The 72,089-nt window shown below is 44.2% G+C and overlaps 1 protein-coding gene and 2 long non-coding RNA genes across 5 annotated transcripts in view; 1 reads left to right on the top strand and 2 right to left on the bottom strand.

Moving 5' to 3' along the window:
- The window catches only part of Nedd4l (NEDD4 like E3 ubiquitin protein ligase), a 313,579-nt gene extending 297,342 nt beyond the window's left edge, over positions 1-16,237 (bottom strand). For all 3 annotated transcript variants that reach the window (XM_055622704.1, XM_055622705.1, XM_055622707.1), the window contains exon 1: positions 16,165-16,237. In XM_055622704.1, the coding sequence (XP_055478679.1) occupies positions 16,165-16,212 (48 nt within the window). In that variant the 5' untranslated portion in view covers positions 16,213-16,237. The remainder of the gene's footprint in view (positions 1-16,164) is intronic.
- A 9-nt stretch (positions 16,238-16,246) lies between these two features.
- Positions 16,247-19,444, top strand: LOC129687996 (uncharacterized). The gene is made up of 3 exons (XR_008721852.1): positions 16,247-16,323; positions 18,389-18,534; positions 19,221-19,444. It is a non-coding gene; the product is annotated as an uncharacterized LOC129687996 (long non-coding RNA).
- A 7,273-nt stretch (positions 19,445-26,717) lies between these two features.
- Positions 26,718-48,685, bottom strand: LOC129688203 (uncharacterized). The gene is made up of 3 exons (XR_008721871.1): positions 48,665-48,685; positions 40,204-40,365; positions 26,718-27,056 (listed from the first exon to the last, which is right to left on the bottom strand). It is a non-coding gene; the product is annotated as an uncharacterized LOC129688203 (long non-coding RNA).
- Positions 48,686-72,089: the final 23,404 nt, after the last annotated feature.

The raw sequence follows: 72,089 nt of genomic DNA, 5'->3' as shown, positions 1-72,089 counted from the left end.
GGGCTGTGGCAGTCACAAATGCCTTCTTGGCATTGCCTAGAAGGAACAAAGCAATTGGGCCCTGTGGTGGTTTGGACAGGAATGGCCCATAATAGGCTCATGTGGTTGAGTGCTTGGCTCAGGAAATGGCACTATTAGGTGTGGCCTTGTTGGAGGAAGTGCGTCACTGTGGGGGGCGGGGCTTTGAGGTCGTATATGCTCAAGCTATGCCCAGTGCAGTGCAGTCTCCCTCTGCTGCCTTCAAACAAAGATGTGGAACTCTCAGCTCCTTCTCTAGCACGATGTCTGCCTAGACACTGCCAGGCTTCCTGCCATGATGATAACGGACTAAACCTCTGAAAGTGTAAGCCAGCCCCAATTTTGTAAGAGTTGCCATGGTCATGATGTCTCTATACAGCAAGAACTAAGAAAGGCTCCTAGGTCAGAACCACAGCAGAAGGTCCTTAGTAAACACACATGTTTCCCTACCCCCCTCCCAGTCTTCTGAAATTAAGAAACCTGAGAATTATTCTAGACTCCTCTTTCTTACCTAACAGTCAGTAACCAAATCTAATAGGGTGTACATCTCCAAGTCTCCTCTGTCCTCACTCCTCCTTAATTTCCACTATCATCACTTCCATTCAGCCAAGACACCTCTGAGACCTCCTATGGCTGCCCGACTTAAATCTACTCTCCCTGGAGCTCCATGGTTAAGCTTTATTGATTGTATTGATTTGTTTATGTATCCATCCACACTGGAGGTGGGCACATGCTTGTACCACTGAGCTCCATCCCCAAAGATTAGGCCTCAGCAGGCTCCTCACTGTACATGGGGCAGTCAAGTCCCAGTCACTTACGGCTGAGACCACAGGGCTGACCTCACAGCCTGGCCTCCAGACCACTCCTCAGTCCTGGAGAACTCCCCGACACAACACAGCCTGAAGCTTCCACTCCCGGAACCAAGATCCTGTTGGCTCAAGTCCTGCCCCTGACACCTCCTACTTTGGCTATTTTTAACCCCTTTGTGTCTTGGTTTCCCCAACTGCAAAATGAAATATCAGTACCTACCTCAAAGCCCTATTGTAAATATTTTGGCTCATTAAAAAATTTCCTGTTTTAATGGGCAAAATCACATTTACTGTGTCTGACATAAAATATGCATAAGTTAGGCTAAATCAAGCTAACCAATACATGTTTACCTCACATATTTTTGTGGTAAGAACACTTAGAATGTACCCTACTACTTTCAAGAATAAAATACATATTTTATGCGCACAGGTGCATGTGCACCTGTGCATGGGTGAACCTGCACACAAACACAAAACAAATAAATGTAGCATGCTGTTATTAACTATATTTGCCATGTTAGACAACCGGTGAGTTCATGTCTCTAATACAGGACACGTAATACATAATGACATCATGGACAGTTCTGCAGAGAGCAGCAGGAGGTGACTATGCTGGCTAAGTCTTACATCAGCCTGACAACCAACTAGGGTTATCTGAAAAGAGGGAACCTTAATGAAGAAGACGCCCCATAAGATCCAGCTGTAGGGCATTTTCTTAATTAGTGACTGATGAAGGCTGGCCCAGCCCTTGGTAGATGGTACTATTCCTGGGCTGGTGGCCCTGGGTTCTATAAGAAAGCAAGCTGAGGAAGCCAGAGAAGCAAGCCAGTAAACAGCACCCCTCCATGGCCTCTGCTTCAGCTCCTGCCTCTAGGTCCCTGCCTTGCTTGATTTCTTGTCCCGGCTTCCTTTGATGATGGACAGCAGTACAGAAGTGTAAGCCAACTTTCGTTTTGGTCATGGTGTTTCATGAAAACAATAGAAACCCTAAGACAGTGAGCTGGTCCCAAATTTGCAAACCTCTTTGTCCATCCAGGAAGTGAACCTAGGCTATGGTCAGGAAGCAAAGGCAACCAAGACCAGTTAGCCTTCCAAACTGCAACTGCAGCTGCTAGGGCATTTATTTTTACTTAAAAATTAAGTACAGTGATCACTGTTCATAGGTGGACACCTGACTTTTGATTCATCTTCACAGCTTAGTTTCAAAGTGCCTATGGAGTCATTTCTTCCCTTCTATCTATCTATCTATCTATCTATCTATCTATCTATCTATCTATCTATCTATCTATCTATCTATTTTCCTGTGTAGCCGTGGCTGTCCTGAACTTGCTTTGTAGACCAGACTGGCCTCAAACTCACAGAGATCTGCCTGTGTCTGCCCCCTGAGTGTTGGGATTGAAGGCGTGCGCCACCACATCCCGCTTCATTTTTCTCCTGGACTTTGCAGGCACTTCTGTGCTCCTCAGAAATCTTCAACCAATCCTATCTAACTTTTTTGTTGTTGTTGTTGTTGTTTTAATACGCTTATTTTGGCTTTTGCTTTACTGAAGGTCTTGCTACTGAACCTGCACTAGAAATCAAGATCCTCCTATCTCAGTCTTCAGAATTGCAGGCATTCACACCACGCCTGGCTTCCCTTTCCGCTCTACCTGGATTGCTGTTGCTTATCATGAAGATCACAACCACGTGGGCTCGGAAGATGACTCAGCGAAGGCACCCGCAGCCAAGCCTGCCAAGCCAACAGCCTGAGCTCGATCCCTAAGGACCCACATGCTGAGGAAAAGCAGAACGCTGACTCCGGCAAGCTAGCCTCTAACCCAACATGTGGGCGCTCAGGAGCACAAATGCGCACACACCCCATTTAAGAACAAGAAGCTCACAGGCTTTTGCATCGAAAAGATGAGCTGCTGCAAACAAAGCTAGAATGCCTGAAAACAAAGAGTTCTTGACCCATGAGCACAAGTGTTTCATTCAGTTCTGCAACCTGCCGAGTTGCGCGGACGGATGGGGGTCGGTGACTGCACAACCCTGTGAATGTACTTAGCATCATGCCTGCTTAACTGTGGTCAACACGGTCAATTCTGTGCTCTGTTTTGTAGCCACTTAAACATTCCTTCAAAAGCCACTATAGCTGAGTGCAGCAAAGGGTAGAAGATACCACTCAGGCACAGTGTCAGGAAGAAGCCACTCATGAAATGCAGCAGGAAAGCAGGTGGCTTGTACTCCTCCTGTAGCAGAAATCCAAATCCCATCTCTTCATCTAAAGTTATCTGAAAGTTGTCTCAAGGCAGAAAGCAGTGCGGAGGAGCAGGGCAGATGAACCTGATGCTGAGACCCAGAACTCCTCAGTGGCACAGTCTTCACCTGAATTAAGAGCTCTGGCTGCTGGTCAGAGTCCCCAAGAAAAGGGCTGTTAAGAAAGTCACCCGAATCCTACATTCTCATAGAGCCAGTTTAGCCAGAGAGCTAACATCACTTGGTGCTTTTCAACTGGGATGATCACTCTCAAGACCCCAGATTCATGCCACACTGGACTCAAGGACAGGAACTCTGCCAGTGTCCATCCTGCCCAAGGACAGCTATAGAGACGAAGACCAAGAGTGACGGCACTGGACCTACTTCAGCAGAACCAGAACCAGAAGCTGCAACACAGGTGACTAAGGCCAGCTCTGTGGCCCCTCCGACCTGGTCTGCCACCCACCATGTGTTTTTTCAGCCTTACTTTCACTAGGGTGTATACAGCTGTCCTATTCTTTCTTTACTGATATAGGCTGTATATCATAAGGGATAAGCCTGTCAAGAGTTACCAAGAAATTTAAAAAATAAACAACTACTGTCAGGTACGATAGACGTAATGTGTTTTTGCCACTGACAAAATAAGCCGAATTAAAAGAATAAAGTCAGGTTTATTGGGGCCAGCTCTCAGCGAGTCCGCCTGTCCCAAGGAATGAGGCTAGGGAGATTGCCATGCAGACAGGAAGGCAAAGGAACAAAGCAGAAGGAGAAAGAGAGAGCATGTATGCAGAGAGAGAGAAATGCAAAGAGTGAGAGAGACAGAGAGCGAGAGAGAGATGAGCTGGTAACTAAAATGTCTCCACTATACAGGGTAGAACCTCTGGAAAGGGGAAGCCTAAAAGGGGAAGCTGAAAAGTTCAGGATAGAGGGCAGGATATGCCAGCCATACCCTGTAACAGGTAGGGACTGAGGGATGCTGGGAGAACCTGGAGCCCAGGAGCATTTTGATATATTAAATAGGCACCTCAGCCGCTTGTCCTGGGCCCCAAAATCAACAAGCAGTACAGTACTGGTCATAGCATTATCACCCACAGATCCTTGCAATACTAAGGGATCTGGGGTATGTTCCTTGACAAAGGAAAGCATGTACTTTTCATGAAGCCAAAATATTCATTTTCATTCTCATTCTTGTCCTCTCTCTCCCTTCGGCCCACTCGGTGTGTGTGTGAGAGAGAGAGAGAGAGACAGACAGACAGACAGACAGACAGAGAGACAGAGAGAGATTCATCTTCCCAGGCCACACCAAGGGTGTTTTGAATGGGGAATGAATAAAGGGGTGGACCACAGGGCAACATGGTTGACTTGGACAAAGCTCCAGGAGTACGGCAATAAAAGCCATTCCAGGCCCTCCCTGACATATTTCGCTGAGGGATGAGCAGATCTAAGCCTCTGTAGGCCAGAGGAGCACACACAGAGAGATACTTCCTGCACAATTGTGGAAATGAAAGGTCCTTAATCTTAAAAGAAAGCCACAGGAAGCCATTCTCTCTTCTCTCCAAGCAGTATACAAAGAGCCTGCTTCTGGCTGCCAGTGGCTACTACCCTCAGATAAATAAGGCCTCTGAAAAGAGCAGGATTATAGATGGCAGAGCAGGGAAAGGAGTTCCCAAGTCTCTTAATGACATCACTGGGCTGGCAGACCTGAGCAGGGAGCATGTTCTCTAAATGACACATGAGTGGTGAATATGCCAAGTGCTGTTACAGTCCCGGTGGCGATGGCTACAACAATCTGCCATCGTGCTTAAGTGTCACGACATACAGACAGAGACTGGCCAACTCAAACCCCAAAAGTGTATGACACTGCCAACTGTGGCCTGTGAGAGGGGCACGCGTGGAATCCATGACCAGACTAAACACACATCAACTGGAAGGCAGACGCATCCTCTCTCAGAAATACTATTCAGCTGAGGTAGGGCTCCGATTTGCCTTAGATTGGAAATAGCACAGCATTTGTCAGCCCCACCCTTTTGTTTGGGAAGAGGTGCACTCTAGGTCACACCCAACACTTAAAGGGCATTAGCTGAAAGGCAAAATAAAGAGCTTCTGGCTGCTTGTTTAGATATTTACATGAGAGCAGAATTCGGCTATGCATATATCCTTAGAACAGTGGGAGACTTTTTGCATGATGCATGTAAGACCCAGTTATTTTGGAGGTTGAGGCAGGGGGATTGCTTTGGCCCTTTGAGTTCCAAGGCCAGCCTGGACAGCAAGAGCCAAAATGAAATTCAAATAAAGCTAGCAAATACACTGAAATAGATTTATGTTAAGAGTTGTAACTCCAAAACTAAGAAAACAGAAATACAGATTCAAGTCAGATCCCAGCCCACAATCTTCACAAAACACTGCAAACACTTTCAGAGAGTATAAAACACTACTAGAATTAAACTGTTTTCATGCAACTGTCATTCCCAGAAGGATGGAAACACAATATCAAGTGTCACAGTAGAGAAAATAAAACATCTGTAAAAACATCCAATTGGCCAGCCAACCGTTTACCCTCCCACCCCCCACTCTGGTGGGGAGAGTGGCAATGGGATGACCTTGGTGAAAAGCACAAGGCAGGGCCTTGATAAACACGTGTCCAACTGAGCAAATATCATATCATATCCATATTCGTACCAAAGTACTCACATTTTTCACCCGAACCTTGAAGGCAGGCATGGGGGCAGAAGGAGGTGCTTTCTACTTTCCTTCTCCATATTTATCAGTTTTAATTATATGTACGGGGTTTGTAGAGCATAATAAAGATTGTATACAGTGTGTAAAGACCATTTCTAACTCCTTAAACATTACATCTGAGATTAGCCTGCAATCATCATAGACATTTATGGACACAGTTATTCAAATACAGTATGTGATTACAGCTACACATACATTACAGGTGCCGAGATGGGTCATTTCCATCTCCCTATCATCGCTTTTGTGTTCAGAGTCTTCAAGTTCCTCTCTTCAGTTATTCATAAAACACATAATAGGTTCCTATGAACTATATCATCCCACAGTTCGGCCTTATTTTTAAACTTGTAAAGAAAAAAAGAAAGATTGTTATAAAAACAAAATACAAAAAAAGGTTTTAATTATCTGTAATTCTTTTGCTGAAAGTTAGATTTAGCCAGCTGCTAAGCTGCTGAGACATCCCTGGCCATTTTTCCTTTTTTTTTTCTTGTGTGTTTTTGTTGTTGTTTTTTGAGACAGTGTTTTCTGTGTAGCAGAGCCCTGCTGTCCTGGACTCTTTGTAGAGCAGGCGGGCCTCAAACTCACAGAGATCCTCCTGCCTCTGCCTCCCTGAGTGCTGGGATTAAGAGCACGTGTCACACTGCCGCCTAGTTCATTTTTCTGCGTATAAACTTGTTTCACAACAGAATTCTACTGTAGCAGTTTTATAAGCCTCTGAGTGTTTTATTGCTGACATCTCCATATTAGTAAATATTCTCCTACCCACACCCCTGACTGCAGGACTATTCTCAGCTGCCTTCTGGAAGGGAAGCCAGAAAAAGCTCTCACCCGGGGCTCAAAGCGTCCACTTTGATTAATATACACTGGAAGCTATGACATGACTGAGAGGCAGCCATACCAAACACCAGCTTCTCAAGAATCACCCTAGAGCCCACAATCAGAGAGGTCAGCTCAAAGAGCCATCGGACTCATGTACCCTCTAGAGCAGCAGCTCTCAACCTTCCTAATGCTGAGACAGTTTAATATAGCTCCTCATGACGTGGTGACCCCCAACTGAAAGATTATTTTCATTGCTACTTCATGACTGTGATCAGGCTACAGTTCTGAATCATAATGTGAAGAGCTGATAAAAAGGGAGATCTGATGCGCAACCCCTGAGAACCGCTGCCAGAGTCAGGAAGACAAAAGGCAGGAGCCAGGGACATGGAGCTCATCAGGAGAGTGCTTGCCCTGCAAACAGGGGGCCATGAGTTAGGCCCCCAGCGCTGGGAAGCGGGCCTTAAGGGGAAAGGAGGGGAAAGGAAATCAGAAGACAAGACAAGATAGGGATGGAGGAGTGAGCTTCGTGGGAGAGCACTTACCTAGAAAGGACCCTGGGTTGAGTTCTTAGATCAAAAAAATTCAGAAGTAAATATAACTAATGCATTCCATAACAATCCTTCAGTTCAGAATCCTCGAACTTCTCAGTGGTTTCTCAAGCACATGCCAAACTGTGCATATAAAACTAAGGGCTGGAGAGATGGTTCTAACAAATGACCGGGATTCGGTTCCCAACACCCACAGGGATGCTCAGGACCATCTGTAACTTCAATTCCAGAGGATCCAATGTCCTCTTCTGGCCTCTGCAGACACCAGGCACGCTTGTGGTAAATGTACATACCCACAGGCAAAGTACCGATAATACATAAACAAATAACATGAGATTGGTCTAAACATCTGCTTCACTGTGTTATTTTTAAACATTCACTAGCAGCCTACTAGCGGTGGCACACACCTTTAATCCCAGCATTTGGGAGGCAGAGGCAGGCAGATGTCTGTGAGCTTGAGGCCAGCTGGTCTACACAACAAGTTCCAGAACAACCAGGACTTTTATGCAAAGAAACCCTGTCTCAAAACAACAACAAAACAAAAAAAAACTACAATAAAAACCCACTCACTTGAAACAGAAGTGCAACTGACTGGATCAACTCAGTATGACCTCCTTCAGGTAGGAAGGTGCTAGCCACCACAGGTTCCAGCTGTACTTATCGCTATTAAAACAATCTCAGTCTTTTACCTACAAGAGGGTAAGTTAACAATATGTTTAAACACACACACACACATTGTAAGCCAGGCACGGCAATGCATATATGCAATCCCAGAACTCAGACTGCTGAGGTGGGAAGACACTTAATTCTAGCCTTGTCTTAGCTAGTAAGACACAGTGAGACCCTGCCCCCCCAACCCTTTCTCTTAATTTCTCTGTGTAGCCTTGGCTGTCCTAGACTCGATTTGGAGTCCAGGCTGGCCTTGAACTCACAGCAATCCACCTGCCTCTGCCTCCCCAAGTGCTGGGATCACAGGTGTGCGCCACCATACCTGGCTCAATTTAAGACACACACACACACACACACACACACACACACACACACACATACACACAAAGAAAAAGACAGGGGACAGGTCCCATGTGGAGCCTAAGGACTCAGAGCAGGCCCTGAGTCAGAATGGAAGTAGGAATGTAATTAGAAGGTAAAGGCACAACCAAATGCTGGGTAATACTCAGGATCTTGTTACTGCAATCCAGGTCCCCACCAAACAGGGCACATGCCCTCTGGCTGGGCAACAGGAAGCAGAAAGATGCCATAGCCACTCAGGCACCATTCCCACCTGGCCTCAGCCTGCTGAAAACCTCCAGTACCTAGAGCCCTGACCAAACAGCAAGGAGCTAGTTGGATGCCACTCACACCCACAGCAGGACATTTCCCACAGTGTATATACGTCCTTCTTTGTGGGACCACTGTCCCAAAGAGCCCTTTCATGTTCCAAGTCCAGATGGACAGCACATCACAGCTTCTTTCAACTAAAAGAAAACATCTCTCAAAGGCCCTTTTCTCTGGGAGGAATAGAAGACATAAAGAGAGTACAAACTCTCTGAGGATGCCAGTCTGCCAAGTCACCAAGCACTGAATGTGATGAGAGCTTAGGGAATCTGAGAGCCTTGACATTACACTTGGTGAGTTTTGAATCAATACAGGGCTCTGCAGTCAGGGACAAAAAGTCAACTGGAGTATCAAATTCAAACTAGTTACCCAGATATGTGGGGGGTGAAGGCGGTGGCTTTTCTCACCTTCGGGCATTAAAGCAACAGTTAGCAGTTGGGCCATTTGAATTCAGAGCAAACCCGTACGACTATCACGAAGTCTAGACAGGTACATCGACCAGCTTCAGCTAGGACCTGAGCTACAGGCATGTACTGGGAATCAATCATCTCTAGCAGAGCTGGTGATGCAGCTAAATTGACAGAGTGCTTGCTTAGCATGCTCAAAGCCCCGGGTCTGTAGAGGAATTTTAATCCAGCAACATGGCTACCCTAGCTGGAATACAGACACGCCTTTAATGCAAGGAGACAGAGGCAAGCAGATCTCTGAGTTCAAGGCCAGCCTGAACAAGCTTGAGAGAGTTTCGGGTAAAGAAAAGCTTAGGTCCAGGCAGTGGTGGTGCACGCCCTTAATCTTAGCACTCAGGAGAGAGAGGCATGCAGGTCTGTGAGTGCTGTTCAGGCAGTTCAGTTAAGTCGGTGAGTTGAGTGCAGTGCAGTGGAGTTGAGTTTGTGGCAGTTCAGTTCATGGAATTCAGAGGCTGTTTTACCAGGAGAATTTTACAGAGACAGGTTGAAGAGAGAACAAACCAGACACAGGTAAAGACAGAATGAACCAGAGAATGAGAAGGAGCCAAAAGATTAGAACAGATTGCTAGAGTCAGCCTGAAGCCAAGCAGAGCAATTTAGTGAGAACCTGAGAAAAACCAAACCGAATCAGTCATTTTGGAGAAGAGTTTGAGCGAGGACAACTGAGTTGAACTAGCCATCCAGAGTTCAGAACGAGCTAGAAAGGGTGATCTTATTCAGCAGTAAATCTCAGAGACTCAAAATATTCCAGGCCTAGATTAAATTGTACAGAGGCTAGAAACTTCCAGGACTGGGCCTAGGTTAGCAGACAGAGGCAGTAAGCCCCTGAGACAATTATATCAGGCTAATAAAAGTCACTTTTAAATAGGTTTGATCTCCAGAATCACATAAGTCCTGTAATCCAGCAGGAGCATGGAAATTCAAAGTTCTCCTGGACTCCACAGTAAATTAGTACCTAGACCTGGATACAGGTAACCCTGATATTCTGTTTTAAGGGGGAAAAAAAAGAAAAATCTGTTTCACAACTAAGTAATCAGTTCTTCAGGGACAAGAAATTACAGGAAGGTACACATAACAGAACCAGGAGCATCAGCAATCTCTACACAGCCAAGAAAGGATTGGGGCAGAAAGGACCTCTGCATGCAGGTCCGCTGTGGGGACTTCTCTCTCCAAACCTAAAACTAAAAGCCTGTGACTCTCTCCTGAAAACGTCAACCTTGAAAACACTCAGAAAACGGGCGGTTCCTGCTGCCGGCTGTATCCACTGAGAATCAGCACTCTGGGTGTTTTTATTAAATAACTGGTTTGGGTTTTTTACAGAAAGTATTGGTTTCTAAATCTAGTTTCTATATTTTTATCTCTAAACTATGCTCTCATTTCCATAATATACCAACAAGCAGAGCCCAAAGTAACACTGAACAGTAAACAGTACAAACATTGCCACCTATAGTGAGAAAGCCAGCGTCTGTGTGCTGCTGCCTTTGAAACACTGCAACAAGAGAAGTAACAATCCGTTTACCCGCCCCACACCCTTCGCCAATCCCAACGCTGGGTTAGTTAGTTATGTTAGTTAATTAGTCTCTTCATCCTCCTTAATGTGGACTGTCAAAGGGTTGCTGTCTTCCCACTTAACAGATACTTCAAGGCCAAGAGTGGTGGCACCCATGCACAGTCTCAACTGCTGGAGACAGGTCTGGAGCTGAGAGGCAGCAGGAGGTTCGAGACGCCCCACCTCTTTTTAAGAAATCAGAATGAAAATTCATCCATTCAAACATCTGCAACATCAAAACACAAAACTTGCGAGATTCCCCCTTCTCCTGTATTCCTCTCCTTCGCAGCACTGTTACTCACCAAAAACCAAAACAAATGAAAGAAAAACAAATTAGCCCAGGGGTGGTGTCCCCCTCCCCCTTAATCCCAGAATTTAGGAGGCAGAGGCAAGCAGATCTCTGAGTCTGAGGTCACCCTGGTCCACAAGGTGAGTTCCAAGACAGCCAGCACTACACAAAGGAACCCTGTCTCAAAAAAGGAAGAAAAAAAGAAAAATAAAAACAAAACAAAACAAAAAAACCAAAAGGACCACAACAAAATCTGTTCAGCTCATCTTTTAACTAAAAACAATGTTTTTAAAGGTAAAGTAATATGCTTTCATTCTGTCATATAATGCGCCATTTTAGTTGTTGGTTTTGGTTTTCCCCAGGGACATGGATCCAACCCAAGGCCTCGGGCATTATGTCCTGTTTTTATTACGCTATTTGAAACACTGCACAAAGCAGAAAGGTGATTAAATGAGCAATGAACACAGGTTCTACCAATCTGCAGGAAGTCAAATGTGCCGTTGTTACATTCTAAAATGATTCATAACGTTAAATGGCTCTAATGACATGTAATTCCTATGCAAACCATTTCACCGATTTACGGTATATATCTCAGTGACATCTCCTCCGTTCACAAGAATTCCTTCCTTGAAGGCATTCCTTTTTCTTTTGAACACATAGCAAACCTGTGTTGAACTTTCAGAAATGGCTCTCCCAAGAATAGGCAGGCCCACTGTCTCAGAGATGCCCCAGTCCCACAAGGTACGTGTTCTCCCTCGCAGCTAAAGAGATTGTTATCATTTCGGGATTCCCATTTGGCTTCTGTTCTCATCACATGCAACAAATTTATTTTATTCCTTCAGTTAAGGCAACTGCTTTTCAGTCATAAAACAATCCAAGCACCCTGACAATAAAACAGTGTGATATAACTAGAAACAGCCCAAGTTACTCTTTTCTTGAGCCAGGACTTACTATGTAGCCTTGTTAGCTTCCAGCATGCCATCTTCCTGCCTACTGGCAAAAAGTGCTTAAACTACAGAGAGGCTCAAAAAATGGGTGAGGGCTTGTTTCTTAGGGACGAGGCCCTGGCTTCTAGTTCTAGCATTAAAAAAAAAAAAAAAAAAAAAAAAAAACACATATAACAAACAAACAAAAACAGCAGTTTCTAAATGGTACTGTAAAGCCACTCTGTATACCCACTCTGTTTTAGTTTCTCAATGTTTAGCAACTGTGCTGCAGCCAATCCAGGCAGCCTATGAGGGAACACAGCAACCCTGACATAGCACTAGGAATGACCTGACTGGGAGGATTAGGGATTCTGAAGCAGACAACTTAACAGTAAATTAACAGGTTTTTCTAAATCCTAGAACTCAACAGTTCTGAAACATCCTTGCTCCGTAGTTTAACATCCACTCAGTAGATGCTTCCTAAAATTGACAGTAGGACTTACACTGACAGCAGTATTACTTTTCCTTCTTAGTGGCACATAAAATAACCATGCATCTTAAGACAGCCGTGCCCTTAAAACCAATATGCCATCTAAAGCCAAGTTACCCTTAAGCATTCACTGGCAAGTTTATACTTATTTATATGTCAGTAGAGACCCCTAAGGCAATAGAGAAGAGTGCTCACTGTGGTGAAGCCACTCTCTGTTGCCAGGCAAGACTATGACCCAGAGAAGATAGGTCTCTCATCGTTTCCCCAAGCTTTAACACAGTATGGAGGCTGCACGAACGAAGGCTAAAAGTCAACTTTGGTCAAGGAGTGCTCGTATGCCACACACAATGTCTAGCTTAGTTTCCACTATCGTGAATAATCTTGTAGCTATGAAAACCTCTCAAGGTGCTTGGGCGAAAAGAGAGATCTGTCCGCATGCTTTAAAAACAACAGCAACAGGCCTACTCACTCGCTGAATGTTTTCACTGAAGTTCTCTTAGCTTGCATCCCTCAGCCAGAAATAACAGCATACCTTAGAGTTTTTAGTGAAGCATATGGTTAAGGCTTAGTACTCACTGCAAACCCTATGTGTACGGAATAAGAGATGCATCCAAGTCCCATCTCTCGTCAACCTGACCTTCACTTTTACTCCATTTGCTCATTCTAGCCACCAAAAGTATGTTAGGCAACACACCTATCATTTTGTTTGTTTTCGGATGTGGATTTTTGTTTTGTGGTTCATCTGTTGGCATTTGGTCCAAGCCGCCTCAACTTCACCATCCCTCCCTCTGCCTCCTACGTGTTGGGATACCACAGCTAATCTCTTCAGAAGGCTATCATTCAAACTCCTGATATGTCATCCAATAAAAAATAAATAAAGATACCTATCTCAGGTGTAATGAAAGATTTCAAAAAAGTAACAATAGTATTCATGAGTAAGCTATGCCAAAATGGGCTAAAAAAGGCCACAAATAAGCAAGCCAGCAAAAAAAGAGCCCTTCAAGGACCAAAGCCAGAGGCAGAAACTAGTCCAAACTGTTCTGATTCAAAACCAAATCTGATCCACAGCCATGAATATGAACTGTTGTTCCTTAGCTAATCCCTCCAACACCAAAACTCCTGATGGCAAATCCTGATTTTGGTTCCTGAAACTGACATGATTTAAATAAGAGTGAATATGAATTATCAATCACCCAAGGAAATTCAGCCGCAGTGCACAGCAAAAATTACATAGTAATACACCCATAGGAGGAAAACCTATAAATCATTCTCATTCCGTACACAAGCCAGAGCACAGGCTGATGCCCCAAGCAACAGGGTTTTTGCTCTGTCATCCTGCTAGGTTCTGGGTGAGCACCATGCTTGACTGATAGCGATAGAGAACTCAGCGGTTCTCTAAGATGGGACATGACTAAGTTCATTCCAAACGAATAATGCTTTCTGCCACTACTAAACACAAGCACGCATCTCCTTACAAGAAAACCCTGGGCACGGTGCCTGTCTTGCAGAGAAAGTACAAGTTGACTCCTGTCTTCAGCTAAAGGGTGTCATCCTGTGATACTTGAAGCCCACCAGTGCACCCTATTTAACACAACTTGACAAGCCCACAGTACCTTTCCTTTGGTTAGGCATTCCACTTTCAGAGCCTGTCAATTACTCCCATTTGTTTGCTTACAGACTAATTTGGGAGAATCCACAGACAAGTGAATTTAACAATTTGTTGTTAATATTCTATGGGAGCATTCTGTCCGTCTTCAATGGGCCCCCTGAACAGAGAAACCTCCCATACCAAACAAATACCTTGGAAATATGACGGCACTCGTTTTTCTATCGGGAAGAGAAAACTGAAAAAAAGATGGCACAGATGCGGCTTGTTTTGTGCCATGTATGATGCGTGTGTAACTAAACAGAGCCATCAGTAGCAAGACAATACACAATTGACAGTGTCTTCATCACCTCTTGCTCTCCCCCATTCAGTCCCTCTGACAACAGGCAGAAGTGAACAGTCACAGGCAAGCCCCGCCACACTGGGTCTATGCTCTTCGCTTCCACACCTCACACCAGTCAAGACCGGCAGTGATTCTCACAGACAAACGTGGCAAGGTGTGCCCCCGAGGTGCGTTCTGTCACTGGCTGCCGGTGCAAACAAAGCGGGCGCGCACAACGGCGACAGAAGGGATTCCTTTATGAAGATGCATTTTCCAAGACAGTCTCAAAATACTTCTTTCAAGGAGCTTTTTAAAAACAATCATGTTATTTTTAAAAATGAAGAGACCCTAAGATGAAACACAGCTGTCTTCATCTCCCTTGATACCTCACCCAGGAAGCTCTTTGTTTAGGAAAGTCAGTATCTCAGCACCACTGAGAGCTGGGACTGCCTTCCAGCTCCAGATGAGGAGCTAGGAGGAGAATCCTCTGGGTAAACAAAACAATTCCACTTTTACCCATCTCCAGGTAACAAGCGCACACACACACACACACACACACACACACACACACACACAATTCATTCTACACAGCATGGCAAATAATCAAAAAACACATCACACATTACTGGCATTGCGATCATTCTTTGACCACAAGCAGTCCAGCAAGCCTATCTAGCACCATCAAAAAAATAAAATCAACCCCTGCGTGCCCTGCCTACCACCGGACACCCATTTCATTTCACACTTAGGTAACACACACACACACACACACACACACACACACACACACACACACACCATCCATCATACCAGTAGGGAAGCTGCTGAAAGCAAAGCCATAACGTGTGCCTGTTTCAGATAATAGACTCTCTTTAAACCCCACCCCCATCGCCAGAGAAAGAGGGAACCTCAGAAAGAAAGGAGAGAGCGCAAGGAAGAGAAATCGAGAAAGCCCAAATTTCCAGGCATCCACTTTCCATGAAATGCACAACCAGGATAGGAAATACCTCCCAGCTGAGTAATGCTTCATGGGTTGTAAATTCACCTCTCGAAAGGGGAGCCAGACCTGGGCGCGCACCCCGCCAGATGGCGAGCCACTCCTACCTGCTCCATCCAGCCTGCCTGTCACTCCGCGCCCGCGACAAGCCTCCCACCCCCCTTTTTGGCAGAGCAACACACCAATAAGAGTCGAGAATGGCTGGTCGAGTGAGGGCTGAACCGTGATTTAGCTGGATCGTTTCAAAAGGGGGAGTGGGGACCGCGATGAGCGAGCGAGGTTTTTTAAAAACAAAGCCCTCTCCAGTCAAACCGACCGTTTGGGGGGTGTGGCTTGTTTAATTCGTTTTATTAATAAAAAGAGATCAATGGAGCTTTCTTCTCTCCACCCACCCCGGAGAATCCTCTGGATGGGGCGAGAAATGGCAGGGCTACCAGCGCTCCCTAAGTTTCCCGCAGCACCTGCCTCCTACCCGGATCACCTCCACACACCACCACAGGAGACTCCGGAACGCACAATGCCAGCTCCAGACTTTGCAAGACCCAGAAGCGGCCGCACGCAACTCTCCGGGTGTCCCCCCCTTCCCCCAACCCCTAACTCTAGCCGGGATCTGCACACACCCGCTGCCGAGCGCCTACTAGCAAGAAAAGTCCCGGGGTAGGGGTGGGGGGACGCCACTAGGTTCCCCAGCAGCCCCCAGACCGTCTGCGCCACGCAGATACCCCAGTATCGACCCAGACGTGACACACGTCACGGACTCCTGGCTGCAGGGGCATAAGCAGGAAAGTTGCCCAACAGCCCCGGGAGACGCGGCTGGCGGAGGAAAGGGACCCGCGGGGCAGCGGCGCACGCGCCCTCCGCCCACCCCAAGAGCTCCGGGCGAAGAAGCGCACCGCCGGGGTGAAGAGGGAGGACCAAGCCACCCAACGGCCGGGAGCGCTCTGGATCGAAGGATTCCCGGACGCTCGCAGAGGAGCGGCCCCGTCCCCTCTCCGCAGATCCCCGGGCAGGAACTCACCTCCTCTTCCGAAAGTCCGTAGACCGGCTCCCCGAGCCCGGTCGCCATGGAGCCGGCGCCCCGCGCACACGGGGTCCTGACCGCAGCGACGGGCTGAAGTGCGTCGCGGGACCGCGACCCTCTGTCCTTCCGCGCCGCCCGGCGGGGAAGGGCCGGCAGGTGAGTGCTGCACCCGGCCGCGGCGCCGCTTCCTCCCGGAAGGCTGCGGGGACGCGCGGACCGCCGGCTCCGAGAGCGCGCCGGACGGCGGCTGGCCCGGAGCTCTCCCCGCTCGGCGCTGAGCCCGCCGGGCTCCCGCCCCCGCCGATGGCTCTCCCGGCCTCCCCCCCAACCAAGCCCGCTCGGCGATCCCCGGACCCGCGCGCCCGCCCCTCGCCTGCTCCGCCCGGCCCGCCTGCGCCGCCCCGGCGCCCGCGGGGACCCTCCCGCTCTCCGGGGCGGGCACTGGCGCCCCCCAAGCCAATCACAGGCCGGGCTGGGGGGCGGGCCGCGGGGGTGGGGGTGGTTCGCCCCACGCCCACCCCACCCCCGCTCCTCCTGGGTCACCGGCCGCAGAGCGCCGAGCTGGGGCGCGTCCGGTCGGGCTGGGCCTGCTGGGCTGACCCTCCCGCTTGCTCCGCTTCCCTCTGCTCGGGGGACCCGGTGGACCGGACTTTGCGGGGCCGTGAGGACCCAGTGCAAACAACAACAAAACCACTGTGTCCATTTTTATCTTTTTTTTTTTTTTTCTCTTAACCCAGGATCTCCGAGAGCGTTAAAAGAGGGCGACGATCGGTGTTTCTGGACCCTCTTTAAATTCTTGGCAGCTGTGGCAGGCCAGACTTGGCTAACAGTGTCAATTCCCCAGAGCGATCGGCCTGGCCGGGCGGCCAGCCGAGGAGAGGCTGCCCCGGTGTGGCCGCCGGTCGCCATTGCCGATGTCAACTCTACTGGGAACAAAACCAACTCTGCGCCCGCGCTGAGTACACACCCACCCACTTGAAACCCGGCTGCCTAGTTCTTTGATAAAAGCTCCGGGTTTTTTTTTTTTTTGTTGTTGTTGTTTTGTTTTTTTGTGAGGCACAACGTGAAATACCAAATTTAAGTTTAAGTTTGTCCTTTACATAGGCAAACGATGGAGACTTATTAGCCACCGCAGGAGTCTTCCCACGTTCCAGTTAGGGAGTTTCTCTAACAAGCCCTTCATTTAATCCTTCGATGTACAGGAATGCAAGAGGCTTCTTTAAATAAGAAATTCGTCACTCTGCTTTTTTTTTTTTTTTTTCTTCAAGAAGCCTTTGCTAGGAGACGGGCGAGTTGGTGCACGCCTTTAATCCCAGCACTGGGGAGGTTGAGGGGGATCTCTGTGAGTTCGAGGTGCAGACAGGTCTGCATAGTGAGTTCAGAACACCCAGAGTTATATAGAGAGACACTGTCTTAAAAAAAAAAAAAAAAAAAAAAGGAGAAGAAGCCTTTTGTTCCTAAAATGTTGAGTGCAGTGGTGAGTTAGAAAAGAAAACAGGAAGAACATGCTGTTTGCCTTTAAAAAGAAATCACCAGTGTCTGGTATTGTCTGGGTGCTTAGGGTTTCCACCAAAGGAGGCAAGGATTCACACGATCAACAGACACAGCTGGCCTGCCCCAGCTTAGTGAATGACAATCTGCTGTGCACGCTGCAAATCAAAAGGAAAGGTGCTAGCACCAGCCCCAACGCCAGCTCTCTTTCCTCCCTTGCAATGTGTCCTCTAGTTACGACTTTTCTTTGAAGACACATTGCTCAGAAGCCTCGGAATTCAGAGCCATTCAGTCTGTATAGTGCTTAGGAACAGAAAGAAAGAGAGAAAGAGGAAGGAAGAAAGGGCAAGGAAGGAAGGAAGGTAAGACAAGAGAAAGTTTATTACAGATATGTGGGAGAACATAGCCAAAGGTTATCAGAGAGTCCAGAATGGGCATGACCCTGAGCCGTTAGAGGAGAGAGGGAGGGGAAGAGAGAAAGCAGAGCAGCTGCCAACTAAGAGACTAGCCAAGAGGGTTGATGAAAAGATCAGGAAACTAAAATGGCTGGATTATGTAGGGAAGGGCAATTGGCGGAAGGGAAGCCTAGCCCCTGGGCTGGAAAAGTTTAGGGTAGAGAGTGGGGTATGCCAGCCATACCCTGTAACAGGTAGGGACTGAGGGATGCAGGGAGAATCTGGCGGCCAGGTCCCCTTTTATATTTTAAATGGCATTTCTTCCATTTGTCCAGGGTTTGAGACCCAACAGGAGCCACAAGATCCCTTCTGAGGAAAAAAAAAAGAAAAAGAAGAATTGTGAAAGAGAATATCACAGAACTCTGCTGTCCTGTGTTTTTACAATTTATCAAACCTAGATTGTTTTTCTCGTTAATAAAAGGTACACACAGAGAAATATTTTAGATTCCCTTCTTTATACCTATGAGCCATCTAAACAGGAGTCATTGCTTCTCACCATATACAAGCAGGCCTTTGTCACATCTGCAGTTTATGTTATGTTATAGGCAAGAAGAACAAGGTAGTCAACTCTTTACATTTCCTGAAACAGAACCGTGTTTCTGGGGGCTTGAGAGATGATGCCGTAACAGGCCCACCCTTCTGCAAATGCCTATAACTCCAGCTGCAAGGGCTCAAATGAGCTCTGCTGCCTTCATGCGTGTGCATACACATGGACTCATGCAGGCACACCCATGTACAGAAAACAAATCTTAAGAAAAATCATCATTTCTGATCTTAGCGGTGAGGCTGGCTTAAAAAAAAAAAACTATTCTCTCCAAATTGAAGTCTTAAGGAGGACTCCTTAAGACTGCCTCAGAGGGTTGTGAGGCTTACATAAAAACAGTTACATAAAAACAGTAAATTGCTGAGGGGAATGCCAGCACTGCCTAGAAGTTGGGCAGGGAGCTCCAGGGAGACAGCTTTCAGGAGCTGCTTCGCATGAAGGTATACCTGGGCCTTTCCACGATGTAGCTGATTCCGAGTCACCCATGCTCCTTTGAGTAATACTAGAGAAACTTTCATCAGGTCTTTTCTGAGATGAATGTACACCTTTTCATCTCTCCCCAGGAAACGTCATACAACAGGTAGAGCCATCTGGACACTGTAGAGGGGTGTCATACTTCCTCCATCATCCCGCTCCCTCCCTATGCCCAGCACAACAGCCTATGCCACCTGCAGTCTGGGTCATGCCCTTGAGGTTCACTGCGGGATGGATGTTGGGACTGGGGCATGATTGTGATCCAAATACGTGGTGAACGTGTACTATATCTAAGAACTAATAAAAGTTTATATTAAAATATATGTAGGAAATGTGCTGTGTGTCATTTATTATGGACAATTTACATGATCTGTATGAATGACCTGTGACATCACTCAACATCCTCTGTCAACAGGCTCAAATGAAACATTTACCCGAGATCTATGAGGGAAACCTTTCTGTTCACACTGTATGTGACAAAAAAAAAAGTTTCACTTGATTGTGTGTGTGTGTGTGTGTGTGTGTGTGTGTGTGTTTAAGTTAGTTTGGCTCCTGGGAGATGCCGAGCACTAAGCCATAAAAGAACACCCTAAAAACTATCATTGTCCTTTGCAGATGTGTCCCAGCTTTCCCGCAGTGCGGTGGTCTTGTACGCTGAATGCACGTGAGGAGTGTCTGGGGTCCTCAGAGGGGGGGTGGATCGGGTGTCAGTGTCAAAAGTAGCAGCCCTGGTGACTCCTGTGCAGGTTAGCCTGAGGCCTTACCCATATCCTAAGCCAACAACTCCCAAACTGATACCCAGAGAAACACCTGGGGAGCTATCACCCCTGTTCGTGTAAATAATATTGGGGTCCTTTCAGAGTCAGTTTCAAAGCTCTCCAGATGATTCCAAATCGCAGCAAGGGGTAGGAACCCCTGGACTGGAGTTTCATTTCCGCAGTTTTACATTTTGATTATTTGTATTCTCTCTCTTTTTCACTTTAGAAGAAACTCTGCAGCACAAACACACACAGCTTGTTTAGGGTAAGATAGCATGTGAACATCTATCCTTTCTTGTAGAATATCCATCAGAATTGCCAAGGCATCTTGGCTAGTTTGTGGGTGGATGGACAAGGTTAGCTATGAGAAACTAACTGAAGGGCACCCTTAGCTAAAACAACTGGTTTCTTCCTCTCAGTGGCATGTCTACTCAGAAACCATACAGGGCTGTGGCTTCTTCTCTAGAAGCTATTGCATTTTGTCTTTGACATCTTAGATTTGATACTGTAGGGGTGTTTGGCACCTGATCTTCACAGGGATCATCAGGAATGAAGGATGAGCAAGAACAACTTTCAGATGCAAGGGGTCATCACAAACAGGGAGCATGTTAAGGCTGAGCCAACCATTTGCAGATTATTGAGCTGTCTGGCCAAATTCTCTGCATCTTAATCCCATCTGGGAAAAAGTAAGAGCAGATTAATAAATAATACTGCAAGTTTGCGAAAGTTTATCAGCTAACACTGATTTTTACTAGTGGCTAAGTTTGCCGGAGTAAAACATGTCGAAAATGGCTACATGCTTTGAAAATTGATGTCACACTAGAGCTTTGCAACATCCCTTGGGGCACAGAAAAATCTCGAAAAATTAAGGTGTTTGTGATTATGTAAAAGAAAAATAACTATCATCCATGTTTTTGACAGTTACAGACACAGGTAATAATGAATGATTTGCAGATAAGTACTTTGTACAAAAATAGCTAGGGTTTTATAAGGTTTTAGGAAACACATTTTGAAAATCTGTGTACCGCTATTGATTCTGACACTCTAAAAATATTAAACTACCGAGATCTAGATGTATGGTTTCTTACTTTTTTCCACTGACAAAGCATCTGACTGGCTGTGTGAGTGATTTCCTCTTCCAAATCATTATTTCTAAGATACATACACCTGTTCCATGTGTTACTACTGTATATTCTTTTCCTTTTTTGAAAGTTTGTATTAAGAAGTGTTCTTTTGTTTGTTTGGTTGGTTTGGTTTTTTGAGGCAGGGTTTCTCTGTGTAGCTTTAGCTGTCCTGAATGCAATTTGTAGACCAGGCTGGCCTCAAACTCAGGGAGATCTACCTGCCTCTGCCTCCCAGAGTGCTGGGATTACAGGTGTGTGCCACCAGGCCCAGCAAGAAGCGTTCTTTCCATCGACTTCTCAACTGCATTTCTGCCCTTCTGCTGGTTAACGTGTGAGCCTGTTTCTATTCCTTCACAGGTGGCACTAAATAATCTACCTGTGTGCATAATGTCACATCACCATTCTGAGAAATTAAAAAAAAAAAAAAAGTTTAAAACATTGTGTTTTGTTTTCATTTTGTTTACTGGTTTTGGTTCATTTATCTTATTTTAGCTTTTCTGAGACAGGGTTTCTCTGTGTCACTCTGGCTATCCTGGAACTCAGGCTATAGACGGGGATGGCTTGGAACCAGAAATCCACCAGCCCCTCCCTCCCAAGTGCTGGGATTAAAGGTGTGCACCACAATGCCTGGCTGTTTGTTTGTTTGTTTTTGTCTGTCTGTTTCTGAGACAGGTCTCTCTGTGTAGTCCTGCTGCTCTTGAACTCACTGAGATCCACCTGCCTTTGCCTCTGAGTGCTGGGATCAAATGCATGTGCCACCATGCCCAGGTAAAACATTGTTGTTGGGTTTTGCTTTGTTTTTATTTTTTCTGATTCCTTATGCAGTATTGATATAAAGTTTCATTCTGAATTATACTTGTGATGCTGAGTATTAACCTAGAGCCTCACAAGTGCAGGTCAAGGGCTCTACCATAGGGATACACACCAGCCCTCTTTCCAGACTTCCTTCCTTCCCACTGTCCCTCCCTCTCTCTTCCTAAAACATTGGACATTATTATTATACAATGTTTAAAGCTTTTCCAACACAGTTTTCAGTGCTTTTCCCCATTTGGGTTCCTTGCTGCTTTTTATATGTTCCTTTAGGGTCATTTTTTCTTTTCCAGAGGTTTGTCCTTTTAAGTCACTTTGTAAAGAATCAACAGGGATAAACTCAAACTTCATTCATCTGGAAATATCTACTGTTGTCCCTGACAGATGATGAGATTATGCAAGATCCAAAGCCCTTGTGGAATATGTCTCAGACTCAGCGGCTTGGAGCTATTTCTCTGAAATCTAACTCCCATTTTTAAAGATGAATGCACAGCTCTTGGTTTAATTGGGTCGCCATATCTGCTTTCAGGATCTCGGTGTTCCAAACTTTCTGTTATTTCTCCTCATACGATTTTGTTGTTCCTTGCCTCATACCCCTTGCACTTAAATGGATTTCAATCTTTAATCACCTCCAGAGAACACTTGGCTCTTATGCCTTCATTTAGCCTTCTCTTTGTTCTCCTCTTCTAGGGCTCAGCTAATTACATATTGTCTTTCCATTCTCCATCTCTTAACTAACTTCACATAGTCTAGCTCCTTATCTGTGCTAAGTTGCAGATGAATTCAACTCTCTCTCTCCCACTTCACTAAATAATTACTTCATTGAGTCTATCTGTTAACTCAGCAGCTGAGTTTTGATTGAACAATTATAAGATCTTTGCAATCTTTTTCAAAACAATTTCATCATTCATTTTGCTTGTTTTAAGGGGGATATTAGCCTCATCATTCTTGATAGTTTCTGATTTTGTGTTTCTATAGTTTATTTTTAACTCCTTTTTTTTTTTTTTAACACTGCTGAGGATTAAGCTCAAGGGCCCTAACATGCTAATCAGGTGCTCTACCACTGAGTTATAGCCCCAGCCTTTTGATCAAACATTTCATAACTTATTATTAATTAACTGTTATGTTTGTTGAGACAGGGTCTTGTTCTAGCCCTGGCTAGCTTAGAATTCACTCTTTAAACCAGACAGGTTTTGAACTTACAGCAATCTTCTTGCCTGTCCCTCCTGAATGCTGCAATTAAAGGTATGCCTCACCATGCCCATCATCTTAACTAACATTTATATAGTTTTCCAATTTTAATATCCAAAAATTTGAGTGGTACCATCCTGTTGGGAGTTGGTCTGATGCTATGTATTTTGATGCCAATTACTGGCCCCCAAGATCTGGTTGTCACCCAGACAATTGCATTCTCACTTACGTTGGTCTTTGTTGTGTAAACTTTGCTCCACCTAATTTAAAGTTAATTGGTTAATAAAGTTGCTGACACCCCGTGACTGGGCAGAAGAGAGGCAAGCAGAGCTTAGGTTCCTGGGTTGGGGTCTGAGAGGGACCATGAGGCCAGAAGGAGAGGAGGAGAGAGTGGAAGCCAAAGAGAAAGAAATCACCACAGGGCAGTATGGGTCATGAGCACGTGGCCATGAGGGCTGGCCTGGCAGAACAAAAGTAGCCCAGACAGGAATGAATAAGGAAAGTAACTTGAGGTATAGCTGGAAAATAGCAAAATAGCTTTAAGGGTTGATACCTGCCCACTCACTGTGCTGTGAAGCTCTTATGAATCCACGAAGTCTCTGTCTTGATCATTTGGGAACTGACCAGGGTAGAGAAGCCCTCTAGAATCTAGTACTCCTTCCACCTTTCAGTGTTTCTGCTGACTCTCGTGCACAGTAGCTCCATTTCATATTTGATTATTGCAAATTCATTTGATCACCATCTTATTTAATGCCAGTCCCCTGTAATCAAAAGTAGATTTAAGTTTACTTCTAAACCTAAGAACAAGGGAACAATACCACCCAGGCAATATACTTATCCCAGTTGAGAAGTATCTGGTTCAGCGTCTAGCTGAAGACTCAGTCCCACCCTCAACAGCAGTCTGGGTGTGGGGAGCATTTGCTTACTTACCGCTTCCTTGAGTCTAGCTGTATTTTTCAGGATATGGGGCCATGACATCTCCGTCTGTTCCCTATCTCTTTTAAGTGTTCCTGCCCCAGTGATAGTGACCTTATCCGTGTATTTACATACACTACTGTAAGTAGCAGCAGTATGGCCAGCTCAAAACAGAGACCATTAGCTGTACAAGTTTGCACCGCCACTTGAGAGCTCCTGCCTTCCGCCAGCAGAGTATCACAGCCTAAGAGAAGCTGTTCCTTAAGCCTGAATGATGAAGCACGTTGTTTTCAAAATGGATGTGAGCCTGTGATTGTGTCTATTCACTGCCAGCATGAGAGCACCTAGGATCACCTAAGAGATGTAGCTCTGGGCGTTTCCAGGCAGGTTTCGCCTAGGAGACCCACCTTGAAAGCGGGCAGCACCATCCCGTGGGCTGCCATCCTAGACAGAATACGAAGGGGGAAAGGAGAAATTCCGCTGAGCACCAGCTCATCTCTCAGTCCTGACTGAGTATAATGCAGCCAGCTGCCTCTTGCACCGGCTGAGCTGCTCTCACCACCATGCCTTCTCTGCCAAGATGGTGCCCTCAAACTAGAAAAACCCTTCCTAGGATAAGTTGCTTACCAATAAGTTGCTCCGTCAGTTATTTGTCACAGAAATGAGAAAATCATCCAACAAAATCAAACATCGGGTTATTATTTTTGAGAAATCAGGAAGCCTGATAAGTAATTTCACAAATTACCAAACAAACAAACAGAAACAAAAACGTGGTGGCTTAAGACAGTAGAAAGCCATTCCCTTATAGTTCTGGAGGGAAGGAGCTCAAAATCAAAAGTGGCTGGAAATGTGGCTCAGTTGAAAAGTTCAGGCCTAGCTTCCAGAGGCCCTGGCTTGCCCCACTGAACCTAGTAAAATAGAATCATGGCTTACAGGCCTGGCATGCCGGCATTCCAGAGGGTGGATCAGGAAGACCAGAAGTTCAAGGTCATCCTTGGCCTCAGACATTTCCAGGCTAACCTGTGCTACATGAGACTGTGTGTGGAAAAAAAGAGAGTCAGCCAGATGGTTTATTGGGCAAAAGCACTTGTTTTGCAGGCCTGCTGTCCTGAGTTCCATTTCTGCAATCTAGAGTGAAGGGAAAGCGCTGACTTTCTGACTATCCTAAAAGCCAATTATCACCAGCTTGAGTCATCCAGATGTGCCTGCCTGCAGCAGATCACCCCAGCTAGGCTTGCCTACTGTTTGCATTCCCTCTTAAGAGTGTGGGGAGGGTAGTGAGACTCTTACCTGAGTATCCAGCCACTCTGTTAGCTGTTGTGTGCACGTGGCCTCAGGGAGGGGCTAGTGCTACAGGCCGGAAATGGGGAGACCACGGGAGGACTCCATCCACATTGTTATGGAAAAGTCCTCCTTCCGGCTGAGTAAAGACATTTGACTTCAGTCTTTTGGGAGAGATGTATCCACACCCTTGTAGATAACGTGCTCTGTAAGGAAGCCCAATAAACTCATTGGTTCCCAGCGTAAAGTTCGGTGGAATAGTGCCTTTGGGACCGTAGAGGGGGGCGGTGTTTATGTCTCCCCGTGGGAAGGAATTTTAGCAAGAGTTGTCCTCTGACCCTCACAGGAATGCTGTCACACTTGTGCAATCCATCCCCCACCCCACCTCACCCCACCTGCTCCCCAACGCAGTCCCATAAGTATGCACCTGTGCACTCACACATCCATACAAAACAATAATAAACGAAATGGAAAGAGATCCGGGCCCAAGCCAAGATGCTGTGACCTTTTCCGGGTGTGAAGGGAAGAATCTGTGATTTAGCCTTCTGGCTTCTGCAGGTGAATTCCTGCGTTCCTTGGCTCACAGCCCTGAATGCAATTTTAGAAGCCAGTGGCATCTTCAAGTTCCTCTCTGCTGGGTCCAATCTCACCAACTGTTATTCTGTTCACAGACAGACTTTCTTTGCCTCCTTCAGATAAGGACTCTGGTTATTTTATTTAGGATCTGGGGTAACCACTCCATCTCACGATAATGTTATTGTTTTCCTTTTCTCTCTTCCGTCCTGTTATTTCTTTCTAGCAGGGCCTCGCTAAGTAGCCTAAACTGACCTACAAGTCAGTCCTGCTTCATTAGCCTCCTGAGCTGTGGGATTGCAGGCCCATGGCACCACACAGATTCTTAGGGACACGTGATAAGACCTCCCACGGGGTAACGGAACTCTCAGAGGTTCCTGAGTTCCTGTCAGGGTGTCTTTGGAGGTCATTATTTAGCCAATGAAAATGAGACATGGCAATACACTTCTGTCTTTGGTTTTCTGCATGCCACCAGTGCTCTGCGGTTTGGGTTTAGTACTTGGGGGAGATTAAGGGTAATTACTTAGATTCCTCCCCCCACTTCCCTTGTATTTGTATTTTCCAGAGGGGAAAAACAAATAATGATTCCTTCAACCAAAAGCCAAAACAGGGACAATTTTGATAAGCTCATTGATTATTTTTTTTTTAAGTATAATAATTATCTTAGTAACCTGAAAAAATACATCTTTTTGCTTTAGGACTCTTAATGTTCCCCTAATAAAAATGTAAAGTATACCTCAAAGGATGCTCTCTGCATACATTATTTTTATTAAATGCAGGATGACCAAGGGAAAGCAATTAAATGACTCAACTAACATTTCCTAAGCTGCCACTGACAAAGCCAAATAGCTCTCTGCTGAGCAGGCGGGGTTGGAGTGAAGAGAAGGAAGAAGACATACTGGAGTTACTGGATTCACATATTTGTAGTGCTTTATTATCACAGAGGCTTTGCAGCCATCGGGACAAACCAAAGCAACCCCCAGCTAATAGTGGGAGATAAGTGTCCTGGTTTTCTCAATGAGTTTTTCCATCTCTAGCCTCAAATGCAATCCTGTGTGCTCACTGCCTGCCGAACACTCTTGCTCCTTTGGGGGGGGTCCTTCTGGCTTATGGACTTTTCTTTCATTGTGGTGATGATGTTAAGATGGAATCCTATCACAGATGATTTCTCATAGCCTGAGATGTTGCTAGCAGCATCTCTGTTAATCTGCATCCCTTCTGAGTGGCCTTCAATGGAGCACTGCAGACAGTGGTGAGCAGTTTCTTCATTTTCCTAAGGAGGACAGGATTAAAAACACAGGAGAGGAAATGAACAAAGGATCGAGTGCTGTGGTGCTTAAATAATAATGAGCCCTATAGGCTCATGTATTTGAATGCTTAGTCACCAGGGAGTGGCATTCTTTGAAAAGATTAGAAGGATTGTAAGGTGTGGCCTTGTCAGAGGAAGTATATGATTGGGGGTGGACCTTGAGGTTTCAAAAGCCCATACCAGGCCCAGTCTCTCTCTCTCTCCTTCCCTCTCTCCCTCCCTCCTTGCAGATCAGGATGAAGCTCAGATATCGTTACAGCACCATGCTTGTTACCATCCTCTCTGCCAACATGATGATGGACTGACCCTCTGAAACTGTAAGCAAGCCCCCAGTTAAACGCTTTCTTTTATAAGATTTGCCAGGGTCATGGCATCTCTTCACAACAATGGGACGGTGACTAAGACAACGGGAAACCTTTTGGAAGACAGTGAGGAAGCTAAAGCTCCCACATACTGCTCCCTGTGGAAAGTGGTCATTGTCTAGCAAATCACTGTGTCGTTTGCTTAGTCCAGAAATCCCTTTCTGAGACTATCTGCACTGCAAAATATGAAGTGACACGCACATTTCAAATATCAAAAGATTAGGAGCCATCTCAAATGGCCATCGATTGAGAAGCTGCTGAACCTATTATCAGTACATCCATTCAGCAGAACACTCTGTAGCTCTAAAAAAAAAAAAAAAAAAGAATGAGCATTCTCTCTATACTGATATTGAAGACTCTTAAGGCTATGTTAAACAAGCAAATCAACATGCAGAATCCTATTTATACTAGGACAGTATCTGTATGCCAATGACAAGACTTAACCAAGGTCCAGAAGTACAGGTGAGAAGGCCAGGGCTTTGTGTCTTGGCAGTTTGTTTCAGCCTGGCTGGGGACTTTCACAGAGTAAGTAAGCTAAGGCCACGTGTCCTCTTGACAAACAGCCAGTTTCTGCCAGTTAGATGTTAGTGAAGCTGAAGGGAGTTAGGAAGAACACATCCTTTGCAAACTAGTTTACCACATGGAAATCCCAGTATGTGTCACTGGTCTACCCCTACGCAGGAGATACGGGAGAAGGCACTGGAGACTAGTTGATAGCCCCATCCACAGGACTAGGTGACATGAAGAGGGGAAAGATCCACTGAAGAAAGGGGAGACCTGACCACAGGGGGAAGAGGAAGCCGCCATACACTGGGACTTACACAGATGAGACCATGGGCAAAGGTCATTTTTTTTTCCATTTTCAGAATTCTAAACAAAATGTGTGAGAACCAAGATGTGGCCCCTGCTGTGTTCTGGAGGATAGAAGTGTCTATTAGCATTTTCAAGATGCATCTGTGACAGTATTCGGTGTTTTGAATTTAGCTAACATGGGAAATTATGTGTTAATTGGCTTCTGGTTGTTCTGTTTCACTAACTAAAGCTTTAGTGACATGATGCTGCAAGAAATAGAGTGAAGTGTTTTTGTAGTGAAGCAGATGAGCATGTCCAGCCCTCGTCAAGTTCCTGGAGTGAATCCTCTACTCACTCTACCATTTGCTCCTTTCTGTTGTGTGACCTCTGTCTCTCCATTGGATGTACAATTTAGACTGCAAAGACAGAAGAGAAACGTTAATATTGGCCAGCTTTCCTACCAGCTAGCCCTGCCCTCGTTCCCTGCTGTGGCCTCACTGAACTCCCCTGAGTGGCTGTAATGGAGAGCAGAGTGGGAGGCGTGGGTGTTGCTTACTGGAAAGGAGCTAATGACCTTGGAAGCACTTTGGGATTCACAGAGATATTTCCAGCCAGCTTTGTAACCACATACACACGCACCACCACCACCACCACCACCACCAGAACCATCCCAGCCGTAGCATATCCAAGGAGAGGTATATAAATAAAAGTTAAATTTCTGTGCCTGGAAAAGCTATGGATGGCTCAGGGAACTGGGGTTCTCTGGCAACTTCCTACATGTTTCAGCAAGGGCTTGTAAGGCTAGCTGCTGACACCTGTTTTTACGAAAGCCATTCCTCCTTCTTTCCTTTTCTCCTAAAACATCTCTGACCAGAGCTAGAGAAATGTTCTGCTTCCTACAGCTGAAGTGGAGCCTGGGGAAGTGGCCTTGTGATAGGCAGTTCCCAGCAACCCTGCTGGCAAGTAGCCACTTACACCACAGGGTCCCCTGGATCTGCTGGGAGAGGTCTCCCCTCCAATTAGTGTGGAACAAACAGACAACGGAAATTTCCCATAATCATGTAAACTCGGGTCCTTTAACAAATCAGAAATCTGCTGTGTTGTATAGCACTGGTTACTCTATGCTGGTACTGCAACCCATTAAAAATGCATTCCTTTCCTTTCAGATTTGTGACAAGGCTTTAAAAATTGTAAAGCTCCTCTCTTCCACACCATGAGTGAGCGTCAATATTAGATCCACCCCCGTGCTGCTTTCCTGGCCCCTGGGATACAATGATGAATATATAGCATGGTGTTCCTTGACTCCTGGCTTCTCAAGTTTTTGTCGTCCCCTAACCCCCAGCCATTCCTTCTTTGTTTCCTTGTTTGAGGCAGTTTCTCTATCTAACCCAGGCTGACATAAATTCTTGAACGTCCTGCCTCACGCTTCTGGGTGCCGGCATTAGGGACTTATGGCACTATGCTTTAAATCTTTGTTTCTGGTGGCCTCCCTCTCCCTGCCTACAGCCTATAATTTATCAATCCTCCAACCTGCTGTACATTCGAATTCAGTAATTCCGACACTGTCTCTCTGGTCCCGACCTTCTCACATCGCAGTCACCATCTTATTCCATTCTCTCCATTTTCTCCCAGCCCTGAGGCCTCTTGATCTGAACGTTACCATCCTCTCATTTAGCTTAAATTTCAGTCTCACATTTCAGCTTCTCTCTTGCTGTGAATCCTAATGTCTGGTCTCTCTGTCTTCTGCTGTTCCTGCATTCCCAGTCCTGAGCCTGAGTGGCTGAAGATTGTTGACAAGAAGAAGGTATCTCAGGAGCCCTTGACACTGTGAACTTGAAGTGGCTATCTTAACCTGCACCCTCTGTTAGGATATGTTTAAAAGTATGCCATGCATATGACAGATCTGGTATGAAAGATATTTATTGGATGGAGAGAGGGAAGGAGAGACAGACAGAGAGTGAAAGAGAGAGAGAGATGGTTTGGGGAGGGGCACTCCGACAGTGAGAGGGGAGAGAACAAGAGAGGAGCAAGAGAGAGGGAGTAGCAGACCAACCACTAAGTCCCTGGGCCGGATGATGTCATAGGACGCAGGTACTGACATAGGACACATAGGACATTGTCAGGACCCTAAAGGCAGGCCAATTGAATTTCCTGCACAGCATGACACCCTCCTTGCCCTTTCTCTTCCATTCCCTTCCAGATGTGACATGGGTTCTGATTTTCAGGAGAAAAACCAAACCACACAAATGTTCCCCATGGCCACACGTAGATACAAACCCTTTACACATGTGCTTGTACAACCCCTTCCTTCTTTGTCCTGTCTTCCATGAGAAAGCCAGGATCCCTTCCTACTCTCTCACCTGCTGGATCCTTTCCACCCACATTTCAGTTGCTTTCCGACCTACACAAAATACAAAGGAGCCCTTCCCTGACTTTCTTGCAACCCCTTTATAATCCTTACCGTGTCACTCATCTTCACAACTGAACGTCTACCTTTGCCATCTATGCTTTTACACCTATGTTGTTCTTGCTCTCGACCTCACGCTGACATTTCTTTCATTGATTTCATCATAGATGTCCTTAAACCAGTGGATACATTTTTGTCTGTATTTGTTCTCTCAATGGCATCCAACACAGAGATCTCTTTGTTTCTCTGGAAACTTCCTGCCATAATTCTTGGGTTCACTGACATCAAACTTACCCAGCCACCCCTCTATTGTCTGGATTCTCCTGTTCAGTTCCATCACAGTGTTTCCTCTACCATCCATTGAGACCCCAGAGCCTCATTGTACATCTCCCCAATTCCTTCTGTTATCTATTCTCTCACTTCAGTGGCCTCTTCACCAACAATTCTGAAATATGCATCTTCACCCCAGCTCCCTTCTGAGTTTCGGCCTGTGTGTATTCTTAAAACCATTTAACCACATGGTAGCCACTGCTGAACACAGCAAGTTCAATACACTGTTCACTGAATATACCATCTCTCCTACCCACCTGCTTTCAGAATAGGCAATATGACGAGAGACAGAAGGCTGAGAGACAGAAGGCTGAGTGGCGAAGATCAGTGTGGGAATGGAGGTAGATGGTAGAACGCTGAGAAATGGCTTTAAAAAAAAAAAGAAAGAAAGAAAAGTGAGATAAAAGGTTTTAACCAGGATCTGAAGTGTTTGTTTACCCTTGCTTTCTTACTCCATCTAAAGCCAAGTTCCTCTTTGCTTAAAGGGACACAACCCTCCCACTTCTCTGATTTGGATGGCCGACTCTGTTCCCTGAAGTCACCTACAGCTGACCCAGACTTAGGCTGGGTGTCAGAACTCCCAGCCGCACACAATGATTGGATCAGGGGTGGTCAAATGTCCCTAGTGGGGCTCCTAAGATAGTGCAATAGTTGAGTCTACAGTTACTGGAGCCATCTTTACCACTGAATGGGAGTGAGCTGCCTAAGATGGTGCTGCCAGAGAAAGAAATCACACGCGGATTTTAGAAAACTTAAAGAAAACTCACTCTAGCTGTAGGTGTAGCTTAGTGGTAAGCACACCTTTGAGTACCATCTGGATGGAGGAAGACAGACAGGAAGAGGAAAGTCATGTTCAGCCACTATGTACAGAGTATAATGGGTTTTTTTTTTTTAATCTAACACTGATTTGCTATATGGTCCAGGTTGACATTGAACCTGTGGATTCCCAGCCTCAGCCTCCCAAGTGCTGAGATTACAGGTGTATGCCACCACTCCTAGTTGGTTTGGATCTTAAGTGCCCCCTATAGGCCAAGTGTTGAAGATTGACTCCCCATTCTTGTCACTATTGAGACATGGGAGAGCCTTGAAGAATGGAGCCTAGTGAAAAGAAGTTAGGCTACTGGCAGTAGACTCCTGGGGAATGGTATTAAGACTCAGGTCATTTCCTCTCTCTTTCTTTGCTCCCCAGTATGATACTCTGCCTTGACACCTGCCCCAAAACATCAAAGACAGCTTGCCAAGGGTGAAATCTCTGAAACTGTGCATCAAAAGAAACCTTTCCCTCTTTTAACTTGATTTTCTCAATTATTTAGTCATGGCAATAGAAAGCAGACTTATATACCTATGTTGTGGTTTGAATCTGACATATCTCCAAGAGGTTCATATGATGAGTCCTTGGTCCCTGGGGTGACCAGCCAGTAACCTGATGGCAGGCTGACTCTAGTGGACCATATCCTTTGTAGAAATGGTAGTACTTTGTTCTTACTGGAACAGATGCTTATTCTGGGTATAGGTTTGCTTTGCCTGTATGTAATACTTCCACCAACATTATCATCTGTGTGCTTATCCACGGCCATTATATTCTACCCAGTATTGCTTCTAACTGAGGAACTCACTTCACAGCCAGAAAAGTACGATTGTGGGCCCATGGTCATATAATCCACATTTCCTACCAGGATCCCCCCACTCTGAAACAGCTGGCTTGATGAACTAATAGCCTTCTGAACATACAGTTACAGCACCAATTAGGTGGCAGTAGCCTTTAGGGGGGGTGGGGTGGTGATAGCAGGTTTCCCCGGAAGGCAATATATACTTCAGTGTAGTTTCTCCCAGAGTCAGAATTCACAGGTCCAAAAATCAACGAGTAGAAATGGGAATGGTTCCACTCATTATCAATTCCAGTGACTCACAAGGAAAATTTTTGCTTCCTGTTCCCAAGATCTTAAGTTCTGCAGACTTAGAAGTTTTTGTTCCAGACAGAGAGTCAAAACAAACATTCAATTGAACTCGAAGCTCAGAGTTCCCTCTGGCCGTGTTAGGCTTCTGATACCCTTAAACCGGGGATTCTCAACCTGTGGATCATGACTCCTTTGGGGTCAAACGACCCTTTCTCAGGGATCACCTAAGACCATTAGAAACCATACACATTTACATTATGATTCATAACAGTAACAAAATTAGAGCTATAAAGTAGCAACAAAAATAATTTTATGATTGGGGTCGCCACAACATAAGGAACTGTATTAACGGGGTCAGCATTAGGAAGATTGAAAACCACTGCCTTAAAACAACAGAATAAGGAAAGAATAACAGTGTTTGACAGCAAAGGATGGGGGTGGTGTCAGAGGAGTAGGAGGGGAAGGGGTGTCGGTGCTGATCCAGTCCACCAAGAGGAGCTGGATTGCTTCTCCACCTTGAAGGTAAGGAAAATTGTGTCTGGAGTGCAGGAGAGCCTTTGGTGCTACTGTGTCTTATGATTGAAGTCAAAGAGAAACTACTGAAACCCGATTCAGGCAGGATGACAAAGGGCCCAGACCCTTCGGTAAAGCAGGTGTGGGTCACTTCTCCAGGAAAAGAACTAAGACCTGCTGAGGTGCTGGCTGAGGGAAGAGGAACTACAGAATGGACAGTAAAGGAAGGTAGCTATAAGTACCAGCTAAGGCCACATGACTAGTGGCAGAAGCCAACATTATGATCGACACATGTGCTTCTGTACTATTTCACTGAGATGGTGCATACACACACACATTAAGCAGATATTTATGCTTTCCTTCCTCTGTTTCTCTACCATGTAACGTAACATAGATTGAGATAATATATTTAAGCTATGAGACACTGAAAGACTAAGTAATGTCCTCAAGGGACATTGCCACCTATTCTAAAATACATAAATCCTTTTCAGTTTTCCATGGGACAGTTATACCATGTTAGGCAGAATTATGACCTGGTTGTTGTTTTCACTTGGAAATTAAGCATGGTGTAAGGTGATATGGTTATGCATCAAATTGTCAAGAGGTGGGCTTGAGATGGCTCACTTTGGTTGTCAACTTGATTACATCTGGATCAATTAAAACCCAAGCAGTTGGGCATACCTGTGAGGAATTTTCTTGATTGGATCATTTGAGATGGGAAGACTTACCCTAAACCTGAGCTACACACACCTTCTGGTGGCAGCTTATAGAAAGGGACATTGAATAGGGGCTGGACAGATGGCTCAGCGGTTAAGAAGAAGACCCAGGATCAATTCCCAGCATCCACATGGCAGCTCACAACTGTCTGTATATAGCTCCTGTTCCAGGGGATCTGACACCCTCACACAGACATATATGTGAATGTCAAAACGCCAATGTACATAAAATAAAAATAAATTATTAGAAAAAAGGACATTGAAGAAGGAAGATTTTTGCCTGCTTGCCCTCACTCTCATTGGGAAGTTTATCTGTGCTGTTGCTGAATCACCTTTGCTGGTATCAGAACCCACTTCTTTGGGATTCTAACATAGACATAGATGGAAAGACAGGTAGATCTCTAGGAATCCTTGGAGAGTCCAGCACCAGATTGGGACTGCTAAAACAGCCAGTCTCAGGGATTGAGAAATTACCAGATTCTTGGCCTTTGTTGGACTAGTCAGGCAACAGTTGGAAAGCCACTCTTCTAAATCCCCTCTCAATGTATACATATTTATTCTATCAGTTTCATTCCTTTAGAAAATTCTGACTAATAGAGGAGGTGAGGACTGACTGGTTGACGTGGGTCACCAGGGGACAGACCTTGAAGATTATAACCACTGCTCTTCAGACTTTGGGCTGAGATCAAGTGATAATTGTAATCACCTCTTCTCTTTCCACTTCCTACTCTCCCACAATAAGAAAAGATCCTGCCATTTAGCCTTGCCACCATGGACAGAGCTACTCTTCCTGCCCAGCTTTGTGCACACTGAACTAAAGCTTCTCTGAAACTATGAGTCAAAACAAACCTTCCCCCATCCCCCATGGTGTTACTGTCAGCTGTTTTGATATAGCAATGAGAAAATCAGAGTTAATCAAAGCAGCAACGTTGATCAGTGGAGATAGTGAGGTTCTAATGGGTGAGTGTGGTCTGGTTGGTGTCTCCAGGTTCTTGGCTTCTTGTTCGAAGAACCGAAGTGCACACAAACAGTAAAGCATCGAGGGGCGTTATTCAGATGCAATCTGAAAGTACAAGGATGCCGAGGACCTTTCAGAAGGCCTGATCACTGCCCAGGGCTTGCTTTTGTTGGTCAAGGAGGAAGAAGAGCTGGTTGTCACAAGTGTTACATGGGTGGGCTTTCTGTTTTTATTGATAGGCTTTAGTTATGTAAACCCGTGTCCACCACACATTTCCTTTCTGAAGATGCATCTTATTTTAATACGATATGCAAGCCCAATCATGCATAGGCATAAGGTTATAAATAGGACTCTCCCCTACATATTCATGCAGATGACAGTGCCCTGCTTGCTGCGCGTGCATCTAAAACCAGTGTAGGGTAGAGTGGTTGTCAAGTTGGCTAATCTTGGCTGTCAACCTGCCATACCAGGGGAGAGGGAACCTCAGTTGAAGAATTGCCTCCCTGAACCAGGCCTGTGAACATGTCTGTGGGAGCATTTTCTTGATTGTTGACTGATGTAGAAAGGCCCAGTCCACTGTGGGGGTTGTGGTGCCATCTTTAACAGGTCAGTCTAAAAATGAGTCAGGAAGCAAGCCAATCATCAGCATCCCTCCATGCTCCCTGCTTGAGCTCCTGCCTCCAGGTTCCTTCCCTGAGTTCCTGCCCTGACTTCCCTGTTAGATTTTAACCTTAGAGTTGTAAGATGGAATAAGCCATTTTACCCCCAAGTTGGTCTTGGTCAGTGTTTATCACAGCAATAGAAAACAAATTAGGACAGGCCCACTGCTCCTAGACCCTGGCTGGGTTCCAGGATATGTTTGACCACAAGGGTGGCATGTACACACATGTGTGTGTGGTGGGGGTGGTTACTAAGGTTTCCTAGGGAGCTGTAGGTCAGAGTGACTGGATAGCTTTTGTTTAGGGGTTTGTGTGTGTGTGTGTGTGTGTGTGTGTGTGTGTGTGGCGCACGTGCGCGCGCGCATGCAGTTTAGTGCAGGTGGTATACTAGGTTGCTAAGTGCATTGTTAGGGAAAGGTTATGTACATGGAGCTCAAGCCAAGCAGTTCTTGGGTTACTAAGCTAACCCTAGGCTTGCCTGCCTCCCAAGCCAAAGAGTCTACCTAAGATAGTGATGCAGAAACAGAAAAACAGGGGTACATCTGTAAAGGAATCTGAGAGTCAGAGTCACAAGAATAGGGTGTAACTAATATTAGAGGGAGGGACAAGGAATTGTCAAGGACAGCTCCCAGGATAGTGGGTGTCCAGCTGAGCAGATAGTTATCATTCTTGAAAGAAGGAACACAGGAGGAATGGGCTAGCAGAGGTGGTCTTTAGACAGGGAGAAGCTGGGGTTTGAAATAAATAGGACATGAAAATCTGATTTAGTCATGCAGGAAAATAGAAATGAGTTACTTAGAAGATAGAAGAAAATCCCTATATGCAGGAAGTAGAAGGCCTCTAGTTAGTGATGTCCAAACCAAGATGTTTTAAACTCATATAGAAACACTGGAAAGTCTATGCCAACAAATCTTTTGAAAATGTTTTAATTATTTTTGTTATTGATTTTTATCAATATTATGTATGTGGCCTCAAACTTACAACTTCCTGCTTCTACCTCCTAAGTGTTGAGATTTCTGATGGATGTCACATGTGTAAGGGTTCATTTTGGCTGTCAACTTGATGAGACTTAGCCTCCCTAAGGAAACAAATCTCTTGGCAGGCATGTGAGGGATTATTTAGAGAAGGTTAGCTGAGAGAGAAAAACTACCCTCAACATAGATGGTACCTCCTGGTCTGGGCTCCCACACTGAAGGCAAAAGAGAAAGTTGAGTACAAAGTTTATACCTTTCTGCATCTCGACTGTAGATACAACATGACCACTTATCCCAGGCTCCTGCCACTATTACCTCCCCCCACAGCAGGCTGTACCTTGGAACTTGGAGCCAAAACAAACACTTCCCTCTTCCCTAATATGCACCCAGCCCTTAGTATGCTCTCAGCCCCCAGCACAACTGACTCCATGATGGAAATACCATCCAGGCTGTAAAACTCAGCATGTAGACAGCACAAACTACCCAAAAACTAAAACAAAGGCTTATTCCATCAGAGTCTATAGTTCTGGGGAAGTCTCTAAATATACTAAACTTTGTTTTCGGCTTCTGTAGTTTGCTTCTGCCTAACTGTTCTTGTTAACTGAAGCATGCCTACGTAAAACATGGCTTTTGAGCTTAAGAGCTCACCCTGAGAAAGGCTCAGGATTCTACTAGGATCCCGAACACCCAGTGTGATCATCATTGAGCTAATAATAAAGACGTTTTGTGGGTTCAAACCCATGTCAGAGCAGTCTTCTCTGGTGGGTATCCCACAACACTTCCATTGCTTTTGCAGGAATTTTGTTGCAGCAACAAGACATATAACTAATAGACCATGTCTGAGTAAAATTTTATAGTTTTATAATCTAGAGCTTACATGTTTAAACGTATTTATGGAATATGTTGCATAGCTCTTCTATTAAGTGATTTAAGTAGAGTTTGCTTTTTGTTTTTGTAAATATAAAATCATACATACATCAGGCAGGCTCCCAAGCCTGGATGACATAACAGCTATCTTAGTTCACAAAGGCCGTCCATTAAATTGAAAGCAAACAGTAGACCCCTATTTTGAAATTTTAGGGGGAAAGCAGATTCTGAGAGATCCTGTGGCAATTCCTAGTAAACCAAATTTCATGCTCTTTAGCTGATCAAGATGAAATAGGATTTCTGCACAATAAACAGTAATGGATTTATTGTGTGTGGCTTAGAAAGAGGGAGAGTGTTAGGCAGGTTGGGATAAACAGCCATCGCCCCACAGCCTAGGTAGTAGTCCTTTCATCCTGTGGTCCTTAGCTTGAGAGATGGACTTTGGCCAAGCTATAATAAAGCCTGTTAGAAACCATCATTAAAGACTTCCCCAGGCCATAGCTAATCTGCTTGTTTATGGCTGTTCTGAGGGAGCCAATTGGAGGACAGAGGGAACTGAAACATTTCCATGACAACAGAGGTTTATTAAGAGATGAAAATTCTTTTTATGACCAAACTGTTCTGAAATGAATAATTGGCCATAAAGGTTACCTAATATTTTTTTTCTAACCTACATGTTATAATGATTAGTTAAAATTAAACACTAGCATCAAGACCCTTGGAACCCAATGAAACATAAAATTTAATCACATAATCCTCCATTCTTTCCATAAGAAATAAGGATCATCATAACAATTCTGTATAGGGGTACTTTTTAAGATCAATTAGCTCATGTTTGTAAAGTGTGTTTTGGAGTGGTAAATGAAAACTTATCATGAATTTTATAATGTCATCAGTTTTTTTTTAAAAAACATGTTTTTTTTTCATGAAATGTATGATATAATGGTTCTTATTTCTAAAATTTAGTAGTTATAATCCATTCTTTTTCTTAGAATCTCTTGAATCATAATTTAAGAAACAGAGATAAACAATCTGTGAATCACTAAGACACAAATCACCAAGGGTGTCCTAGGAACATGACCAGCTTTCCAGCCCTGAGTCTACTGGAATTCTTTCTCTCTTCCTTCCTCCCTTTCCTTCCCTCTCCCCCTCTCTCCATGGTGCTGGGTACTGATCCCAAGATCTAGCATAAGCTAGGCAAGTGCTCCACCACTGAGCTCTTCATAGTCCTCTATTTACTTCTTTTTAATAATTTTTGTTTTTTATATTAATTACAGGTTATTTACTTTGTATTCCAGCTGTAGCCCCTTCCCTCATTCCCTCTCAATCTCACCCTCCCTCCCTCATCTTCTCCCTGTCCCTCTCTAAGTCCACTGATAGGGGAAGTCCTCCTCCCCTTCCATCTGACCCTAATTTATCAGGTCTTATCAGGACTGTCTGTAATATCCAGACTAGCAAGGCTGCTCCTCCCTTGGGGGGTGGGTCAAAGAGCCTGCCACTGAGTTCATGTTAGAGACAGTCCCTGTTCCCCTTACTAGGGTACCCACTTGGATACTTAGCTGCCATGGACTACGTCTGAGCAGGGGTTCTAGGTTATATCCATACATGGTCCTTGGTTGGAGAATCAGTCTCAGAGAAGACCTCTGGGCCCAGATATATTTGGTCCTTGTGGCACTCTTGTCCTCTCCAGGTCTTACTAACTCCCCCTTCTTTCATATGATTCCCTGCACTCTGCCCAAGGCTTGGTGATTAGTCTCAGCATCTGCTTTGATACACTGCTAGGTAGAGTCTTTCAGTAGGCTTTTGTCCTGTTTCTTGTTTTCTCCTACTTCCAATGTCCATCCCATTTGTCTTTCTAAGTGAAGGTTGATCATCTTACCCTGGAACCTCTTCCTGTTTAGCTTCTTTAGGTGTACAGATTTTAGTATGTTTGTTCTATCTTATTGGTCTAGTATCTACTTATAAGTGAGTATATACTGTGTGTGTCTTTCTGCTTCTGGGATACCTCACTCAGGATGATCTTTTCTAGATCTCACCATTTGCCTGCAAATTTCATGATTTCCTTGTTTTTAATTGCTGAGTAGTATTCCACAAGCACAAGCTAGGCAAGTGCTCCACCACTGAGCTATTCGTAGTCCTCTATTAACTTTAAAAAAAATGTTTTATTAGCATATATTAGTTATTAAAAATGAGTGTTTTGTGGGGTGTTTTCATACATGTACATAACTTATCTTTTATTATATTCAATCCCATTAACTCCTACTCATCCTCTTTCTCTTCCCAGCTAGTCTCTCTTCTACTTTCATGTCTTTTTGTTTCTTTGTGACCCAGAGAATAGGAGCAAGGTGCAAGGTTGTTTAGAGTAACTCGGATGCCTCTTCAGTAGCTTACAATGTTGGGGAAAATCATTCTTCTTCCCCAGCAATCATCAACTGCCTCATGGTCTCAGCCTCATGAGCCCCTCCCTCATCCTTGACAGGATCTTAATGGGCCCAGTCTTGTACAGACAGTCACAGCATTTGTGAGCTTAAGAGCACAATGTTGGGCTAGGGCAAAGTTTAGGTCTATCACAACTCTTCAGCAGTGATAGACCTAAACTTCAAATAAACCCTGAATGACTCAGGCCTTGTTTTACCTGCCGTGACTCTCAGATAGTGACATCTCCTCTACTGTCAGTTGGGAACACAGTTTTCTTATCCTAAGTGCAGTTCAGAGTGACAGCAGGAATAATATCAGGAGGCTAGACCAATGCACCAGTTCTCAGTTTTGAAAAGGACGTTCTAGCAATCTGGAAAAACTAGAAAGAAACAAGATAAAACAACAACAAAATTTGACATCAGAATATTCAATTCCGTCAGACTTTTAAAATTCAATACGTGGTTCGTATGGACAACTCAGTGTGGATACTTGTCAATTAATTTTAAGGACTCTTAGTTCTCACTTGGTTAGACTATGATAATGCCTAGATTTAAGCCAGCCTTTTAAAAAATTATGCAAACAAAGACACGCATGACTCTTCTCCCTTCAGCTATGACTGACAGCATACTGGCAGTTGGGAATTGCTGCCCCAAGTTGGCTGACACAGTGTGAAGGCATTATTCTAATAGGAAAAAAACATGTTTTCAGTTCATTTTATTGCAATGTATTGCCAGTTATCTAGCCAGCCTGCACACCCCCCCCCCAACACACACACACCAGCCTCCATGGAGGAAAATGGCACTCATATCATAAGATTCTCTCTCCTCTTCATTTCAGGTGTGAGATAAAAATATACACTTGAGGTCATAGCACCTGACATACAACCTTCTGTAAGGCTGCAGTGGGTAGTGATGGCAACACTGGAAATTGTGCTAAGTCCTTAATGAATAAAAAGCACCTGAAATCTAGGTCTATGCACATCCAACAGCTCAAGGCTAACACTCAAGATAAGGTCTGCATTTTCCACCCACACTTAAGAGTCATTTGGATTTTGCTTCTCCAGCTGCCTGGCTGTATAGATCCTCAGCCTATGAGATTAATTCCCTTCCTGCCATTTTTCAGGACACATTTTCCCCTTTTGCGCTGGTGACTGGTTACAAATGTTTATAAACCATCCCTCTCAATGTAAACCAAAGGGAGGGGCCCAATGGACTATGGGGTGCTTTCTATAATTGTGTACATTTGTGTAGCTAAGCGCTGAACAGCAAAGGCACACCGGAGCCTGTTCCTGGTTTTCATCTAAACGCCATGTCACACATATTTTCTGAAATAAAAAACATCACATTCTTCTCTTACCAGATGGTCCTTTGCTCCCACATTCTTAAAGTGGAAGGTTCGTGGCTGGTGGTGGCCAGAGCTCCTCTCACACTGAAAGCCTTACGGGCCTGTTCTTATGACACCTTCACTCCCGCCACAAAGATAGGGCTGCTATCCCCATACCGCAGAAGAGGAAATAGAGGTAGACAGTGAATGCGTTTGCTCCTGGACCGATTTCCAAACTAAGGTTCTGGTTTCATTTCTGTTACCATGATAAAGTACTCGGACGAAAAGCAAGCGAGGGGGGGAAAGGTTTATTTAGCTCACAGTTCCAGGTCACAGTCCACAGTCTAGGTGGCAGTGACTTGAGGGAGTTGGGCACATCTACAGTAAAGATGCAAAGAGAGAAGAGATGCATACATGCAAACGCCAGGTAGCTTTCTTTACCCTTTCTGTTTTGTTTTTGTTTTTCAAGACAGGGTTCCTTTGTGTAGCACAGGCTGTCCTAGAACTAGCTCTGTAGACCAGGCTGGTTCTGGAACTCACAGAGATCCAACTGCCTCTGGCTCCTGAGTGCTGGGATTAAAGGTGTGCACCACCACTGCCCAGCTCTCTCTACCCTTTCTTAAGCTAGGACCCAGCTGCAGAAATTACGTCACCCACGTTCAGAGTGTGTCTTCCTATCTCAGTTATCTCATCTAAGAAAAACCCTCACAAGCATGGCTGCAGGCCAAGCATTTCTTCTATCCAACTCCTCCTGGAGACCCTCTTCTCAAGTGGCTCTATAGCATGTCAAGTTGACATTTAAAACTATCCTGGAAAGACACCCAAGCACCTGCCACAGGCACCACTACAATGGACAAATGTGTGATGGAGAAATGGAAAAAGCAGTAGAGAGAAGGAAGAGAGAGTGAAGTCGAGGGCTTTGGATGCTGTGGAGAAAGGTGGAACTGGAGGCTTGACAGCAGTGAGGAACAGGTACATATGAGTAGACCACAGTGAGATCCTGGCCTGGGCTGCTGCCAAGGGCCATGTCAGGGTCATGGACCCAGGCTGCTGCATCTGGGGTCTGTGTTGATGTCTTGGCCCGAGTTACTAGCAAAGGCCAAGCATATGCCCATGGTTTGGGCTGCCACTGGAGACTGCATAGAGCTCTCAGGGCCATGCTGCAAAGGGAGCATGCCAATTTGAGTGGCCTGCATTGCCACCTGAGGCCATGGGGACATCCGGGTGCAGGCTGCTACCAGGAGCCATGCGTGGTTCCATGATTCTATGGCGGCTGGGATCTGTGCGGATGTCCCAGGCTCTTGTTACCATCAAAGGCTGTGCAGCTATCCCTGGTTTGAACCACCTGAGGCACTGTGCTGAGCTGTTCCTGCCCCTTTCCTGGTGGTGGTGGGGTGGAGGAGGGTGCAAGCGAGCTGGCCCTGAGGTCATGAGAGTGGGAGAGCTGTCCCTGCTCCTCACTGGCTGCAGCACAGTAGAACTGGCTCTGTTAGTGAATGTAAAGGAGAACCTACCCCAAGGACATGACGGCAGGAGAGATGACCTGCTCCTTGCCGACTTTGGCTTTGGGTGAGCTAGAGCGGGAAAGCGCTCCCCGGTGATGCGGGTGAAGGAGAGTCGGAAGGCTGATCAACTCATCTACCTCCCAGCCTCATATCCAGGGCTTTGAGCTGGCCCACCCCAATGTCCACCCCATCTATGGACTGCTGGAGTACATAAAGGGGCCAATACTGCAGATCCAAAGCTTCAGGATCCCCGTGTCAACAGGATATCAGAGAGGAGTCCCAGTGAGGATCCGGTATTGATAGTGTAGCAGAAGCCAGAGGCCTAGAACCAGACCAATGACTCACTACAATGAACAAGTAAAGATGTGTGGACAAAAAGGTTTACTGTGTGACACACGGTGACACACTATAACACACTGCATCTTCCATGAGAAGATGTTCTCTTTTTAAAAATTTATTTATTTATTTGTTTTGGAGCAGGGAGGTTGCAAGGGCAGAGAGTAGGCATGAAAAGACAGGGAGATGAGTGGGATTGGGGTGCATGCTGTGAAATTCACAAACAGCAATCACACTGGGAATTATCCATTAAGGTTTCTCCTACCAAGAGACAGCCATATGGTGTTTATGATCTCTTTCTTTGTATGTGTATACGTAAGTGCATGTAGTTTGCACATGTGTATGTATGCATGTTCGTATGTGTGTGGGGTGCACATGTGTGTGTGTGTGTGTGCTTATGTGTGTATTTACTGAGCCAGGTCCTCTTGCTCAACCTGGAGCTCAGCAGTTCCAGTTCTTCTCTAGACTAGTCCTGGACTCCTCTACTCTGTCTCCTAAGTGCTAGGAGCACAGGTGGTTGCCACACCCACCCAGCTTTTATGTGGGTTCTGGGGCTCCCAACTCTGGTCCTCACACTTGTATGCCAAGTGCTTTCTCCACTGGGCTATCATCCCAGCCTCTGTAATCACTTATCAATGTAGAAACACACACACATTTATTCACAATGCTTGGTGAACACCTGATGTGTTGAATTACAAGGTAGTGAGGAGGGGTATAGAGTTATTAAGGCAGGCAGACATAAGCCCTCACTCCCCACAGACCACAGTCTAGCCAGGACACAAAAATTCTAAAATGTGCACACAAAGCAAGAGCAGCTGACAGGTGGGAGCTGACAACAGGCTCAGAAAGCAGGGCGGACTCCAGGGTGCTTCCTGTGTTATGCCCATGGATCTGCATTCTCCCTCGGTGATTTTGAATCTGTTTCACATCCGTCCTCCCAGCCTGGCACCGTTACTCCTCCGTTTTACAGAGAAGCAGACCAAGTACAGCTGAGATGGGCGACGTGAGCTTGGTCACCCCCCAGATGAGACTCCTGCTGCCAGCACTGAGGTAAGCTAGAGGCTCAGCTTGCCTGTCTTGTTAGAAACAACAATTACCCTAGGTCGCATACATACCTAAAAAAATAAAAATCTTGAAACCATTTAAGAGGTGACACGATAATGGAATACTATTAGGCAAAAACCTAAGGTAAATCATCTGCCTATGAAGTTGAGATCCCACAGGGCTCCATCTTTACAGTGTCTAATGATGAACCAGAAATTTATGTACCCTCAAAGGAAGTTTTCTGGGATCTGAAAAGGTCAGGGGCAGCAAACTCCCAGAACGGAGACCCAATACTGGAAATAAATCAACTTGTTCCTTTGCAGCTGAAGCTCACACCATAAATCCTGAGCAGTCCGGAAAATTTTAAGTCAGAAACTTATTTCAGATTGTCTAAGACCAGTAATGCTGTTGGGAATGTAGCAGCCTATATCTCGCACAATTTCCCCAAACTGCTCCCTAAGGTAAACGCATAGTTTTCAGGAATGACTCAACAAGCAAGCATTCAAGGAGGCCAGGTTCTTCAACATGAAAAAGAACACAGTAAAACAAGACATAACAGGTTCCCAGTCCTGAAATTACCCAAAAATTATTTTTTCACAAAAGAAGCCTTCTAGATCAAAATCAAACCAACAAACAGGTAAGTGAGAAATGAACACCCTAGAGAAGATATATTTCTAAGTGATAAAGAAAAACTTGGTGATTTTAAAACGGAGATCAATGGTCTTGCTCAGTCTTGTATTAGGCTTGGCCAGTGAGAGAATTAGTGAAGTGGAATGTAGATGTGGAGAAATTATGCAGAATGCAGGACCCAGAGTGAAGAAAAACAACGAGGATGTTAAAAGACACAGAAGGGGCTGGGGTGGTCACTCAGTTGTGGAGAATGTGCTTGATCTAAGCGAGGCCATGGGCTCAGCACCCTAGCAGCAGACAAGCAAACAAAATGGAGCAAAAATCCCCATGAATGTCTCACATTTGCCTCATCAGAGTTCCAGAAGGGAAAAGAAGAAAATTGGGCTGAAATATGAAATGTAAATTGTATACTGAGAACAGTAACAAACCATGAAAAGAGCTTAAATGGGTCACGGGTAAGGCTGCTGCTACACAAGATGGTGGGACATTTTGGCTGCTGAAAAGAACTTGGCTGAGGGTGGCAAAACCAAAACGTAGCCTGTGTTTTAGGCAGTGGGCTGCTTGGGAAAAGGGAAACTTCTAAATTCTGTGGAAGAATAAACAGTGACAGCTCTGGCCCCGTCATAATGGCTTTCACTTTTTGCGCTTGGATTCTAAGATAGAAATGGTTTTCCCAGGGAACAGTGACATCAGATTTGATTGTAATCTGTTCTTCCAAAGGTCAGTTTTCCACCAAAAGGGAACACTGCTGAGAAACCAAACACATACCTCTGAGCATCTGTTTCATGTGGCATTGATTATAGCCAATTTTAGCCCAGGATCTGGACTCTCCACCTTCTGCAGAGGTTGGCTTCTCTCTTGCTTTGTAGTTATTTTCTTTCTCATCCTTCCAGAATTTCATCTTCCATTTCACCTTAGTGGTGTAATACAAGATATGTAATACAATACATATCTTGCTTTGCTTTTCGGATATTTTCTCTGATAGTCATATCCAAAAGATAGTCCCTGCTCATGTCTTTGTGTATTGGCTGAAGTCCCTGATCAAAAGGGCAATCCAATGTCATGGGAGTTACAGGGTATGAGGGGTGACAGTTCGCCAATAGCTCACCTTGAAATATGACAGAGGGCAGAGCTGAGATCATTTGCATCTTACTGAATCAATAGCAGGAAATAAAGCCTTTAATGAAGTGCTAATTATGCTGGGGAAAATGAGGCTGGAAGTGGAGCCTACTGCTGTCAAATAGAGGGCAGTAGCAGAGGAGGAATAAGCAGTCCCTGATCTCTGCATTTGGACTTGGTCTTTGCAGGAACATTGTTGCAACAGTAGGGCCATGGGTCTTAGGAATAGAGTTTGTGAGGATTCTGTGGAGCTAGGCCAACAAGAGGGGGGAAAATGACTCCAAACTTCCAAATGATCTGGAAACTCTCCTGTAAAAGGCTAGCAACATGAGGCCAGGGAGAAGGCTCAGTTTGTAAAGTGCCTGTCAGGCAAGTGTAAGGACGTGAGCTCAGGTCTCCAGCACCGATGTAAAAAGTTCAGTGTTAGGGTATGTGTCTGTAGGCCTGGCATTGGGGTTAAGAACACTTGCTGCTCTTGGACAGGTCTGAAGTGATTCCGAGCATTAATACAAGGCAATGCACTATAGCTCCAGGGATCCGACATCCTTTTCCAGCCTCCAGAGGCACCTAGACTCATATGCACAAAGTGCAGCAGCTGGGGCAATGGCTCAGGGGGTAAAGTGTTTGCTGAGAAAGCACTATATAATGTCATGCCACGAGGTGAGGCAGGCCTTCCTCCTGTAATCCCAGCATGCAGAAGGGAAAGACAGACCATCCCTGGATAAGCTGGGCAGCCAGACTATAAGAAAGTGACCTCTGAGTTCAAGTGAAATACCCTACCTCAGTATATAAGGTGGAGAGCAACGGACAAAGACACCTCACGGCAACCTCTGGCCTCCACCCCCCTAAAACACACACTCATGTGCATATGTGCTCACACACACACAGGGGCAAACAGGTTATACATGCATGCACACACACCCCTCACATTCATACGCATAAACCCGCTAATGAAATGAATAAGGTGGAGCCCAGTGGAGGAAGATACCCCAAATTGATCTGGAGTCTTTATGTACATACACACACAACATACACAAACAAAGCCAAAAAAAAAAAAAAAAAAAAAAAAAAAAAAAAAAAAAAAAAAAAAAAAGATCGCACATGTGTGACCCCAGCTTATCAGATCAGAAGGCAGTATGCATTTGCATGCCATAGCTACTGTCAGGATCAAAAGCAACATATTTTTGCAGCAAATCAGGACTCGTTTCCAGCGTCTCGAGGAAGCTGCAGGGAAGAAATGTTGCTGCTGACGAAGGGATGGCAAATTGAATTAATTACATAGCGCCATTAGCACTAATTAAAGATGTGCAGTGCCTCACTGCTGTTTTCCCATTTAGCGTGCTCTCAGCTGCTCATTTCCCTTCAGCGAATACAGAAAATATTAATAAAGGCTTTCATCAAATCGCTATAAATGCTGGAGCCCAATTCTTGTCTTACCATGTAGTTGAAAGCCCCTAAGCCTCTCAATTTACCTTTGATGGAAAAACTTTGAATCTTACTCCTTCAGTTCAGGGATGCCTTTTCGTATGTAGGTTTAAAGATTGTCAAATCCATCAGCGAGATATTTCTAAGCAGGATGATCTTTCTCTTTAAAAATAATACGTTTTTATTTGCTCTTTGAGAATTAGGATTGTGTTAACCCCATCTCCTCCAACTTCTCCCAGATGCCCTTTATGTTCCCTCTCAACTTCATATTTTCTTACACACACACACACACACACACACACACACACGAAACAAAACAACCCACTGGATTCAATTAGTGCTGTACATGTGTGAATGGGTGAGGAGCCATCTACCAAGGGCCCCATGCCTAAAGTACACTGACTCTTTTTCACTGCTGGCAGCCACTGTCAACAACTTCTCAGTTGGGTGGGGGAGCTTGTGTGCCTCTCCTCCACCAATGCTGTAATGTTGATTAGCTTGGTCTTTTACAGATCTTGTGCAGGAAGCCACAGTGACTATCAGTTCTTGATTGCACTGGTCCTGTCATGTATAAAGAACACTCTTTCACCTCCATCTTCCGTGACCCTTGTCCTTTCCCTTCCCCTATTCCACAATGTTCTCTGAGCTGTGGAAGGAGAAGCTACAGAGAGTATAGATGTCCTGTTATGAGTAAGCACTCCACAGACACTGGTTTTCTGCATTTTGACCACCTGAGTCTCTGCACAAAGATGTTGATCTGATAAAGGTGAAGACCTATACTAACCTATGAGTCCGGAGGCCGATATTTAGAAGGCAGTTTCAGGCTGTGTCGGTTTCACAAAATAACAGCAGGAGGCTCACTCCTAGGGCCTGAACTCCCCAGCCTCAGACTCTTAGCCAGATTAGCCCTATCAGGCATGAGTTTCCTCCTGTGAAGTTGTATCTTACTGTGTTATCTGCTATCTTACTTTCTTGGAAAGGACAAAAAATCGAGAGTTGAACCTATAGTTCTCCGGTGATGGAGAAACAATAAGACAAAGGAAATCACTGCTTTAAATAAACCACAGGGCTCCATCTAGGAAAGGTTCATGTAGTTGACTGTGTAAAAAAAGCACAGTGGGAAAAATGCTTTACTCACTTTAAAATATTTATGAACTACCCGTGGCATACAAAACACTACTGCAGGTGTTGAGATGATGAAGAAATAAGAGAAACATCATGACTTCTTTTGGGGGGAAGTTGGGATAGAAACAACCTTACCAGAACATCCCAAGGACATGGCTGCACTTGAAATACCTTGTTTCCACTGCATAGAACGCTTTCGTTAGGTGAGAGAGACAGACAGAGGAGCAGCTGCACTCCCCTTCAGCCAATAGAAACCGTTCTCCGGGATGTGTTGGGTCAGGCAGCTGTTTCCTCTGACATTCCACAGCGGTGCAAGGACACATGGCCACATTAGGCTCTCTCTCTCACTTTTTAATCAGGGGTGACCAGCTAACCTTTTGGCAAATGATTAACCAACTGGTTTGCATTTTTATCAGCAATAGAACTACCATAATCTCTTCTTGCTGTCTGATATGTGGGTCAGAGGTCAACAGTGGCTTTGAGACTAGTTATTGACTTATACAGTCAAATATTCCTTGGTCCTTGGTGGAAATGGATGCCATTCTTCACAACAGCTGGCCTGAGGTCTCTGCTACCTGGAGACAAGAATTCTTGTGAGCACAATCGTACAACGGAATTGCAACTGCACGGTCTATACTTCTGGCATCTGGTTTCACTCAACAGCAAGATTAATGGCCTCTCAAAAAATATGTTGACTTTGCCACCACCTTAGTCAGTATTTACTTTGGAATCAATAATGAGAGTCAAAACTTTCAAGGTGGAACCCAAAGCTGGCAGATTAAAGAGGCTTCAGACAGGGAGGAACTCAAACAATGCAATAAGGAAGTGGAAAAAAAATAACATGTTGCCTTTCAGGGGCAACCCTTTTGTTTGCAAAACCTAAGTCAGGATTCCTGGTGAAGCCAACCAAGCCAGGCCTGCCTGGCGTGATTTTCCTCAGAAGGAAACAGACTTTGGTCACCCAGTTCAGTGACTTAGGTAATGCAGAGTTTCTTCCTAGTGAGGGCAAATCTGTGGGAGGAGTGATGCTGGTTAGTCACACTTTTATTAACAGTGTTCTTCAAGCACACCGAATGTGTGCTGGGTACGCTGCTATCACCCCAACTCTATCCTATCCACTGTGGGCTGAAAAAGAAAGATCCTCTTCCAGCAGTTCGTCACACCAGCCTGCTCAGCTAGCGCCAGGGTTCAAACCTGAGGAGAGTGTGATAGAATCTGGCATTGCTAAGCCTTCTATCCGCCCTGCTCTCTGGGTCTTACTACTGCCCATCACTCTATGAATGGAAAAATGCTGCAGTTCTCACATGGTACCTGTGTGGCGCTTTCTCAGAGGGTCTTGTAAAAATGAAGGTTTGATTCAGCAGGTCTGATGTGGAAACGAGGTTCTGCTTTCCCAAGAGGCTCCTGGTGATGCCAGTGCGGTGGGTTCGTGGTCATACTAGATGAGAAGTTTATCAGTGATTTTTCTCATTGCTGTGACAAAATCAACTTAAGGAATGGTTTACTTTGGCTCATGGTTTGCATCAGTGAGAAATTCTGTCTCAAAAAATAAGATGGAAGCTGAGTGGTGTGGTAGCTCACGCCTTTAGTCCCAGCACTTGGGAGGCAGAGGCAGGCAGAACTCTTGAGTGTGAGGTCAGCCTGGTCTACAGATGGAGTTCTAGGACAGCCAGGGCTACACAGAGAAACCCTGTATGAAACAAACAAACAAACAAACAAACAATCCAAAATAAACAAACAAAAAAGATAGAAAGCAATTGAAGTCCTGTGACCCTTAAAAGCCTGAGTTTTTACTGAAGAAACAGAAATTGGAGCATAGGATGTGGCTCAGAATGTAAAATACCTACCACACAAGCATGAGAGCCTGAGTTCAGATCCCCAGCTCTCACATGTACACACATACTGCACATGAACATATACACAGAGAAACTGAAAGCTATTTTTTTTTTTTACCCCATTTGTATAACCAGGGAGATTTTAGCAAAAACGGTAACAAACATAAGCCATATGTGTTTCTGTCAGCTTGCTTGTCGCTGAGGACTGAAAAGTCATGGCTTAGAAGACAGCAGACAGGGTGCACAGCAGTCATGAGGTAGCATCCCTTAAGTCTGGGTCATTACCAGCAGAACGATGGAGTTCGTGCTCTGCCATCCGTATACTGGAAATGCAGCCACAAAGTCTCGAGCCTAGTTTTCCTTTCTCATCAACCTCCCGATCCCAGCCATGGTGAAAGGAGTGGGTCCCTAACCAAGCCCTATGTCTTCATCCCTGGAACAATAACTCCTGTAGAACAACATGTTATTTATGCCAGCCTTTCCCCCATGGCCCTTTGAATAATATAACGAATGAATGAGAGATGTCTCTACTCGATGCGTTGGAAGCAGTCACACACACTGAGGTCAGAGCTGCTCAGGCCTTTCAGGAGCTATGATCCTGGCCTTCGGCTGATGGGACAGAAGCTGGTGGTTGGAGGGGAAGCAGGAGGTATGGTCAGCCCCTGAATTCTTTCTTTTTTTTAATTTGTTTATTTTATGTGTATGGAGGTTTTGTCTGTCTGTACGTCTGTGTATCACATGTATGCTTAGTGCCCTCACAGGCACAGAAGAAGGCACTGGATCCCCTGAGCCTGGAGTTACAGACAATTGTGAGCTACCATATGGGTACTGGGAATTGAACCCCAGTCCTCAGGAAGAGCAGATGCTGTTCCTGGCCCCTGGGGCCTCACTCTGGAGAACTTGTTCTCTTCCTCCACCTCCTTCTTCAAAACAAGGTCATATTGTGTAGTCCAGGCTGGCTTTAAACTCACTTAGGAAACTCAGGCTTGTCTTGAATTCAAGCTCTGGGGCCCAGATTACCATAAATCCAAGGTAAATGAGGAAGAGGCACTATTAGCAAAAGCACAATGGTGCCTCAAAACCTTGGAGCAAAGAAATGAACAGATTTGGTTTCCTCTTCAAGTTTCATTTCAATCCCTAATGCAAAGTTTTAGTTTGACTTGGGAATTGGGTTTAATCAGAAGTGTTTCCCCAGGGAACAGAGCTTGGGAAATTGGAACTGATAAGTAAAAGCTTAGTTTGGTTTGAAGAGAGAGAGAGAGAGAGAGAGAGAACAGTCTTGAAGGGAGTCTATGGCTAATTGGGAATTGTGGACAGAAATAATGAATAGCATCATAAATGATAAAGCAGGAAGGATCCTCAAGCTTGGCATGTAGAGACAGGAAAGAAAAATTCACCGTGTGAAATGTGGGAAGCCATTGCCATCAGACTTGCTGCTGGCTCCGGGGTGCTGAAGAGCCTCCCTCCCACTGCGCAGTTCAACATTTAAGAATGCAGACTCCAGTGGTCTTCTTGTGGAGCTCTTGTCCCCTCTGGGTCCTTCTAACCCTCCACTCTTCCATAAGACTTTCTGCGCTCTGCCCAAAGCTTAGCTGTGAGCCTCGGCATCTGCTTCGATCCCCTGCTGGGTGGCGTTTCTCAGAGGACAGCTCTGGAGGCTCCTGTGCTCTAGGTCTTCCTGGTTACTTAGCTTCTTTAGGTCTGTGGATAGTTGTATGATGATTCTTTGAAGACTGTTGTACCAACCATGGACCACCCATGGAGAGGACCCAGGCCCCCTGCTCAGGTGTAGCTGATAGGCAACTCAGTCTCCATGTGGGTCCCCCTAGGGGCTGTCTCTGAGGCAAACTCTGTTGCTTGCTCTTCCATCACTTCCCCCAGGTGAGGTGGCCTTGCCAGGCCACAGAGGAAGAGGATGCAAGCACACTTGAAGAGATTTGATAATCTGACGTCAGCTGGTAAAGGAGGAGGGCTCCCTCTTTTTGAGGACTAGAGAGAGGACTGAGATAGGGGAGAAGAGGGAGGGAGAGTGACACAGGGAGATGAAGGAGAGGGCTATGATCCACATGTAAAATGAATGAATTAATAATAAAAAGAAAGATTGCCGACTCCGAGCCCCTTCATGTACATGTTCTCACACAAGGGCCTGGACTAGGCCAGGGATCGGCGTGGTGGTCTTTAGATACTCTTAAGCTCGATAATCAAGCCCAGAGAGCAATTTGCAGTCATTTCCACTTGCACCTGAATAAATTTCAGTTTCTATCCTTATCACAGATGGTATGTTTCTAAGCCAAGGGGTTGGGGGAGGAGAACCCATGATTAAACACAGGAGGGTTCTGGGGAAGATTGAATTTGAATTAAAAAAGAAAGCCACAATTGAGAAGAATGGACATTATGGAAAAAGGTTTCTATCAGACCTGTGTGCTCAGGGTAAACTGGGACTTTACAAAATGTTAGGAGAACACAGAACCAAAACACCTCCTGTAAGGTGCTTCTGGATAAGGAGACAGAACTGTCCTTTAAGACACCCCACTCTCTCTAGTTTCATTCCACTGGGCATGAGATGGGGAAAGGGAGGCACTGAAGACATTTTCCAAGACCTGACCTTCCGGTGACCTATGCATGTGTCTATGAGCTCAGCCAAATGCCTCTGCATGTTTATCTTTCCTTTGCCTTTCAGTCATGTGGAGATAGATGCCAAAGAGGAAGAAATGTCCTTGACAGCCAGCTGCTACTGCTACTGCTGCTTCCTTTCCTTCTCCCGCTTCCTCCTCCTCTTTTTCTTTTCCTTCTCCTCCTCCTTCTTCAAGACAAGGTCATACAGCACAGCCCAGGCTAGTTTGCGCTTACCTAGATAACTCAGGCTTCTCTCGTATTCAAGATCGTCCTGCTTCAGCCTCCCAGGCGCTGTGGTTATTGGCAGGTGCCACCATGCCCAGCTCATACTGTTTCTTGATGCCAAAGGCTGTGGGGATGGTAGAGCTGAGAGGCAAACATTGTTTCCATCAATCCTTTTCCAAGACTGATAGCAGTCTGCACACCAAGCTCTGGTGGGAATTGAAGAATTCCTGTCTTCAGTCCACATGATCTGAATCTCTCCCGAAGGACTCACACTACTCAGAGAACACAAAAGATTAAAAAAAGAAAAGATTCTATTTTCTCAAAGTTTATACTCTTGTCTACGAGCTGAAACACACACAGCTAAAGCAGAAAGCAACAGTAGGCCTTCGGTCTATGCTGTTAAAGTGAGCATCATTGGCTTAGCAAACTCCTATTGGGCACCAACAGATTTCCTTCTTCCAAGTCAGCTCATTTTTGAAAATGTTTTTCCCCAGACTGCATAAGGACTTTCTCTCCCACTTGGCTCCCTTGGGCCGTATCTCAGCAAGCAAATCCATCACTGGGGGAGAGGAAAGAAATGTACTCTGCATGTGAGCATGCTGGGAATTGTGACCACAACTCAAACAGAAGTAGAGCGTCCCATTCAACCATTTTTTTTTCTAATGTGATGTATATGCATTCTTCTGAGAAGTGGGGTCTCTATTCTACTTCTAGGTATACAGGCAGGAGATAAGAATGACAGCCAGCAGACACCTAGCCTGAAGTTGAGCCTTGCAGCACCAGGGAGCAAGTTCTGCTAAGCCTGAACAACCTCAGGGAAAAGTGTCCCCAGTTCAGCCTCCAGATGAATCACCATCTTCATTGTCATCCTGGGAGACCCTAGGCAGATGATCCAGGCAATCAATACACATGTCTTAAGCCTAACCCAAAGATGTGCACTGTTTAAGCCACTAGGACGGCAGAAAGTTGTTTTGTAGCAATAGGAAACCAACATACCTGGCTACCTTGGAGTCTCTATGCTTAAAAGGTCATTCAACACTAAGGGGACAACAGTTCAGGAAGGCCCAGTCGTTCCAGCTCCTAGGTATTTGAGTATTTCACACATTCACTTGAGACTGGTAGATGGGACATCTTAATTTTTTTTTCTGTGATAAAATACCCCAACAAAAGCAACTTAAGGGAGAAAGGTCTTGTTTCGACACATAGTTCGAGGCTACCCTACACCCTGATAGACTGGGAAGTTACGGGAGCAGGAGCTTAAGGTAGTGGATAGCATTGCATTCATAATCAAGGCACAGAGAGAGATGGATGCCTTTGATCCGCTCACCTTCTCTTTTCTTTTTACAGTGCAGATATGAGCCTAGGGAATGGGACCACTCACAGTGAGCAGATCTGTCCAGCTCCATTAACCCGATTAAGATGATCCCCAACAGGCATGCCACCCAGATGGTTCCGCATCTCCTCAAGCTGACAGTTGAGATTAATGGCCTCAGGAGCCTTTTGAGAGTTCAGTTTCCAGCCTGCAGGATTCCCAGATGCTGTCTGGCAGACTGCAGACAAGCCACACCTGCCTAGCCATGTCCAAGGCAGAGATTATTAAGATAAAGTTATGGCTTGAAACTACATGTTGGGGTTATTTTTACACCCATAGTAATTAGGTCAGGTGTTGGCAATCTCTCCCATAATTTTGCTCACCTTCCTGGAGTGTTTTCTTGACATCCAATACATTTCAATGGGGGCTTATGACCTCTTGGCACTGATCTCTCTCAGCTGTTTTTTAAATGAGTTTTTAATTTTTTTGAAATTGAAACACAATTAGATTATCAGGCATGGTGCCTATTTTCCGGTCTTCCCTGCATACCTCATAGCTTGTATTCTAATTCTCCATAACCAACAAAGCCATTCCTGGAGCAGAGGTAAAATTTAGACTGTCACACATTTATATATTTTCACAACCACTAGTTCTCTAAGATCATGGCTTCTTCTATGGCGTGTGCCGCTATAATTCTAGGTCTCACTCAGGACACCAATGCTCAGTTTCCTGGATAGTTCCAGCATTTTGCTATAGTAACACATTTGCCCTTAAAAAAATACATCTTCCAGTACCTGAAGGACCAGATTAGAAATTCTAGCTTTAGAAGGTAGCATCTCCTTGGAAGGCTTCATAGGAGAGAACAATGAATTCGATTTTAAAGAGGGATTTGTTGTATTTGGGTGAGTGAAAAAAGAAAGGAAGGCAATCTGAACCTAAGAACAGCATGGTAAAGTTATGGGATGTGCAGAGAGGGAAGCCTGGCATTTGATGCTTTGGGAAGACGTGCTTTTTCACGGACAAGTAGCAGCAGTGATCTGTCACATCTCTGACTTTATGGAAGCACTGAGTTCCAAAACTTCTTGCTTATCTGCTTTGCTCCGGTTCTTCAGCCTAGATCATCTCTGAGTATCGAGATCTTTCATGAGTTGAAACAATAAGAATTACGTAAATTGTTTTCTCATTTAGGATTTTATTGTTGTAAAGAGACACCGTGTCCACAGCAACTCTTAAAAAAAAAAAACTTTTAATTGGGGGTGGCTTGCAAGTCAGAGGTTTAGTCTGCTGTTGTCATGGTGGTACATGGGCAGACACGGTGATGGAGAAGGAGCTGAGAGTTCTACACCTTGATGCGCAGGTAGCAGGAGATTGCGTGCCATTCTAGGCCTGGCTTGAGCTTCTGAAACCTCAAAGCCAGCCTCCACAGTGACACACTTCCTCCAATAAGGCCATACCCACTGCAACAAGGCCACACCTCCTAACAGTGCCACTACCTATGGGCCAAGCATTCAAGAACATGAGTCTAAGGAGCCATTCCTATTCAAACCACTCCAGGTAGATGATCATAACAGCACCCCATTTGATTCGTAATACATGCACTGCAGTGAAGTTCCAATTCATCACTAGGTAGATTAACTTGACATGTGAAATAAGGTCTACAAATTGTAAAGCCACAGGTTTAGACTTCTTAAGCTTCGTGAAGCCATGAGAATAAAGTTGAACACCATGACTAAGGGCTGTTTACACTTCCTGGGATTTGAGGTTCCTGTAATACTAGGTATTATGACGGTAATGATTCTGACCTCACCAGAACTAGTTGAGGAATTCTGAGACCAGCAAGTGTACATATTAACTGGGCCAAGCTGAGTTGCCTGGTTGTTATGGCAACAAACACTGTGCAACTTCTTTTGGAGGTTTTTCATCACATGAAACAACATGAATCTAGAAGTGTTTAGTTCAGCAGCAAATTCAGACTTTTAATATGGGGATAGCTTTGCCTCACAGGCTTCATTCTGTGTTTAGTTTAGGACTAGATAAGGAACTATGGGAAGCCCTGTGTCCACCTCTGAGTCAGAGAACTGGGTACTTTGCAGGGGAGGCCACCTCGTGAATCAGGAGAGTCTGTGAAAATGACGCACAGGCAACTCCAAAGCCAAAGACAGCTTAAAGCCATAGACAGTATTTGTGGCCCAGGCTGTGTTTATGTCAGGGGTGTCCAAAGAGCTGTGTTCTGGTCTATCCTTAAATGAGGACACAGCTAGGTGGGAGGAGTCCAACTTCCTGTATTTAAGATTTTCAAGAGGACCAAAGAAGAAAGAAAGAAATACAGTGGCATGCCCTGGCATTTTTACTTTGCCTAGGAACTAAAACATGTGACCAAAGCAAGATATATAACAATAGCTACTTCAAGACTTGTGAAATGGGCATGCATATCAGTAACCAGCAGTCACTGTGTTTTAGAGCGTGCTTGCTCCTCCTTACAACATCAACCCTGGGCTATAAATTTCTCTTCACAGAGAAGCATCCTAGATATTGTAGAATATTTAGCAGCAGCTTTGACTGGATCTATTCACTGTGTGCCAGTAGCTGGCATCATAAATATGTTCCCAAGCCGTGACAACTGAAAATGCTTACGGATATCCTCAGAGGTCCCCTGATGGAGAGGGGACAAGTAGCCCCCAGGTGAAGACCATTGCTATAGGGTGATTTGTAGCAGAGTCTGTACCTTTCTAGGTGCCTGCATTGACTGCTGAGGTTCCTACCACCAACTGTGGGACCTTGAGTAGTTAAATAACCTTTCTGAGGCTATTGCTGTACGGGTGAAAATGAGGGGCATAACAGTCCTCTCATTTCGATGTTACAAGAGATCGATTGAGGCAATACAGTGTTTGCAAAGTACTTAGAAAAGCACATGACACATAATGAATATGTGAAAATGAACTTTAGACAAATCATACCTCTCCTGGAGCGGCCTGAGATGGATTTAGTTTTTAGCTCTAGTTTCAAGTGTGTTTGTTTTATGTCACACTTTAATCAATTTAAACAAGCAAACCCCTGATATTTTATTAATTAAACACACTAATTCTGTAGTGCCGTATGAGTTACCTTGGCTAAGAATGCCCTGATTTCATCCTGTGGGGTTAGACATGAAAAAGAACCAGATGACTCAATGGCTTATATTTAATGTATTTTGCCTCTGGTGGTTTTTGTTTTTTTGTTTTTTTTTTTTTTTGTTTGTTTGTTTGTTTATGTATGGAAAAGTGTTTTTAGAAAGCAAGAACTCAAAGTTGATTCTTTTTCGTTTTGCTGTTTGCTGAGTGCAGAGGACTCATGAGGATTGGGTCAAATGTGTCTGTTTGTTCCAAGCCCAGAACACGCCAGTCAAGGCCACTGAAAGGCAAGAGGTAGGAATTGCCTAGAGGCTAGGTCCCTGGCTGGGGGCTCACGGGTCCTTTAGAATTCAGTGTTGCCACTCACGTAGCTTCCATACAATTCTGCACGTTTTTATTCCACACCTATTCATTTGGTGTCATATTAGAGACAACAACAGGTTAAATGTCCAATGGGTGACTGCATAATTAAGAGTCACGTATACTGGACTCAACTGCTTTTGAGGGGAGAAAGAGGAAAGGAAGCCTCCTTACCACCCGATGTTATAAAAGGGTGAGGAATGACTGCACCCGTTTTTCTTGCTTCTCAAAAACCTCACAAAAAGGACAGTAAAAGAACTTTTAAAAGACACAAACCCCATTAGGAACAGAGACCAAGCATATCTGGCGAATTGGAGAAATACTTAGGAAAGAGTTGGCAGAGCCATAAAAGCCGAATTCTAAGCGGAACTAAGGAAAATGGAGCCCTAGCTTGATTTACAGCACACGGCCAAGGTCTCAAAGGCTCCAAAGCTAATGACCCCAGGTGACTTGAAACTCAAGGGATAAAAAGACACCATTAACAACAAGTTGACTCAATTAGAAGTTGGTTTAAAGGTTGGTCTATAGACCTGTATTTATAATGCCTTCCCTTGAGGGGAGGACTCATGGCTTTTCCTTGAAGTTACTCTCTGCGTTAAATACACAAGTACTGAGGTTGGAAGCAGAGGGGTACTGAAACACGTCATCTCCAAGGGATGCCAAACCCTTTGTTCCCTTCTGTGAGACAGCAGTAGGGTAGCAGCCAGGTTGCTGAGGAAAGAGGAAATATCTTAAAACACAGGTAAGATCAGGTTTCCCTATTAAATGACTCAGCCGGGCCATTTCATGGTGAGGTGAATTGTTGACAGACCTCAGGCACCTGGCCAAAGCTTTTGAAGAACATTTTATTTCCCACATCTTACATATGGATGATTGGCTGCCAAGGGAATCCTCAAACAAGACGGAGGACAGAGCAAAGAAACAGGCAAGTGAGATTTGTAGGCAACAGGAATGACGGAACTAAAAGAAAATGTAAAACTAACAACAGACCTCCAGCAAAATATTCTTAGAGATAAAGAAGTCGCACCATAAATGAGAACCAACTGTGATAAAAAGAGAACACTCCAGCAAAAGAAACACCTGTTAGAAGTAAAAAATATGAGATTATAAATTCAGTAGAGCTAAAAAGTTTCCCAGAAAAGCTGACCAAAAAGCAACTGACAAAAAAAGAGGGGGGGAATATAGGACAACTAGAAGTGCAAGATGCCCATTGCCTGAGTAATAGAAGTTCTCAGGGGAAAAAAAAAACAGAAAACAATGGGGAGAGTTAGGGTTATTGCTCAATGGTAAATGCTTACCTGGCATGAAGAACGCCCTGCGTTCATCCCCAGCAAGACAGATTGAACAGGAAGAAGAACAACAAAGAAATCATTAATGAAGTAAGTAAAGAAAATTTTATAGAACTATGGGATATGAATGTCCTGCTCAAAAAGGCTCATCAAATGTCTATTTGTATAAACCCACCACAAAGGCACTGAGTCAGGGAATAGGAAAGTGCTTTGTATTAAAACAGCAGTCCTCAACCTGACCCCTTTAGGGATGTTATCAATCGACCTTTTCATGGGGGTTGAATATCAGATATTCTACACATCAGGTATTTACATTATTATTGATAACAGTAGCAAAATTACAGTTATGAAGTAGCAACAAAATAATTTATGGTTGAGGGTCAACACAACATGAGGAATTATATTCAAGGGTCACAGCATGAGGAAGGTTGAGAATGACCGGGTTAAAGGGACAAAAGCTGATCTTCAGGAGAAGCTTGGGAATTCTAGTGTCACCATAGTTCTTGAAAACAGTACTGAAGTCAAGGTGGCGTACACCAATAATAGACAATTTTAAGGTAAATTTTTTTTTTAAAGTCAGAATTGTGTTCTTAGCCAAATCATCAATTATGAAGACAAATAAAGATATTTTTGAAGTGTGATGGGTGAAAAAAATTACAGTCCTTCAACCATTTCCCTGGAAACAATCAGCATTGTTTTATATAATATGGTAACCACTTGCCACAAGTGGCTATTTAAGTTTGCACTCACTATAACTGGTTTACCTGTTGCCCCTGTTTGTTTGTTTAGAGACAGGGTTTTGCTATGTAGGCTGTGCTGCTTGGCATAGAAACCACTTTTTTGAACGGGTGGGCCTTGAACTTGCAGTGGTTTGAGTTCTAAGATTGTAAGCATGTACCGCTATATCCGGCACAATTATACAATAATTTAAATTTAAAATTTTAGTCTCACAACCCTGAAGCCACTTGCTGCTAACAAGAATCCCTTTGTATTATGGAAATTAGAAAAACCAACATTGCACTCACTGTAGAATGTCTATCGGATACCATGGGGCCATGCCTCGTCAAACTAAGAGAAGCTGCCAGTATCACTGATTACCAGGCAACGACACAATAACACGTTATATATTTGCATGGTGGTGCCTGCCACGTTTTTAAGTCTGAGATTTTGTGAATTCTGAAGCATGCTTACTCTAAGAGTGTCAGATAAAGGATTATGGACTAGGCACCTTTTGATAGAAATAAACTTCAAAAACTAAGAGCAAGACAGTGATGCCAACAAAGGACTATTGTCAAGGTGTCACTTTCCCTCTAACCAAATGATAGATTTCCACCCATTACGTTTAAAAATTCCAACAGAGATTTATTTCTTCCATCTCTCTGGAACTTAAAAGGTGGATTATAAGTTTTACTTGGAAGACTGAGTTTCTTTTTAAAGGTAAATTTAGGAGAACTAATTAGAGGCAGGTAACTGGCATTTGCCACTTTGTGGGTTCTTCTTTCTTCCACCCTTCTTCCCTTTCAACACCCCCAACACTAGATGATAGAGAAAAATAGGGAGGAGAGGAAAGAGATCCCTGAATCAAGTCAGAGGTCTGAAAGGAGGTGACGTTATTGTTAGATTACTTCCTTCTGATCCAGGTATCGAGTTCCTTGGGGAACTCAATTTCTCAATTAACTTTGTCGTCAGGATATCTAATTTCTTTTTCTTGCTTCTTCTTTGCACACAACTACTTAATAAACCACAACCAACAATCAACCAGCAATCCCACGCCCTCTTCCTCATGGGGCCCTAGCATTTATATACCCTCTGAAAAGTCCCCAGAATTCCAAACATCACACAATTGCACAAACTATCTGCAGCTCGCAAAATCATGCCTCTGTTAGAGCATGAGGCAAATCACAGTCATGCTGCTGTGAAGCAGTCCCATAACCCCACACCTGGGATTAAAACAAGAATATATTCTTATAATATTTCTGTGTCTTGTAAAGGAACCAAATTTCCAAAATTCTCTTTTCAGAGGCATTTGCCCTATCAGATAATCAAGACCTGCTAAAATGCCACAGCAGTAAAAAGAGTGACATTAGGCACAGGCAGTTGAAGTAATGAAATAGAGCAATAATCTCAGAATCAGGCTCATTGTGGCCACGTGGTGGAGGTGGTGGTCAAAAAACTAAAAAATAAAATAAAACAAAGCGCAGAATCTTCCCCAAGGTCCTGTCTTAGAGTTACCATTGCTGTAATAAAGCTGTAATAAAGCAATTGGGGGAGGAAAAGGTTTATTTCAGCTTACAGGTTCATATCACAGTCCATCATCAAACAAAGCTGGAGCAGGAACTAAAGCAGAAGCCCCACAAAGGAATGCTGCTCACTGACTTGCTCTTTATGGCTTGCAGCTTGCTTTCTCATACTATTTAGGACCACCTGCCCAGGAATGGCTCTGCTCACAGTGAGTGGGGCCTTTCAACATCAATCATTTAACAAGAAAAATGCCTTTCAGACTTGACTCCTGGCTGGTCTTATGAAGGCATTTTCTCAATTAAGATCCCCTTGTCCCTGACATATCTAGGTTTGTATCAGGTTGACAAAAAGGCCTCAAACATTTTTCCTTCCCAGTCTCATTTGCTCCATTTAAAAGCTCATTGAGTCACTTGGTGCTGCCAGTGTGTGCATGAGAGTAGGGCCATCTACTAGAATGTGGCTAGTCCTTCAGGGTCTCCATCCCTGAAGAAAACTGACTCCCTTTCTTTTCCAGAAGCCGTCAAATGCCAATAGCTTCTCAGCTACAGGTAGGACTTCATGTGCCTCTCCACTGACTGAACTGTGATTTTTGGATGGCCTGCACTTGTGCAGGTCTTGTGCATGTAGGCTCAGACACTATGAGTTTATATGTCCAATGGCGGTGTCGTGCTTGACAAACACTATTTTGCAGTAGTTATCTAATTTGTCTGGTTCTGCATTGATTTCTTGAGGGAGGAGGTGTGATATGGATATCCTGTTTAGGCATGATCACGTCGTAATCACTTACTCTTTGCCACATTGACCAGTTGTGGGTCTCTGTATTAACTGCCATCTACCATAAAAAGAAGGTTCTATAACAAGGGTTGAGAGATGCACTGAACTATGAGTATAAAATAAGTACTTAGGAAGCAGATTAATACTATGTCCATTTAGCATAATAATAATAGTCAGTTCTCCTGTGGGGCCAATGACATACCCAATTATGGTCCGTTTTAGCTTAGTGGAACAAGGCATGGGGTCAGTCCTGGATAGTGTTTTCTGTCAACTTGATGCAGGCTAGAGTTACTTGGGAAGAGAACCTTCAATTGAGAAAAATTCCTACATCAGATTGCCTGTGGGCAAGTCTGTGGGGGCGTTTTCTGGATTAATGATTTACATAGGTGGTGCCACCCCTGGGCCTGTAGTCTTCAGTTGTGTAAGGAAGCAGACTGAACAAACTATAAGGAGCAAATCACTGATCAGGTTCATCCATGGTTCTTTGCTTCAGTTTCTGCTTCCAGTTTCCTGCCTTAAGTATTAAGTTCCTGCTCCGACTTCCCTTGGTGATTAAACTTGACTTGAGAGTTTTAATTGGAAATAAACTCTTTCCTTTATAAGTAGCTTTTGGTCTTGGTGTTTCATCAAAGCAAGAAAAATCTAAGACAAATTCCATCCTGTGGAGCAGGTGTTAAATTCAATCAAAAAGAGGTTGGTTACCCCACAGGGCTCATGCTGCTACTGTTCCAGTCTTATCAGGCCAGTTATGATTGCAGCTTGCAGAGCTCACAGCCGAGCAAGAGTACTGATCGCTTTACTCTGAAGGGAGTAAAGCACCTCTAGGCGTTAAAGAAATTAAATACACATATCTAAAGATTCAAAGCTAGCATCCACATGAGAAAGAACATGTGATGTTTGTCTTTCTGGGCCTGAATTACCTCACCCAAATGATCCATTTTTATGCAAAGTTTATAATTTCACTTTTGTTTACAACTGGATAATATTCCATTGTATGTAATTTTACCACATTTTCATTATCTGTTCATTAGTTGATTGACATGTGGGCTGTTTCTATTTCCTGACTAGTGTGACTGGAACAGCAATGAGCAAGGGTGAGCAAGTATCTGTGGAGTAGGCTTATAAAAGCCTTTGGATATACACCCAGAGGCTATAAAGCTGGATCATATGGTAGATCTATTTCTAGCTTTTTGAGGCGTATTCACACTGATTTCCATAATGGTTGTATCAGTTTGCATTCCCATCATCAGTGAGGAAATGTTTTCCTTTCCCCACATCCATGCCAGGCCAGCATTTGTGTTTTGCTTCTTAGCTATTTTGACTGAGGTACATAAAATTTCAAAGTAGTTTTAATTTATATTTTCCTGATGGCTAAAGATATTGAATGTTTAAATATATATATTTCTCAGTCATTTGCATTTCTTCTTTTAAAAATACTCTTTAATTCCATGCCCCATTTTTAAATTGGGTTGTTATTTACTCGATGTATAGATTTAAAACCTTTTTCTTTTGTATACTCTAGACATTAACCCTCTATCAACTTTATAGCTGGTAAAGTTTTTTTCCCATTGTGTAGGCTGCCTCTTCACTCAAATGATGTTGTCTTTTGCTGTATAGAAGCTTTTTAGTTTCATGAGGTCCCCTTTGTCAATTGTTAGTCTTAATTCTTGCACTATTTACAGTCCTATTCAGAAAGTCTTTTCCTGTTCCTGTAAGTGGAAGTCTATCAGGAAAGTAGTTATTGACATGATAAGTTGGGTTGATGTCATTGGATAGATGTAAAATTAAATAGTATTTTCTATTAGCTATTCTAGTTCCCAAATAATAACACAGAGGACTATTAGATTTATTGATAAGCTTTAAATCCCTACACTTGGGTAGATATTGATCTCTTTTAGGCTGTCTATACTAGCTTGGCTCCTTCCCAGCCACATGCCCTTCTACCTTTCCTCTAGTCTTGCCCTGGCTGCTCCTACTCCAGCTTTTTCCACACGGCAACCTCTTCTCTCTCTCTCTATTTCTCCCTCACATAGAACCATCTTACTGGAATCAGAAGTCCTGCCTTCTGTCCTCTCTCACCCAGCTATAGGCTGATCAGTTTCTTTATTAACCAATCACGGATAATGGAGAATGACTTTACACAACATTGAGACAGGAGAATTTTCATAGAAATGACAATGCCCATGTTGGGACTTCAACCAGATCTCCGGGAACAGAAACCAGCATCTGAAAACACAGTGCATTGGAAGACCAACTGCCAATGGATATATGTATGAAAAAATAAAATAAAATAGAGACCCCAAGCATATCGCATACATAGAAAACAATTCTAAAGAAAATAAGAGCCTAAATGAAAAAAAATCTTTAAGAAATAAAAATTTTAAGAAGACATTACATCAAGAAAGTTTTACAGGATATTTAATCCTGCTGTGAATCCCGAGACTGTGAACTGTAAAACCCTGTTTCTTATTCGGTGTGGTTCAGCCCTAGCACACACCTTTAATCCAAGAGCTTTCTCTACACAGGATTTCATAAAGTTAACCCTAGGTCAAGAGGCGGAGCAAGAAACCAGCTGACAGGGATTAAGTAGTAATGAGGGACTTTGAGAGAAGAATATTTAAGATAGCATTGAGGCAAAGAAAGAGCTCTTTGGCTTTTAGTATTTGGCTTTATTCTCCTGCGCTGTCAGCTGAGGTAGCAAGCTTTTAGCCTTAGGCTTTTGGCTTTTGGCCTTTTGGCTTGTGGGGCTTTTAGCGTTGAGCTTTTGGTATTGGCTTTTTCTTTTGGGATGTAAACTAAGTGGAAAGGTCAGCTGGGTACTTTCTCTGCCTCTCTGAGCTAACAGGCTTTCACCCCAGCATCTGACTCATGAGTCTTCATTGGTAAAATTGAACGATTTGGGATTTTTATTTCTTTACAACAACAAAGACTTTTTTTCTTTGAAAAACCATACATATGGGAGAAATGTGGTTAAAACTCCAAATACATAAAAGAGATAAAACTGTGACGAGGCATAGTGCTGCATGCAGTGCTTTGAAAGACTAATGCAGGAGGCTAGTGACTTTGAGACTATAATGGGCTTAATGGTTAGATCTTAACTAAAAAATAAATAAAAACAACCTTTATGAAACAAAAGAAACTACAGTTAGAGAAGAAGCCTTGAAGTAGGGCAAAATAATTGAAATGAATATTCTAATACAGGATTGGTATTCAGAATATATGAACAGCTTAAACAAAACAAAAAGAGGAAGAAACCCCAAGTAAGAAAAAATGGCCAGAAGGAAGCAATTCATAGAAGAAAATGTATAGATAATCAATAAATTATGCAAAGATGTTCCATCTCACTACTGATAAGAAATGCTTGTTAAAACTCCAAAGAACTGACATCTGTATACTTTCTAGAGAAATGCAGCTCTCACCCCTCACTAAAGAAGCTTCCTTTTGCAGTAGACAAAAGCTATTCCAGAGACTCACAACTGGTCAAAGTGTGAAAAACAACTGACCATGCCATGCCCATCCCCAAAACAAAACTCCTATACTCAAGGTTCAAGTAACGTTGTGGAACAGGGGCCAGAAAGAGTATAAGAACCAGAAAACCAGGAGGACTGATTTGAAAAGGTATCTTCTGGACACAGTAGGGGTGTTTAACCCATGAACTCTCAAGAAGCCTAAGACCGACACCAGACCTGCTTAAGAGCACACCAGTTGACAGCTGGCATCCTGACATAGATGGGCTTAAATTTCACAGTGACCCACCCCCAGTGAAAGAGCCATAGACAATCAATGGCTGCTGAGAGGAGGAGAATTTTCTTCAGGAATAAGCTTCCTGGTAGGATGTCCATGTACAAGCGGTCAGCCCTATGTTCATGTATAGATTGGTAACACTAACTGAAGAAAAACACATGACTTTTGGAGGGGGACTGTGAAGAGTTGAATGAAAGGAATTGAGGGGAGAGAGAGGAGTGGGTATGGTTTAACATAGTGTGCCCATGTATAAAATTCTAAAGAAATTTAAATGTCAAGGAATCATCAGGACATAGAGACACATGCCTGTAATCTCAACCCTCCAGAGGCAAAAATAGTGGAGTTGATAGGGCCAAGTCAGGTTGGACAACATAGTCCTGAAGAAGCAAACAGGCAAACAACCAACCACATACAGATATCTGTAGGGAACTATCTTTGAATATTTTTTTCTTTTCTTTCTTCCTTTCTTTTTCTGGTTTTGTTTTGTTTTGTTTTGTTTTGTTGAGACAGGGTTTCTCTGTGGAGCCTTGGCTATTCTGTCTCAAATTGTAGACCAGGCTGGCCTTGAACTCACAGAGATCCACCTGCCTCTCCTCTCAAGTGCTGGGATTAAAGGAATGCACCACCATTCCTGGCAACTTTTGTTTCTTTAGAGACAGGGTCTTACTGTATCCCTCAGGCTGGCCTCAACTCAACATCCTCTTGCCCTAGCTTCCAGTATTGGGATTATAGGTGTTTCTTACCACCTATAATAAATTACCAGCTTGCCATCCTATTTTTAACAGACTGACGAAGATTAAAATGATTGCAGCTATCAAGTGTTGGTGACTCAGTAGAACACTGGCGATTATCATATATCGGAACTGCGATGGGCAGAATCACATTAGAAGGAATTTGGCAACTTCCTTAATGTTGAAGACGTGTGCTTCCTACCACTCTGAGTGTCCACTTCCAGATAGCTATGTGACAGAGACCAGAGCTCAATAGCACAAAGAGAAATGTGCCACTGGGTAGGGGTGAAATGGCACAGTGGGCATAGGCACTTGCTGCTAAGTCTGATGTACTGAATTCTATTCCAGGGACTCACAAGATGGAAGGTCAGAACCTACTCCATAAGTTACCTTCTGATCTCCACGACTGTGCTGAGAAACTCACATGCAAAAAAGAAATAAATGTGTGTGTGTGTGGGGATGTACCATGGTACCCTTTGAAACATTCCTGGCTGTGGCACAAAAGTTGGATGCCATTGAGCTTCCTTTAAAAGGGAAATAGACAATCATGTGTGTATACACACACACACACACACACACACACACACACACACACACGCACGCACACACATACAATATTGTGATTTTTTTTTCATGTAATGAAATGCTGTTACTATCAGAGCCTTATGGATCTAAATTTGGGTAAATTTAAATTTTTAAATAATGAAGTTTCAGGAGAATACACACAGTATATCACTAAACCAAACTTAGAAAAATATGCCAGACTAAACAAATCATTAATTGTTTACAGACAATCATGAGGTACGATTATAAAAATGTATATGGGAATAATGAGCTTTAAATTCAAAACTGAAATTAGATGCGACATCATGAAAGCCATGGAAGACGCGTCAGTGATCACGTGTGCAGAAGTGATTTTATTGAGTAAATTGTTTTAGAACAGTTTTAGGTTCACAGCAAAATTAAGCTGAAGTCACCTACGTTCCCACGTGCCTCTGAGCCACACACGCCTGCACAGCCTCCACTCTGATTACCATCTCACGCTATAATGGCACATTTGTTACACCTGATTACACTCATGATTCGTGTCAACTCATCAGGTCCGGGTCCACAGCTGTCATTAGGGCTTGTTTGTGGTGTGTGTGGCCATCGTATGGGTTTTGACAAACGCCCTATGGTGTGCAGCCACCATTATAGCACCACACAGAGTCATTTCACTACCCTGAACACCCCCAATTGTGTTTCATTTGTCGCAAAAAGGAGGGATCTGGTCTTCCAGGTAAGATGATGGATTTTTGGTTCCCAACCTCCACAGGGGTCACATACCAGATGTCCTGTATATCAGGTATTTATGTGACAATCGAAAACAGCAGTAAAATTACAGTTCTGAAGTAGCAACGAAATAACGTTATGGTTGGAGATGACCGCAATGTGAGGAGCTGTATTAAAGGGGTGCAGGGTTAGGAAGGCTGAGAGCCACTGGATTAGAAGCTATTTCCATGCAACTGGATAAAAGAGAAGAGTTGGGGTATAAAATAAAAAACCAAAAACCATCCTATTCCTCTGAGAGAATGAACTGAAGAACAATGGAATAAGCCTAAGTGTAATTTTTTTCCCTAGTGAAGGAACAATCAAGTCTGGTCCCAGCAGTGCTATGTTGCTCAGGAAGGACTGGGATCAGTGGGAACTGCCAGAAAAGAGCCCTCACATCAGGGACATGGGTGCTCCTAAGAGCCGAGTTTGTCCAGACCCCATAGATGTAAGTGGAGGATGGCCCCTGAATGCTCAAAGATGGCTGGAGAACAGCAGGCTGTGGCTAGGGAAGCACCAGTGGTCCACGGGAGCCTGAGGCTTGGAATCTCTGCGCATCTCCTGGAGGTAACTGCTGCTGGAGAAGCCAACATGACAACCCCTGGGTGAATTGCAGTGGGGGGTCCCTTCCTATGTATTTCCCAAGAACAACTGATTGAGGACATAGAATTGAGATTCTACATCCTCTTTTGATGATTGTCCCTCAGTAAAAATCTTTTTCTTTTTGCGAAGAAATTGGTGCCATCACATGGTCTTGTGTGTATTCTGAATTAAAACGCCTGAGTTAACAATCACCATCTTGATGATTGATCTTGACTGTCTAGTTGGTGTAATTAGTTATCTAAAAATTTGGCTGTGCCTGAAGCTGTTTCTAGAGAACTTGTATTGAGTGAGAGAGACAGTCCTTGTTGGTCAGTGGAGCCACTATGTGGGCTGGGGCCTTGTCCTGAACACAGAGGAGAAAGTAGAGGGATGGCAAGACTCTCCGTGGGTAAAGGAGCCTGCTGCCACGGCTGAAGGTCTGAGTTTGATTCCGAAGATTTACTCAGTAGAAAGAGAGAACCAACTTCCACAAGTTGTCCGATGACCTCCACATGCCCTAGCACACAGCCCCCGCCCCTATTCAGCAAACGTAAAAGGAATAGCAAACTTCTTCAATAAAAGGAAAAAGTGGAAGGGTCACCGACACCATTTCCCTCTGTTTTCTGGTGTGGATGCAAAGTGAGTTGCTGCCTTACATTCCTACAACTCTGCCTTTCCCACCATGGTGGACTGTGTCCTACCAAACTGTAAGCCACAGTAACCTCTTTCTCCCGTAAGTCACTTCTTAGCAGGCATTTTGCCACAGCACCAAAAAAAACTAACTAATTCAATCGGCGTTGTTGCCTCTTTACTTTAAACGTGCTCTCATTGTGGATGCCACATACCAAAGGGCATCTTCAAGGTCAGTCCTCAAGATATTAGCCCAGAGCAAACAATCATCTCTCTCTGCTGTCTGATCATGCACAGGATTGGACCAGCCGCTTCAAGCTCCTGTCGCTTTAACTTCTCCATCGTGGACTGTAGCCCATACTTTCCCCTTATGTTCTCTTGTCTTTGTATTTTTATCACGGCAACAGAAGAGCTACCGCAACAGAGAGTTTTAAATATAATCACGTGTTACTAGGTGGGGCAGAAGACGTCACCACAGAATGGGGATGCTAGGCTAGGTCTGGTGGCATATGTCTGTAATCCCAGCACTGGGGAGGATGAGACAGGAGGATCTGGAGTTCTAGGGAAGCCTGAGAACTGTGAGACCTTGTCTCAAAGCAACAACAACAGCAATTATGAGAGTGGCAGAGAGATGCCGAAGGAGAACAATGTGAGTCATTTCTGGGGAAAATGTAGAGGAAAGCCCCACACCCAAAGAATGCCGGGAGATCTTCAGAAGCTGCAGAAACAGAAAACCTTTGCTAGAGTCTACATTGATACCCATTCTGTGCTTCTCACTCCTGGAACTGTAAGGCTTCGTCTTTGTGGACTTTTGGTATTGTGTGCTAAACTGTGCCTCATTTTTGAAGTTCTAATGCATGGTGCCTCAGAATGCAAGTAGATTTTGGGCATATGACTTTTCCAGAGGCGACTAAGGTAAAATGAGGCCCTATGGTCCTCAACATTTCTTCCCATAGTTCTGAGGGTGGAAGGTGAGATCAGGTTGTCAACATGGTGGAACTCACAGCAATGTCCCACCTCTTGTTCAAAGGCAATTGCCTTCTTGCTGTAGCAGATAGCAGAGGGCAGAGAGAGGAAGTGTACTTTCTCATGCTTCTTCCAATGAGAGAATTAGTTCCATCACCTGAGCTCCAGACTCATCACTTAATTGCTTCCCAAAGGTCTCATATCTAAATCCTGCCACTTACAGAACAGGTTTTCAACATGTGAGCCTTGGGAGACATATTTGTTCCACAGTGTATATCCTTATGTAACCCCAGAGCAATAAGGAAAAAGAGATGAATCCTAAGGACTTCTGGGGGGAAAAAGCCAGAAAATTATTAAGCCAGGCATGGTGGTACATGTCTGTAGTTCCAGCACTTGAGATGCTGAGACAGGGGCTCAGAAATTCCTTGTCAGCCTGGGCTATAGAGCAAAATCCTGTTTTAACAAAATGAACCAATTAACTAGCAAACAAAACAAGTAAATTACTTATAAAAATAATGAGAATCAGATTAGTAACTGATCATTTAATCCACAGTCTTGGGTCATAGATATTAAGGGAGAAAGGCTTTCAAAGTCCTCAGGATATTCAGTGTTACAACTGAATATCCAGGTAGACTGTCAATCTAATAGGAAATGGAAGAAATGATATTTTTCAGATATTCAAGACCAAGTGCATATACTATGTTGGTATAACATCCTTGTGGAATGTATACAATTTACCCTTGTTCATTCAAATGCTGATTTCTCTACCCCATTATCTGGTTTCAATCAGGACATTGCATCATGATGTTTATTCTAAGCATCACCTGTCTCAAGTTTGTGCAAACATGCCACCATTTGTTCTCTGTATTTTCAATAAAACAACCAGCAATGCTGAGCAATGGAGAGAATAGGGTGGGACTTCCTGGTTTGGAGGGGAGGAGAAAGAAGCGAGTGGGAGGAATCAGGGAGCAGAGAGCAATAGGAGAGGACTTGCAAGCATAAGGAGAGACCTGAAATATGATTAAAAGCAAGTATAATGTGGGAAATGAGGAAATTATGCGGGCTTGGAGGTTTAGGATGGAGTATCTATTGTCCAGCATTGTGCTCTAATTAAATAAATCCTAGTCTCTGGTTTAGGAATAACCATTGTTTTAACTAAATGATAAATCAATATTAAATATTAATAAACCACAACAATACTATTTTGGGAAAAAGTATGCACAGTAAAAGATTCAATTTTATATGGCTGCTTAAAATATTGCATTTCTACCAGAGAATAGAATAGCTCAGTGGTAGAGAGGTTGTCTGGTATGCCTGAAGCCCTGGGTTCAGTTCCAAGTGCTAGAAAAAAAGTACATTTTTAGATGTGTAAATTTATAAGGACATGAAACTATTGCTTCCTTCTTCTCAGTAAGCAGAATTTCATTTCTGTTTTTCAATTACTAAACACAATTTTATATTCTTTAATTTTATTATTTATCTTGTATAACGGTAATATTACATATACTGTTTGTTGGTTGGACCTTTCAAAACTGACATGTTATGGGACCATCATGCTCTCTGAAAAGGGGTAGTCACATTATAAACTCCCGTGTCATAGCAGCCACGGTGCAACCAGAAGCAGCTGGGAAGAAGAGAAGGGGAGACTGAAGAGTGGTAGCAGGAATATTACAGGATGAGGAGGAGAATTGTTGACAATGGGAAGATTAAGAGACAGGGTTTAAATCTAGCATTTAAGGAAATTAAGTTAGGGCTTGAAGAGATAAAGTTGGTGAAGGGTTTGCCTCACAAGCAAAAGGGCTTAAGTTTAAGTCCTGGAGCCTACTTTACACACACACACACACACACACACACACACACACACACACAC

This window comes from Psammomys obesus, unplaced genomic scaffold (assembly GCF_907164565.1).
Source record: "Psammomys obesus unplaced genomic scaffold, mPsaObe1.curated_primary_1811, whole genome shotgun sequence".
Taxonomy (NCBI): domain Eukaryota; kingdom Metazoa; phylum Chordata; class Mammalia; order Rodentia; family Muridae; genus Psammomys; species Psammomys obesus.
This window is presented reverse-complemented; position numbering and strand designations above follow the sequence as displayed.